The 72,089-nt window shown below is 46.1% G+C and overlaps 4 protein-coding genes across 4 annotated transcripts; 2 read left to right on the top strand and 2 right to left on the bottom strand.

Moving 5' to 3' along the window:
- Positions 1-10,230: 10,230 nt before the first annotated feature.
- Positions 10,231-11,059, bottom strand: LOC136488495 (uncharacterized). The gene is made up of 2 exons (XM_066485415.1): positions 10,860-11,059; positions 10,231-10,723 (listed from the first exon to the last, which is right to left on the bottom strand). Exons 1-2 carry the CDS (start codon positions 11,057-11,059, stop codon positions 10,231-10,233), a joined length of 693 nt encoding a protein of 230 aa, XP_066341512.1.
- Positions 11,060-25,504: 14,445 nt separating this feature from the next.
- LOC136490093 (uncharacterized) lies at positions 25,505-57,441 on the top strand. The gene is made up of 2 exons (XM_066486579.1): positions 25,505-25,570; positions 54,987-57,441. The coding sequence occupies exon 2, from the start codon at positions 55,056-55,058 to the stop codon at positions 57,024-57,026; it is 1,971 nt and encodes a 656-aa protein (XP_066342676.1). The 5' UTR covers positions 25,505-25,570; positions 54,987-55,055; the 3' UTR covers positions 57,027-57,441.
- Positions 34,176-34,631, bottom strand: LOC136488494 (uncharacterized). The gene has a single exon (XM_066485413.1). It carries the CDS (start codon positions 34,629-34,631, stop codon positions 34,176-34,178), a length of 456 nt encoding a protein of 151 aa, XP_066341510.1.
- A 5,972-nt stretch (positions 57,442-63,413) lies between the features above and the next one.
- Positions 63,414-65,510, top strand: LOC136488493 (uncharacterized). Its single transcript, XM_066485412.1, has one exon. The coding sequence runs from the start codon at positions 63,414-63,416 to the stop codon at positions 65,508-65,510; it is 2,097 nt and encodes a 698-aa protein (XP_066341509.1).
- Positions 65,511-72,089: the final 6,579 nt, after the last annotated feature.

Raw genomic sequence — 72,089 nt, 5'->3', positions numbered from 1 at the left:
CAATTTAGTTTTCAAAGGGGTGAACTTTTTTGTTAACTATTAACTTGTCATCTATTTCCTTTGGAAGCCAACATACGAGGCAAAGCTAATCACACACTAACTTCAAGCATAGCTATTCAAACAGCATGGGACAAGGCATTTTGGCTAGCTTCACCCAGGGAAAATAGTGACATCACATTGATCACAAGTTACTTAGCATTAGAACAAGGTGAGGGAAGCATATTTATGCACAAGCACAATCATGATGCATGCTCGTCCTATTCGTCCTCACGAAATTGCTAGCCTAAGGTGGCAATCACGTTCTATGTCAGTGGCATAACACGTACTCTCTCGATATATAGCTAGTCATCAGCTATATTCAATCTACGCATTCATGGTTAACGTACCTACAGGCAAATTCATTGCAGCCCATCCCCATAAGAGATAAATAAGCACACAATGAAAGCAGTAAACTAAGATACTCTCCATATATACATCCCCAGATATATATACTTCGGTATCCATAGCTACCCAACAATTATATCCACAATTAAGTACCTTCATATATACATGTGTGTAACATGTAAATATTCCAGTAACCACAACTAACTCTCCCCTAGACCGACAGTTGGACAGTCATGCTCTCACAACTCACACTTACCTGGGCGTAGAGGCAATTGATCCATACATTACCATTCAAGCGAATGTCATCCATACAATAGCACGCCATATGGACGATGAAAGTAAAAACCCCCATGTTAGTACTTAGATAGCCACCTAATTGTCCTTAACTGGGCATAAAGGAGGATGTCGCTAGCATAGTTTTGCAAATAAGTTTTGACCAATTTGCCTGTAGCTAAAGTTTTAGTCAAAATAGGATTTTTAAAACCAAAACTTTGTTTTTCAAATGACATACATGACAGTATTATGCTTAATCTTGGTCTGATCCCAGCTGTGATAGAACTGCCCAATTTATATAAGATCAAGTACGGCTGTCCCCGCTAACACGTTGACACGCGCATACTTTCACTTATATAAACCTGGTAGTCCGCCGAGTGTCCCGAAAGGCCTAGGTAAATCAATATCACAACCAAGATCGTGTGATTAAGCAAATACATATCACATAACAAGGTTGCAGTGGAAATAATATTACAAATGGGTTCACAAATAATAGTACAAGTTTGGGTTTCAAAATCGATTAGTGAAAACAACATAGCTTTCAAAAGATTACATTAATATATGTTCCAAATACATTGCTAGCATAAGTGACATCCTAAGACAAAAGCATATAGATGAGAACTAAATATAGAATCACCGAGCCCACCGGCGGTTAGCCACCATCTTCAACAGGCCGAGAACTCCACCTGCAACATGGTGGGATAAACCCTGAGTACTCGAATGTACTCAGCCAGACTTACCCATCGGAAACCAAAACAAATGACACCAAGGATCATGCATGGCTTAATTTAGTGGATCTTGCTGGACAACCTTTTTGCGTAAAAGCTTGAGTAACCATTAGCATTATTCACCTGTACTAGCAGTGACTTTTAGCCATTACCTACCCTCTATATTAGCACCTGTACTAATCAATCACTTGATTAAGTTGCAAACAATAATAACCATATCAGGTATTTCATGGCTCATTGTCATTATCATCATCATCATCATCCTTTAACCATATCTTTAAATTTAGTGAATCTACGTTGCCGCTGCTCAGTCAAGTTCTCACTATCCAGGAGAGACGGTGATTCGAATCGATTCCTATCTAGCTGGAGGGGTATTCCTAACACAAACCCTGCTTCCCCCATCAGGGTCGCAAACGAGTCACCTTTGGTACAACTCAGGAGAAAAATAAAAGAAAAGACGTGGGTCTGGGCCGCCCTACATTCTCGGAGAACCACTATGCTAGGAAGTGCAGGATTTTAAGCACCTGACTCCCCTTGGACTTATGCCAATGGCTCTCCACACATCCTTACTACCTCCAGAATGCATCCAACCCCCATGGTTCCCAGCCTGAGTTGAGCTACTCGGCTTCGCGGTCGGAATGACTTATCCGGCTAGCTAAGTGTTAGGCTACGTTCAACATGACATGAGGACGTACAACGTATCAGTCCTTAAACAACACAGATGGGGATAGATTCACACCCAAGACCTCCATGCCTTGTTGCTGCACTACCGTCATCCCGTCCGGTCTCTTTTCATTATTAACACCTGGTTCTTTTTCATGACAGCGAATATAGCCAACCGTGACCAGAGCTCATCCTACATCTCGCAGGTGACATGAAATCACCCGACTTCTACCGGTCTAAGCATAGCTAAGCATCATTCGATCCTACACTTAATTAGGATTCATAGGATTTTATCTGGACAAGGTAAGGATATAATGCAACAATTGGTTCCAACCAATTCCTATACTTAATGCATCATCAACAATAAAAGATACTCAAGATATTTGTAAAAACATGGGAGGCTTAGAATGCTCCAGGGCTTGCCTGGGATCCGACACAAGTCAGTTCAGTTAGCTTGCACTGTCTTGGTGACATCTTCGGTCCTAGCACTTGCTTAGTCCTTCCATCTTCGGGATATATCCACCAAACCAAATCTTCGAGTTCGGCTCCATCTCACATCCTTCACGTGGTTCATCTAGCGTACCTAAATGAGATGCAAGATGCATGTGTATGAATGTGATGAATGGTAACACAAGATGCAACACATAAGCATTCAAGACAAACACAAGATTATGCAAGACATAAAGACCAATAGCTATTTAACTAACATCACACAGCTAACTATAGAGAGCAAGCTATTCACATCAAACCAAACATCGAGATAGCAAGTACATCAAGCATGGCATATTAGTTTACTTAAGTTCTATTCAAATCACTTTAACTTACCAAGTTTAGACAACCTAATATACAATTGCTCATCTTTAGTTAAGGGCCTAGCATCTAAATCATCACATCAACTCATATCAAGCAAACAAGTTATTCACGGCAATCACTGAGTCAAGGCTGCAAACAGCTGCAGCTTATTTTACTCATAACAGGAGTTGTACTAATACAAAAGACATGCAACAAGACAATCTGGAAAGCTTATGAAATTTTCTACAATTCATATTTAATCATCTTAGCATGATTCTCAAGTTAACTAAGTCAAATATACCCATTTACAGAAACTGGTCCACAATTGACAGAGAGCAGCCATTTCTAAAACCCAACTTTAAACAGGCATAACTCACAAACTACAAGGCCAAATACCACCAAATTTTAACAGAAGCTATATAAATGAATTACCTACAACTTTGTTATTATCACCAAAAGCTTATTCAAATCCTAACTAGATCAAACACTAGCATCTTTCAGATCTGCTCAGAATATAATCAAAACCTGACAGAAGACTTAAAAGTCATGTAACTCCTACACTATCTGGCCTATGACCTTACAATTTGAACACAAGCAAGATCATGAAATTTTCTACAACTTTTGTATTCACTACAACCATAGCAAACATCATTGACACCACTAAAATAATTGCGCAAGCAAAACTGCAAATGCAACCCAACAGCAGTGGTACGGAAAACTGATAGGAACTTCAGAGAAGCATAACTGGAGTTCAAGACCTCCAACAAATATGAACCATAACTTTTTCAAAATCTTAGGAAGTTACCTACAACTTTCTTATTCTCATATTAAGACGATTATACAGTTAGAAGGGTCAATTAATCCAATAATTGCATCTCTGTCCAAAACATAGACAGAAACTGACATGCCACTTTAAACAGCTATAAATGGAGTTATGCATGTCCAATAAATGTGGTTCTAGACTATTTAGAAATCTTATCAAATTATAAACAACTTTGTTGTAAACACCTCAAGCTAATTCTACTACTAAGAAGGCCCCACAGTAAGAACAAGGAAACCCTCTCTGGGTTTGGGCAGAAACAGCCACAGAGATTTAAGCAAGTATAACTCAAGATCTACCTAACCAAAAATTATGATATTTAGCTTTTTGAAAAGATTAATAAAACTACTACAACTCATGTATTATCATAAAGTCATGATTCATAACTTAACTAAGCCAATTAATTCAAACATGCAGGACTATTCAAAATAGGAGCAAAGCAATACAGGTAATTTTTTATTTTTATAGATCTTAAACTATCAAGCCTAAAATATTGAAATTTTTACCAGACATCAAGAATAACCTTGGTAGCACTCCAAAACAAATTTCACAATTATTTGAGCACAACAACTGCAGTTATGAAAAAGACAAGTAAGACTAGCATTCAAACCCTAACCTGCATAAATCCACTTTTACAGCTAAAACTTTAAACTAAAATATGCCATATTATAGATCTACTGCATCGATAATTTCATAAGGATTCCAAAAAGTCTACATTTGTTATTTTAGAATTTTTCTACTGATTAATATGATTTTTCAAAGTTCATCATTCAATTCTGTAAAAATCAAAAGAAAAGGCATGTAAACTTGCATCGGGGACCCTGCAGTTTACAGAAATTAAACCCGAACAAATAGATCCTTTAGTGCACTATTCAAATGAGTCACTGATTATTTAGTTAACCCCCTGGGGAATATCAAATTCAAGCGTGTGGTCCTTCGTCCTCTTCACTCGGCCGGAAACATAGCAGTTCGTCGGAGCTCGCTGTTCCTGCCTCCCTGGTCCTCGTCGGCGACGAAGTAGGGGTTCCGGAGCATCAACACGCCAAGAAGCACCCGTAGGAGGTCCAATCTTGGATGAAGACTGCCGGTGGAGGGCCATCCACGTGAGCCAGCGACGGCCGCGGCAGCCTCGCCGGCGGCAGTAGCTGCAGGGTTGGCCGACTTGGCCAACAGGATCCAGAAGCGGCGGTGAGCACCCAGGGGCTTGCGCACACACATGGGGCTGCTCAATTTGGCTGGAGGCAGGCTGGTTTGGCCTGGCCATGTGCACCGGCTTTCAGAGGCGACGGCGGCCGGCGACTACGGTGCTTCCAGCACAGTTTTGGACGGCGAGCACGAGCACAGCATGCAGGAAAGGGAGGCGAAGCTGATGGCGTTGCTCATGAGGAGTGAGGGGAGGCTGAGAGGGGGAACACGGCCGTGGCACTGGCGAGCTCGGAGCTCGGTCATGGCGGTCACGCGTCCCGGCGTGGAGCGGAGCAAGTGAGGGAGGAAGTGGAGAGCTCGGGCGTCCGCTTTGGAGTAGCAGGCCACGCGGCAGGGTCGCTAGGACACGCGGAGTGGAGAGGGAGAGCCATGGTGGGGCAAGCTCAGCATGGCTACCACGCGCTCCCCCATTGAGGAGTTTCCCAGAGCACCTGGCCGACGACAACGTGGCCACATTAGAACCAAGTTTTGGGCATCTTCCGGGCATATTCGGTTCTAGGCACCTTAAGCAAATTGACTGCTCTCTATGTCCTCACCAACTTTCATTAAGGGTAATTGGCCATTAGGGCTGCAGGTTAGTGACTAATTAAGCCCCAAAATGATAGTGTCAGTGCCTTGATATCCATTAAGTAAACGCAAAATTGAGGACCAAAACAGAGTCGAACTTAGTCCAACTTTTTATATGCTCTTCTCCATAATATAACATTCAACTTTTATTTTTGGACCAACTCAAGTTGCTTAGCAAAATTTGGAGAACGCGGAATGTCAATGTCAATGTCGGTGAATTCCGGGCTGCAAACACTGTCGGGTTGATTTCAGCTTTTCAATTAGATTTTGAGCCTTGTTTTGATCCATTTTGAAATCAAATCATGACTTGGTCTTTTAACAAAGTTTGTTATAATTAAACTTTTATTCAACTTTCATTTTTGGTCAAACCTCATATCTGGTCCAGAAGTCAACTTTATTTCTCGGTCAACGCAAAGCCCTTTTTGTTATAGAATTTAGGGTTTCCATTATTTTCGGATATTTTCTCCACCTTTGCTCAACACGAACCCTTCATAACTTTTGTTGTAGAGTTCAATTAGAGTCATTTGGGCAAGGTTTCAAGATTTGGTTGACGATCAAGAATTCCATTCACTTTATAAAATAATCCAGGCAATGACATAACTTGTCATTTGATGTGACTTCTTGATTCCAAACTTCATGAAACTTTTCCAGTGATCCATATAGATGGGTATTGATGTGAGAGACATGAAGATATTCCAATAACATCAGCCAAGCATATATCTTGAAAAGGGCCTATATTTAAAGCAAGGGTGCAATATTTGAGTTTAGGTTGGGGCTTATTTCCATAGGTTTGACCTTGACATCTCCATCGTCACTTAATCTGCCATGTTTGAGCTCAAACCCACAGCTTAACTGGTGACAAACACCTGGGGTGTTACAGAGCTTATAAAACATCAGGAATGACTAGATGCACTAAACAAGTGCTTAGCCATGGATGAATGACATGTTAATCAATTTTACCTTGCTTTGCTCGAAGGAGAGGCATATCACATAATGGGGGTGCATCAACACATATTTGAGAAGTCAAATATGTTCAATTCATTCCTTAGCTTGCAAAACTTGTTCTCATCAAGTGGCCTGATGAAAATATTGGCAAGTTGATCATCGGTGCCCACACTCTTAAAACAAATGTCCCCTTTTTGTTGATGATATCTTATGAAATGATGGCGGACATCTATGTGCTTTGTTCTTGAATGTTGAACCGGATTGTTGGTGAGCTTCACGACACTTTCATTGTCACATAGCAATGGCACTTGTTTGAACTTGATTCCAAAATCATTCAAGGTGGCATTCATCCAAAGTAATTGAGCACAACAACTACCGGCCAAAAATGTACTCCGCTTTGGCAGTTGAAAGTGCTACACTATTTTGCTTCTTTGATGACCAAGACACAAGTGATCTTCCCAATAATTGACATGTGCCCGATGTGCTCTTTCTCTCAACTTTATATCGCGCATAATCAGAATCTGAATAACCAATCAACTCAAAGTTTGCTCCTTTAGGATACCACAATCCAACATTTTGTGTATGCTTCAAGTACCTCAATATTCTTTTTGTTGCCTTCAAATGAGTTTCTCTTGGTGAGGCTTGAAATCTAGCATACATGCATACACTATATATCACATCCAGCCTTGATGCAGTCATATAGAGTAGGCTTCCAATCATAGACCGATACAACTTTTGATCCACCATGTTGCCACTAGCATGACTATCCAACTTTCCATTTGTCCCCATAGGTGTACTGATAGCCTTTGTATCATCCATTCCAAACTTCTTGAGCATGTCTTTGATGTACTTGCCTTGACTCACAAATGTACCATTCATCATTTGCTTGATTTGAAGACCAAGGAAGTAACTAAGCTCTCCAATCATGGACATTTCAAACTCATTAGCCATCATGTTTCCAAACTCTTCACAAAATCTTGATTGGTTGAACAAAAAAATAATGTCATCAACATAGATTTGCAACACAAACAAATCATTCCCTATCTTCTTAGTGAAGAGAGTGGTGTCAACCTTGCCCATCTTGAATCCCTTAGAGAGTAGGAAATCCCTCAACCTCTCATACCATGCTCTAGGTGCTTGCTTCAAGCCATATAATGACTTCTTCAACTTGTACACATGGTTGGGTTTCTTGTCATCTTCAAAATCGGGTGGTTGCTTAACATAAATTTCATCATTGATGTAGCCATTGAGAAATGCACTCTTCACATCCATTTGATATAGCTTGATGTTATGGGCACAAGCATGGGCTAACAAGATCCTAATTGCTTCCAATCTTGCAACCGGGGCATATGTTTCTCCAAAGTCAAGACCTTCAACTTGTGTATAGCCTTATGCCGCCAATCTTGCTTTGTTCCTTACTACTATCCCATCTTGATCTTTCTTATTCTAAAAGATCCATTTGGTTCCAATCACATTATGATCCTTAGGCCTCTCAACTAACTCTCATACTTGATTTCTTGTAAAGTTGGTTAGCTCTTCATGCATAGCATTGACCCAATCAACATCCTTCAAAGCTTCATCTATCTTCCTCAGTTCAATGGATGACACAAATGAGAAATGCTCACAAAATGATACCAATCTTGATCTAGTTTGCACACCTCTAGAAATATCTCCAATTATAGAGTCTAATGGATGATCTCTTACAACATTTGTTGGTTGGAGCACTTGAACTTGATTACTTGCACTTGGTTGGTCATTTGGTTGAGATGATGCACTAGCCACTTGTTGTAGATCTTGCACTCAAGCACCACTTGTACTAGCTTGATTTTGATCATGAGAACCACTAGCTTGCACATTTGAGTTAGAGAGCACTTGATATTTGTCATCTTCAACTTCTATCACCTCTCTAGGCCTTATATCACTAATATCCATCTTATTCATTGCATTGGTTAATTGAGTGCCTCTCACATCATCTAGATTCTCATCTTCCTCTTGGGAACCCTTGGTTTCATCAAATTCAACATCATGAACCTCCTCAAGAGTACCACTATACAAGTTCCAAACTCTATAAGCCTCGCTAGTAGTGGAGTAACCAAACAAGAAGCCTTCATCACACTTCTTCTCAAATTTGCTCAATCTAGTGACTTTTCTTCAATATGTAGCATTTGCAACCAAAAACCCGAAAATATGCAATATTGGGCTTTCTACCATTCAAGAGCCCATATGGTGTCTTCTCCAACATTGGGTGACAATAGAGGCGGTTGCTACAATAGCAAGCCGTGTTGATTGCTTCAGCCCAAAATGAATGACTAACATTATATTCACTCAACATTGATCTTTCTATGTCAATCAAAGTTCTATTCTTCCTCTCAACAAGGCCATTTGATTGTGGAGTGTACTTGGCCAAGAATTGATGCCTAATTAAAAACTCATCACACAAATCATCAATTCTAGTATTCTTGAATTCACTACCATTGTCACTTCTTACTTTCTTGATGGTTGTTTCAAACTCATTGTGTATTCTTTTGACGAATGTCTTGAATGTATCAAACACATCACTCTTATCAACAAGAAAGAAGAGCCATTTGTATCTAGTGAAATAATCCACTATTACAAATCCATATTTGTTTCCACAAATGCTAGTATATGTTGTTGGCCCAAACAAATCCATATGCAACAACTTAAATGCTTGAGATTTCCTGCTTGGCAAGAGCTACATAATCTATCCTTCTCAAACACCATATCCTTTAAGCCCTTAACCAAGTCATGTTGAATCAATCTATTCAATTGTTTTATTCCAACATGACCAAGCCTTCTATGCCATAACCAACCCATGCTAGACTTAGTGAATAAACATGTTGACAATTGAGCTTCACTAGCACTAAAATCAACCAAGGATAGATTCTCATATCTAAAACCTTTGAATATCAAGTTAGAGCCATCAACACTTATGATCTCTACATCATCCACACCAAATATGCACTTGAGACCAAGATCACAAAGTTGTGCTACTAATAAAAGGTTGAAGTTCAAGCTCTCTACTAGTAACACATTGGATATGCTCAAGTCATTGGATATTGCAATCTTACCAAGCCCTTTGACTTTGCCTTTGCCATTATCACCAAATGTTATACTTTCAACCCCATTGCTATCATTTGTGTTGATTGAATTGAACATTGTTAAATCACCGGTCATGTGTTGTGTGCACCCACTATCAAGCACCCAATGCCTTCCTCCGGCTTTGTAATTGACCTACAAAAGAAGATCAATTCTCTTTAGGTACCCAAACTTGCTTGGGTCCTTGAAGGTTAGTGACAACGGTCTTTGGCACCCAATTGACTTTCTTCTTTGAGCCCACAATTGGTGTACCAATGAACATAGCATGCACACCATTCACACCCTTGGTAAGCAAATAACAGGTATCAAACTTAATTAAGGATACATTAGTTGGTTTGCTCTTGTTCTTGCAATATTGCTCTAGGTGCCCAACTTACTTGCATCTATTGCAAAACCGACCATTATTCTTCACAAAACTAGTCCTATAAGGAGTAAAGGCCGCCTTGCCATTCTTGGGGGTATAGCCTAATCCCTCTTTGTTGAGAGAAAACCTTTGGCTACCCAAGCACTTTAGCAAGCGGGTCTCACCACCATAGGCATTGCCTAAGGCATGAGTGAGCTCATTTACCTCCTTCTTGAGGGTCTCATTTTCCACCTTTAGTGTGGAGTCACAAGTGACAACCTCACTAGGTGAAATAGAAGTGGATGTGCTACAAGAAGGGTTAGTGGAGGCAACAATGATTGGCTCAAAGAAAGATTCATCAATTAAATCACAAGTAGAGCCTACGTCACATGTTACAACAATCTCCTTCTTGAGTGAGCCTTTTCAAGCTTAGAGTGAGCTTTGCCAAGCTTCTCATGGGCATCCACTAGACTCTCATGAGTAGCATTGAGCTCATCAAATGATTGCTTAAGAGATTTTACCTTCTTGAGTAATTCTTGGCACTCCTTTCTCTTCATCTCAAAACAAGTATGAATTTGTTCCAACATGTCCATGAGCTCCTCCTTTGAGTACTCATCATCATCATCACTCTCACAATCACTACCATCACTTTCATCATATTTTACCTTGGTGGGCTTTGCCATGAAGCATGTTGATGGAGTGTCAAAGAGAAAAGGCTTGTTGTTTATGGCGATGCTTACAAGTGCCTTCTTCTTGGATGTCTTCTTATCATCATCACTTGAATCATCATTATTCGAACAAGCATCACTATCCCAGGTAACCACACATCTGCCACCCTTCTTCTTCTTTTGGAAGGTCATCTTCTTCTCATCCTCATCATTGTCACTATTGTAGGGACAATTTGCTATAACATGATCCTTGCTATTTGTGCTTGCGGCATCTTCTCACATAATCTTTGCTCTTGTTGCTATCTCTTCTCTTTCTTGCACCATAGCTCTTGTTCTTCATAAATTTGCCAAACTTGCGCACAAAGAGAGCCATGGCTTCTTCATCAATGTCACTAGCATCTTCATCTTCACTTGGTTCTTCTTTCTTTGCTTTACCCTTGCTCTTTGATGATGTACTAGTCTTGAATGCTACACTCTTCTTCTTATTATCCTCATCCTTCTTCTCATCTTGATCAACCCCCTCCCTTTCCACACAGTATGTCTCTTGTGTCATGACATCACCTAGTACTTGGTTAGGGGTTAGGTCCTTCAATCCTCCTCTTATGCTGATCAATCTTAATGTCTTAAATCTTAGAGGTAAGCACATCAAGAACCGATGAGAGACATCATCAGCATTTATCTTCTCACCCAAAGCCTTTACGTCATTGACAATTACTTGCAATCTATGGAACATCTCCAAAATGCTTTCATCATCTTTCATCTTGAAGCTTGTCAACTTGTCCTTGAGAATGTACAACTTGCCACTCTTCACCGCTGGTGTGCCCTCATATGTTTCTTCTAATCTCTTCCACACTTCACTAGCTCTTTCACAATCCTTGATTTGATCAAACACCTTTGAATCAATGGCATTGTAGATGGTGTTGAGAGCCATTGTATTGCATTTCTTGTTTGCCTTGTCATTGTTGGTGAGATTGGTGGGATCAAGAATCACATAGTCACTTTCTATCACATCCCACACTTGATCGTTGATTTAACCAAGGTACATCTTCATCTTTCTCTTCCAAAAGTCATAGCATGTACCATCAAAGAACGGTGGTTTGCCCCCCACATGGCTAAACACAACTTGATCCACCTTTTGACACCGAAGGTTGTTAAGCCTTGCTTAAACAGTGACCATGGCTCTGATACCACTTAAAAGGTCCTAAATGGCTAGAGGGGGATGAATAGCCTATAAAAATCTTTACAAATTCACTAGAGCAAAATGATTAGTACAACAAATGGTGATGGCAAGTTTTGCTCTAGCTCTACCAAGTGATGCAAGCCACCTATACCACAATTCTAGTTGCTATGATCTCTAAGCACACACAAAGCTAGGTCACTACTCTCTAAGCTAGTGAGCTCTCAAAGACTAACTAAAGAGCCTCACTAACCAAACTAATAAGCTCTCAAAGACTAGCTACACTAAAGAGCTTGACTAGGTAAGAATGTAAACAAAGTAAATGCTATAGAGTGAGTGGGATGAATTTACCACCATGGCAAGTGTGATGAACCAATCACAATATGAATACCCAATCAATAATCGAGAGAATTCCAATTACAATGGACACAAGATTTTTCTCCCGAGGTTCACGTGCTTGCCGACACGCTAGTCCCCGTTGTGTCGACCAACACTTGGTGGATTGGCGGCTAATAGGTGTTTCACAAACCAAGCCCAACACTTAGGCGCTGCAAAAACCTACCCACAAGTGAGGTAACTCAATGACACGATCAATCCACTAGAGTTACCTTTTGGCTCTCCACCGGGGAAGGTACAAGACCCCTCACAATCACCGAGAGATGGCCTCGAACAATCACCAACTCATGCCAATGCTCCTCCACTACTCCAAACCATCTAGGTGGCGGCAGCCATCAAGAGTAACAAGAAATCCACAGCCACAACAATCCCCAAGTGCCACTAGAAGCAATCACTCAAGCAAATGCACTAGGAATCACTCCCAATCTCACTATGATGATAAATCAATGATGGAGATGAGTGGGAGATGTTTGATTTAGCTCACAAGGATGTATCACTGATGAAAATGTGCAAGAGAATGAGCTAGAGCCGGCCAACATCTATTATAGAGCCCCCTTGGCTCAAAGAGCCGTTAGTCACATAAGTGACCATCGGACATGGCTGCGCGGAGCCATCGGACCGTCCGACGCAGGGTTCGACATCCTGCCGTGGCCACTCCCGTGTTGCCATGCATCCCATTCAAACGAATAGACCATTGCTGCCAACGAACGCATCGTCGGACACAACAACAGACGCACCGTCGGACTCAACATAGTGTAGGCCCAATGCCTGCCAAAACTATGCAGAGAGGGTCCAAAACAGTGAAAATCACCGGATGTAGGTGAGAGTCCGATGCCGCCATGTGTCGTGCCTATGCCAACCTTGCCCTCACACGCATGAAGGAACAGTGCGCACAGTCAGTTCAACGCCACTGATCACCAGGGTCTGACGCCACCTCCTTTCTACCCGCTCGCTTGGGTTAGCCATTGGACCGAGCTAGGCAGGGTTTGATGCCTTGGGAAACAGGGTCCGATGCCCCTGTTTCAACTTGATTCAAGCGCAATCACCACACCCTTGGTTCTAAGTTTCTAATCACTAAGTCTATAACTCATGTGCCCATGTGTTAGCATTTTTCAAGCAGTTTTCAAGGGTTAATTGTTAGCACACTAGGTCCCTAATGCATATGCAAGAATCATGTCACCTAGTGGCACTCGATAACCGCTTAGCCAAATATTCCCCCTCTTTATAGTACAGCTATCGATCCTAAATACACTCACACCCTCTATGGTGTCTTGAGTGCCAAAATAAAAACCTATTTGGTACCTTTGCCTTGGTCTCCTTGGTTTTTTGTTTTTGTTTTTCTTCTTTTCCAAGTTGGAGCACTTGATCATTTCTCTTGGTCATCATCATCACCTTGACCATCATCTAGCTCCATCACTTGGCTTTGGACCATCCTCTCTTGTCTACACACTTAATTCAAGGATTAGTTCATAGGTTTCATCAATTATCCAAAACCAAACTAGCACTAGTAGAGAAACGACCTTTGATCCAGCTCGAAATTTGGCTTTAGTCTTGGTATTTTTCGCGTCTGAGACTAGAGAGACCTTTGGTCCCGGTTTGTAGATCCAACCGGGACTAAAGGTCCCTGCCCAACTGCTACTGCGCCAAGCTTTTGCTGGAGGGGACCTTTAGTCCCGGTTGGAGCTACCAACCAGGACTAAAGGTTAACATTTACTCCCGGTTGGTGCCTCCAACTGGGAGTAAAAGTCTACTCCTGACTGGAGGCTCCGTCCGGGACTATAAAGGGACCTTTAGTCCCGGTTTCTGTCTCCAACTGGGACTAAAGGTACCCTCCTATATAGCCCTTGTTCCTCCCCGAGCCCGAGCCACTTCGAGCTCAGTGTTCTCTTGCTATCGCCGACCTCTCTTCTTCCTCATCACCGGTCACAAGATTTCTTCCATTCCTTGATCGGTTCTAAAGGTTACCAACTTTATACTCTCATGTTTCATCTGTAGCTTATTTCATTTTATGGACTAGATATATGTGGTTTTTTTATGGTAGATTTTTTTTATTTGTAAGCCATTTAAGCTCAAAATCACTTTAAAGTTTGCGTATTTAAATGAAGGAAGGTTAAAGTAGTTATTCAAAACTAGTATTGAGCTTTCATTTCTAGCATGCATAGCACACTTCATGCTTTAGAGATATAGAGAATTTTAGAGTTTTTTTAATTTTATTTGTTTATAAAATGAGAAATTTATATTATATTAAAAATGGGTATAGAGAGTAGATGGCAACTGCTTTCGGGTCCTCGGCCTCTCATCAGGTTACAAAGCGACTGAGGCCAGACCTTCTTCTCATTGCATGCGACAAGTGTGAGGAGAAGATTGTGATGGAGTACCGGGTTAGGAAGGAGTGTCACAACAAGGGCCGTATCTTCTACAAGTGTCCGGATCGCAATGTGAGTTATTTTGTCGCATTTGATGATTATGGTTAATTTATACTTATTTTCATGATGATTGTAATTAAAGTTCTAATTTTTTTTTTTTATTTTAGTGGGATGGCACTGGATATTCAGGCTGGTACTGGGAGGAAGAGTATGTTGAACATGTGCAAAACTCTCTTGCACAGGCGGCTACGGCGGCTGATGAGGCAGTGATCCTGCGGAAGAAGCCCATAGATGTTGAACAAATGCATGAGCTATCTATTTTAGTTGGGATTGGTCACGAAATCCTTATGCTGCTGAAGTGCATTTTAGCTTTAGGATTTTTAGTGGTAGTTGGGATTGTCTACATTATAGCGAGACTTTCATAAATTAATACCTTGTGTGGTGGCATCCATGTCGTATAATTAACTAATTATGTTCTAGGTTTTAATATGGTATGTATGTCATGTAATGCAGATGAGCCGACATTGGATGTACAATACTGATCGCCGCTCCCAAGAGTTCATTGAGGGTGTGCATTCTTTCTTATGTGTGGCCGAAGTGCTCCTGTTTATTATGATGCCAGTGCTCGTAGGTCAAAGTGCTCCTGTTTATTATGATGCCAGTGCTCATCCAAGGTCCAAGGCAACCTGGCAACGACATCGATGTGTACCTGAGGCCACTAGTTGAAGAACTTCTACTTTTGTGGAACAGACCAGGTGTACATGTGTGGGATGAGCACAAACAGGAGCACTTTGACCTGCGAGCATTGTTGTTCATAACAATCAATGATTGGCATGCTCTAAGTAATCTTTCAGGACAATCAAACAAGGGATATAATGCATGCACGCACTGTTTCGATGACATTAAAGGTATATTCTTGAAAAAATGTCGAAAGGTCGTGTACCTTGGCCATCGTCGATTTCTTCCTGCGAATCACCCCCTAAGAAAGAAAGGCAAGCATTTTAAAGGTAAGGCAGACCACTAGTCCAAGCCGGGCAACTGAACTGGTGAGAATGTACTCAATATAGTCAAGGATGTGAAAGTAGTATTTGGAAAGGCACATGGCAGTGAACCTGTTCCAAACGACGCCGACGGTCACGCACCCATGTGGAAGAAGTCCATATTTTGGGAGCTACCCTATTGGCAAGTCCTAGAGGTCCGTAGCGCGATCGACGTGATGCACCTGATGAAGAATCTTTATGTGAACCTGCTAGGCTTCATGCGTGTGTATGGGAAGCCTAAGGACACACTTGAAGCACGACAGGACCTGCGATGTTTGAAAGAACGAGGCAACCTACATCCAGAGAAGACAGATGATGGACGCCATTACTTAAGTCCTGCCAGCTACACTCTTAGCAAAGAAGAGAAGGAAAGCATGTTTGAATGCCTAGCAAGCATCAAGGTACCATCTGGATTCTCCTCAAATATAAAGGGTATAATAAATATGCCAAAGAAGAAATTCCTAAACTTAAAGTCCCATGACTGTCACGTGCTCATGACGCAATTGCTTCCAGTTGCATTAAGAGGAATTCTACCTCCAAATGTATGTCTAGCCACCGTGAAGCTATGTGCATTCCTCAATGCAATTTCTTAGAAGGCAATCGATCCAATGGATCTAGCTAAACTACAGAATGATGTGGTCTAATGTCTTGTTAGCTTTGAGTTGGTGTTCCCTCCTTCCTTCTTTAATATCATGACACACCTCATAATTCACCTGGTCAAGGAGATTAGCATTCTCGGTCCTGTGTTCCTACACAACATGTTCCCCTTTGAGAGGTTCATGGGAGTCCTAAAGAAATATGTTCACAACCGTGCTCGGCCAGAAGGAAGCATCGCCATGGGCTATGGAACAGAGGAGGTCATTGAGTTTTGTGTTGACTTTATTCCTGACCTTGACCTAGTTGGTGTTCCTGAATCATGACATGAGGGGAGACTAAGTGGAAAGGGGACACTAGGGAAGAAAACATATATTGGTACGCAGGACAATTATTTTAATAAAGCACACTACATAGTTCTGCAAAACTCCTCCTTGGTGGATCCGTATATCGAGACACATAAAGAGTTGCTCTGATCCGAGTTTCCAGGGAAGTCTGAAGCTTGGATTACACGTCAGCACATGGACACTTTCAGCGACTGGTTGCAAAAAGAATGTTAGGGTGATGAGAGTATTGATGAGCAACTGTATTTGTTGGCTAGGCAGCCATCATGGCATATCCTCACATACAAAGGGTACGAGATAAATGGGAATATATTTTACATAGTAACCCAAGATAAAAGGAGCACCAACTAAAATAGTGGTGTCCGCATAGATGCCACCGGCCCTAATGGAAATAAGCAAACATATTATGGCCGCATAGAGGAGATATGGAAACTAAACTATGCACCTACTTTTAAGGTACCATTGTTCAAGTGTCAATGGGTAAAGGCGACTTGAGGCGGGGTAGCAGTCGACAACAAGTATGGAATGACAACCGTGGACCTCAACAATATTGGGTACAAAGATGAACCGTTCGTCCTTGCCAAGGATGTGAATCAGGTGTTTTATGTCAAGGACATGTCTACAAAACCGAAGAGAGGGAAAAACAACAACGACCCAATCTATGAGCCAAAGCGCCACATAGTTCTTTCAGGGAAAAGAAACATCGTCGGAATTGAAGACAAGTCAGACATATCAGAAGATTATGAAAAGGATGACCGAATTCCACCCTTCATAGTGAACAAAGACCCAAGCATCCAGCTAAATGATGAGGACACTCCATGGTTACGACGCGATCATAACCAAGGGATATATGTTAAGAAGAAGTTCACTACTGTGCCCGCTTGATATATTTAGTGATGTATTAGACCTATTATGTAATAATTGTGACTTTAGATTTTTTGTCATGTTTTCATATTTTCTACGGTTTAAATGAATTTTCTGCTAGACGGTGGATTTCCCGTGGAGAATGTGTGATGAAAAACCAAATGATCAACGTTAATAAGATGTGAAAACTAATTTCCTGTCGAAAAGCAATAGTTTTAATGATTTTAATTAAGTAGTATATTTTTACATGGTGCAAATTGTAATTATTATTTACACTATGTCAAATATTCATACAGTAAAACAAAAGAGTTTAGGTTACAATTTTTTGTTGTGTATAATAATGCAAAACCAAGTCCAGCATTTTTTTATAATTTTTTTGGTAATATTTTATTTATTAGGCAATTAATAACTCTATGCATTTTTATATAAAAGAAATATATAAAAAAGGAAAAAAAACTTATGGAAACCAGAGAAAGCCAACTGCAGACCACCTTTACTCCCGGGCCTAAAATGCTCTTTACTCCCGAGCCGTGGCTACACCCGGGACTAAAGGTGGGCTGCGTTTTCGTAGCCCGCCAAAATGACCTTTACTCCCAGGCCGTGGCTACACCCGGGACTAAAGATCAAACCTTTAGTCCCGGTTCTAATCATCACCCGGGACTAAAGGGTCTTTAGTCCCGGTTCGTAGCGGCAACCGGGACTAAAGGTCTCCCTTTATAAAACCTCTCTGTCTCCGCTAAGCCTCATCTTCTCCACCAGATCGATCCAGCAGCGCCGCCGCCCCTAGGCCACCCTAGCCTCGCCTCACGCGCGCATGCTGTCACTGGTCGGCTAGCGCACGCCTCGCGTCGTCCTCGTCCCCGGCCCACCTCGCCCCCAAGCAGTCTTCTCCAAGATCCGCAGCAGGCCACAGCTACGGTACGTCTCTAGGTTTGGCCTGGTCTCCCTCTTCCTCTGCACTTCCCTTGATGATGCCGTAGTTGGTGTTCCGACGACGATGGAGATCGCCGGGCTAGGTTGGGGCAGGGCGCCCATGGCCTTGGCGACGGTGGGAGTGGGAGGGGAAGAAGGAGGCCACCACCGTGGCCATGGAGCTCCGGCATGACAAATCCTTTAATTAAAAGCTCTACTAGATGATCATGTTTATTAGAATTATGATTTTATACATTTGTACATACTTGTTGCAAATGAGCTTTTGTATGAATCTAGAATCTAGGCAGGAGCTAACTTTGATCTGGTAGGAGTTATGGCTGATATCATGAGCTTTTGCAATTTCTACAAGTCATAAAAAAAGATGCTTCTGTATGAATCTAGAATCTGTGCATGATCTTTGAAGTTTGGATTGGAACCTGAGTGGTAGAAACTTTTTGCAACAAAATCTCTATGCTGATGAGAGCAGCATTGACAATGGAAGCATTTTTGAAGATATAGTGAGATGCTTGCTTTTGCATTTATTTTGTACATTTTGCTGTTATAAACAATAGTCTGCTGATTTCCATTAGTATCAATTTGGCTCATCAATTTGGTGCATACTTCTGTAACATGTTTTTTAGTAAAGTGTGAGTCTCTAACATGTTTTTTTGGCTGCAGGAGCTGGACCTCGCGTTTGACACCTTGGATGTGAGCCACCGCCGCCACCATATATAATCCGTTTATGATGGATTAATTGCTCCAACCTTTTGTAATCGGATGGATACGTGTGCCGAGCCCTCGTGCCGGCAATCTTGTAATGCGATTTTGCGCTGAGCCATCGAGCTCAATGGAGCACGGGCGCGCCCGGTGTCTCGTCGTTTCCTCCTTTTTTGCACGGTAGCTTATGACGACTATAGAAAATTGTAGAAAATCCGTACTAGTTGAACTTGCGGACCGTGTTCAGCTCAGCGAGCATGTTCTCTACCGAGCGGTAACGGATGTCAAGGAGGAGCTTTGATTCTACGAGGGAGAGTGGCAACGGTCGTGGAAGACCGTGTTCCCTTCCTCGTAGAATCGGAGCTCTTCCGTGGCCAAGTACGGTGCCGTCCGGTGGAGAAATGCTCGCCGAGATGCTCACGTCAGCAAGGTCAACTAGTACGGATGGTTATTTATTCACACGTCCCGATATCATCGTAGTAGTCTGTCAATCACCATACCCAAACATAGTATATATATAAATATAAACGATAATCGATTATTATGTGCGTACACTCCCATTCTTCTGTTAATTTGCGGAAATATCATGTGAATTACTTACCTGCCGTAATAAAAGACGAGAACACAATGACCATGGCCACGGCCATGAAAAATGCCAAATACACAACACTAGCAACTTTCTCGGCAAGCAGAGTAGTGTTAAACGCTCTGGAAACCTTTAAACTTTGTCAGTTAAGATTTCCCTTTCAAACAAGCTAGGCACTTAAATAAGGCTTATACTAGATTCTATCACTAGTACAGATACAGAAATGATTTTTACAAATGTTACTATCCTTGAGGTGGCACGTCTTGCAGGAGTTCATTTTATAGATATAGTTTTTATTTTTTATAGATATATCTGGTGGTGTAAAAGCTAGATGGCTGCCCCGAGAGACAACATGGATGAAGAAATAATGAATATTATCAACGCCGGCACTCAATTTGTCGATGGTGACCAGCATGATGTAGATGATGGGAGTCAATACCTGGTTCTTGAAGATAACCAAGAAAATATTGTGCAAGAAAATACAGGCGAGGTATATGTATTTATATATATATTTGAATATTATATATATATATATATTTGAATATTATATATATATATATTTGAATATCTATCATCTATTATACGTAGCCCTCTGGATCGATGACAACAACGGCGAAAAGCAAAAAAATTCAAGGCCCGAAAAAGCCATTGGAGGGACGCTACATAATATCAGAATTCAATATTGAGACAGGCGAACCACTTGGTCCACACGCAAGGAAATTCGTGCAACACTGTGGGTGCCTTGTAAGGGACAGACTTTAGATCAGTGCCCATGAATGGAAGCAAAAGATCAACGAGCCTTATGTTAGTTTTGTCTCTGATCTTGATAAGAATTTAATTTGGGATGATATTCTTCAACATTTCACGTTGCAAGCGGATGATTATGATGCTATCAACGTTGATGAATTGAAGGAACTAGTTCGAAATTGGGCTATGAAGAAGATGGCCACACAATTTCAGACTTGGAAGAAATCCCTATACACAAAATACGTCAAGAAGAACGTAATGCCCAATTTCAATACTAGTGGCCCGCTCGCGAAGTTGAGGCCCTACTGGAATAATTTTATACAGTACAAGACATTAGAAGAGGGTGAGGAATGGGTGAGAAGGAACCAAGAGAATGCCCGACAGAAGGTATACCACCATGGCATGGGATCTGGTGGCTACGCGACTGCCATTCCCAAGTGGGAAAAAATGGAAGTGGATATTCTTGCCAAGGGTATCACACCAGAATCACTCAATTGACCTAGAGACCAGGAAGCTGGTTCATGGCTCAAAACTTAAAAGAGCAACACAAAGATTATCTTATGCTCTACAAGCTATGCCCTCGGGACCGCTGAACACAGTGGCCGAACGAGAGGTTTAGGACATAATATTTCTTGGGAGCATGGTTTCCCTGACGACAGAGATACCTACAGAAGCCAGCAGAGAAGGAAGGATAAGGATGCAGCGTGGATCAGCAGGTTGGAGGAATTGGTTCGTGAGTCACGGGAGGCGTTGCTTCAAGCACAGGAGCACAAAAAAGACATGCAAGCTAGAATACAGGACGAAATCATAAAGCAAGTGCAAATAGCAATGAGTGCCCAGAGGCAGACATCAAATCCAGGAATGAACATTAATATTAGCCCTCCTGATCAGTTGAAAAGCAGCTGCGCTTCCACGGAGTTGCCAAATCAAGATGACGCAATGCTACGTTTCCCCGTGGATGACATCACTGCACCGTTTACATCATGTGAGCTACATATTCCAAAAGAGAATGCTACAATCATGGTGGCTCTCGGTGTTTTTTGTCCTCCAGATCCTACCAAGACACCAAGAATCTATGGGGCAATAATACCACCTGGATATGTTAGTGTCTCAGTTGATAGAGTTAACAAAGGTTTTAGTGACCTACCTCTTGACATTCCAGGAGGTGATGGGGAGAAGACTCTAGGAGAAGCAGAGAAAACATTCATACTATGGCGCAAGCGCTACATCATTATTCCCGGGGTCTCTAGTCCACCGCCGCTTCCTCAACTGCCAGACAATAGGTGCGGACAAAAGTGAACGAAACAATTTTTTCACAAAATTTTTATTAACATGCATGATTAATAATAACAATTTCTTATACCTAATTATTCTTTTTTGTAATCACACAGCAGGGCCTCCGCCAACCTAAGTCCAATTATTCAATCTCCAGATCATCATAGTGCTCCGGGCAATCAGGTGGCAACGTCGCCACCGCCGCTACCTCCAAGGAGGTCTCCAATGCCTCCAAGGAGGTCTCCAACGCCTCCAACGGCTGCCCCACCTTCCTTGATGACTAAGAGGAAGACAGCTCCTAAGAGGTCCGCCCCACAAATAAAGTCGTTGTCCCACTAGCCGGCAACGAAGAAAGCCTCATCTAATCCAGTTATTCCCCAAAAACTGTCTTTCGAGAAAAGTGAAAAGGAATTAAAAGCTGCAGTAAAAAAAGATGTGGACAGTTTCTTCGAAAAGTAAAAAAGCAACAAGAAGAGAGGGAGAACCCAGAGAAATCATACTTCTACCTACCTCCAGATCTTCTAAGAAAGAAGGTGGACCAGAAAAAGCGGGAATCTCAAAAGACCCGGCCAAAATTGGACTACGACCACTCTCACCAAGTCATTTGATCTGGCGCAGAAAAAGACTAGACCAGGGAAAGGTGTTGCACAACTCGGACAACAATCGCAACAATCAGTCCCCCCTCTTGTCGTTCGTAATGAATATGGTTCGAACTTAGACTTAGATGTCGATTTTGAGGAGCTGGCTCGGTTTTACGAGGAAATTAGTTTGGACCTTGCCCAAGTGCTCGCTGAAGGACCATCTGCTCCGAAAGTGGATCCTTGGAAGAAATTTGAACGTGGAAAGAGTCTATACAACCCTAAGGCCTTAGGTGAACTGGGTACGCAAATGTACCTGCTAAACAAGTGGTACATGGCGGCGTGTGAATAGAGAGAGGCCTTTGTTACTGTCAGAGTTAGAAACCAACATTACTTCCATGGCGATGACGTTATATATGTCGAGTTTGAAGAATTACACCAACTATGCCACCTGGACTCTCTTGACAAAAGTCTCATTAGCTGCTATTGTCTGTAAGTGTGATTATTTTCTACTATTAAACTGTGTATATATAAAGCTACATGTATATATAAACATTATATATCCTCACACTATATTTTTATATATGCAGATATGAGATGACAGAACTCAGATAGAGAAAGGATAATGATGTTGATTTCGTTGATCCAAATGTCGTATTCAAACACCCTAATCCCCCGCCTTAATGGAAAGCTGAACTCGAGAAAAATCTCATGAGGTTCTTAGTGAACCAACAAAACAAGGACATACTCTTCCCCTACAACTTCAAGTGAGTGTTAAATAATTAATGTCGATCATATGGACATTTGTTCAATTATTTGCTTACTAGCTAAGCTATCTCCCATATATATACATATATGTTGACTCTAGTTAATGTCGATCATATTTGTGTATAAAAACATATGCAGCAATCACTGGATATTGATGGTCATCGATATGGCCAATAGTCGGTTGAGAATCTTAGACTCGTTAAGAAAAGAGCAAACAGAGTACCAAGACATGATAGATATTATCCAAGGGTAATATGGTCTCTCTAGCAACTATATATACCCCGATCTCTTAACTGCAACAATTATTAAAGATCAAATTAATGTTTTATTTTATTGGGCGTAGTGTTTGGAAAAGTTTCATTGAGAATCACCACATGAAACATTGCAAAGCGCCACTGGATGTAATCGCATACAAAGTAAGTACTATCTACATTTATATATATATATATAATTCAATTAACACCATGCATGCTTTCAATTCACCGGATCTTTTTTCTTGTAAAAGTGGGTTCTGAGGCAAGAACAGGGGGAACAACTACTGCGGATACTATGTTTGCGAGTTTATCGGGGCGTACACAAAAAGAACTCCTGAAGAGATCCTCAAAGTATGTTATATAAATATATTCATATATTCACAATTTCTTTTGTTGCTCATATATATAAGTAATCAAGTGACCAACACACATATATATATATTAATACTTTTCCTTTAACTTTTATTGAAGACTCTATGGTTGAAGGAAAAAGTCATACGACGTGACCAACTAAAAGCAATTCAAGAGACCATAGCAGGATTTCTTAATGACCAGGTCCTCAACCCCGCCGGCGAGTTCTACAATGACGTCAACGAAACATGGAAGCCAAACTAGATGGAGTGATTTTGTTATCCCAAGGATATGATAGAATATACACTACAACCTTTATTTGTAATATATATATATATATATATATATATATATATATATATATATATATACACACACACACACACATACATATACGTTAGTTTCATACTTTAGTTTGTACAAAATGTTCGAACATTATAAACGTGTAGAATACGTATATTATTAGCAGCGTAGAATGCGTATTCGAAAACCTATTCGAAAACCAAAACGAATCATCAATTGAAAATAGAAACAAAAAAAAAGAAACCTTTAGTCCCGGTTGGTAATACCAACTGGGACTAAAGGGCCGCCCCACGTGGCCAGGCCGGGAGGCCCTTTAGTCCCGGTTGGTCTTACCAACCGGGACTAAATGTGCACCTTTAGTCCCGGGCGCGAAACCGGGACTAAAGGAGGGGACCTTTAGTCCCGATTTCGTACTCCCGGTTCTAAAACCGGGACTGAAGGCGGTTGAGAACCGGGGGTACAGCCCGTTTCTCCACTAGTGTAGGGCTTTCAAAGTGAAGAGTGATATAGAAGACTGGTTCTATCATATGATGAGTCAGGGTAACAAGATGGGCACACACTGGCAATCCTCACCCTCTGGTGCCTCTGGAAGCAAAGAAATACAGTGACCTTTGGAGACTCAAGGATGACAGCACAGGCACTATTCTCCAAGATAAAGGACACGGTGCTCCACCTGGTCCTTCTCGAGGGGGGGGGGGGGGGGGGGGGGGATACTTAGCCCTCTAACAGTAGCCCAACCCTAAATCCCTTACGGTGTGTTTTGTTTATGGAGTCACCTTATGCTTCATGGGATGATATATCATGAGTTCATCTTATGAATTTTTGTGGAATCAACATATTCCTCATGTATATACTAATTATTAGCTTGTGAGGAATGATATGGTGACGAATCAACTCATTCAATTCCACCAACCAAATAAAAAATATAGCAAGTAAGAAAAGTATGGACCAGTCGAACCAAACACTAGTAAGTAATCAGCTGTATAATTAGGCTACGCAGCCCTCCTCTTCGACAGGCCGCGTTCCTCGCAGCATGTAACCTAGACGCTGCATCCTGCTTCATCTACTTATTAATATATATATCTGCTTCATCCGAACACTAGTAAGAAGAGTCACATGACACACGGGTGGTGAAGCTTGGAGGGAGAGAAAAGCTCCGTCGGCCACGGTTCTCCGAGGCCATCCTCTGGGTTTTTTTTTTTAAACATCCTCTGGTTTGATGGCATAACGCCATTGGTGTTTCCCACCACGCGAGGTCAAGTGACTCCATATTGGACAGGAGGCTCCAGAGTGGGCTTTCTCTAAATCAGCAGCGCAACATATGCTACTACTTTTTCTTCTTTTTTTATTTTATAAATTTGATCAAACTCAAAATTGTTTAACTTGGTATTATGCTAGAACTATATCCTTTTCAGGACGGATGAAGTACAGTGCGTGGATTTAGAAGCATGTCTCTAATTAATGAGGAGACGCGTCAGTGGACTGACCGATTCCAAGTCAACCGAGAAAAAAAATATTAGGTTTTGTCGTGTTCCGTCCGCTTCCCACCCATCAGAACAAGGTCAAGTCGTGCGTGGATTTACGTCAGTGGACTGACCGATTCCAAGTCAACCGAGAAAAAAAAAATTAGGTTTTGTCGTGTTCCCACCCATCAGAACAGTCTTGCTGCCGATAAGAAGAGCCATTAGAACACGGCTACGGCCTGGAGGCGGAGGCCATCCTTGGGTTTGGGCGTCTTGGCAGAAACTGGCATCCTGAAATCGGTGGACGACGCTCATTGCTGCGCTGTGCGGTAAGTATGTTTTAGCACCTTTTGCTGCTTTCAATCAATCACCTATCTCTTGGTCTCGTACCCTCGGTGTTTCAAGAAATCTATCTAGCTGTGCCAAATGAAAAATGTACCTAAATATACCTGTGCATAATCTCCTTTCTTTAGACCATGGCCGTGGTAGTGGCTAGTGTCCACAGCTGCATGTCACCGCCCGATGCAGGGAAACTCCGACTCCTTTCCCTTTTCCTCCTTTTCCTACACACGCGCTCACGACCAGTTCCTACATACCTCTGCAGTCTGCCTACTACGCGATTTTCAACCGGCCTGTTTAGTTTCTCGCCCTAAGTTTAGTCTCTATTACATCGTATGTTTAGACATATGCATGATGTATTAAATATAGACTAAAAATAACTAATTGCACATATTACGACTATTTTACGAGACAAATTTTTTAAACCTAATTAGTCCATAATTTAACATTGTGGTGCTACAGTAATATATGCTAATGACCGATTAATTAGGCTTAATTAATTCGTCTCGTAGATTACTGAGAACTTATGTAATTTGTTTTATTATTACTATCCGAACACTCCCATGTGACACCTCCATATGACACCTGACGTGACACCCCTAAACTTTAGCCCCTGGATTTAAACATCACCTGCGTGGATGATACTTCTGACAAGGTGTCACTCCCCATCGACATGGGCTTGTTCGGTCAATGCTAAATCTGAGGGGATTAAATTCCCTACAAGTCAAAATCTTTCTTAATCTCCTTCGATTATTCCAATTGAGGTCTGGTTTGGATGTAGTGATTCGTATTAATCCATGTGTGTTGGGGTGGATTGGAGTGGAGCTTGAACTAATATTCACCCTAATCTACCCAAATACATGTGGATTGAGATAGATACGATAACATCCAAACGAGGCATGAGGATTAACTTAAGAAGCTCTAAGTGGGAAGAGAAGTCGTCCTTGTGCCTGTCCTGGAGCATCCTAGAGTGGACCCCATACTCTCCAATCTGCGATTCACGCCACTACCAATTCACCAGAGCATACACGAACACAAATGGAAAAAAAAAATGTTAAATTTTTCCTTGTAAATATTAATTGCAAATTCTGCCAGTAACTCTCATTGTGCTCGCCCTTTCTCTTTCTGTCAATCTCTTACTTATTGTCAAGTTTTCATCATGCTTTATAATAATTTCTAAATGAAGCAACGAATTAGGCAATTACCATGGCCACTGCAAAGATTGTAGTTCCCCATGCAGCCGAGCACAAGCAGCGTCAAGCACCTTGGGACCCTGATCCTGGAGATCGTGATTTCTGTGGACCGTGAGCAGGCACGGTTTGCCCTCCTTTCTTTTCGGTGAAAATTTTGGGGGCAGGGACAAGAGAGTGCGAGCCGATCCTGTGGGAAGAGAAGGCGGCCGGCGTTTGCTGTGTAGATCCAGATGCGGCAGAGCGCCGATGCGGTGAGGTGGAGAGATAAGAAAGACCAGAGACGGGAGTAAAAGAGAGAGTCAGAGAGACGGTGAGTAGATAACCGACCGAGGCGCAATTGTCTCTGCTAATGGCTGAGGCAGCTGCCTTAGCTCTAGCCGCTGCCCGTAATGAAGCCCTCCAATTCAACAATACGACGTTCTTATCAGATTGCCAGCAGATGGTGGACTTCCTTTATCAAAATGATCACACTCACCCTCCAGAGTGGTGGATGAAGCTCTTCACTCAGCAGTTCATCAATTGCTCTACGCGGCGTCATTCTCAGATCTTCAAGATTCCTAGAAACCTTAACTCAACTGCTGATAGCTTGGCTAGACAGGGTCTCTCTGATTCCGCCTCAACTCTTCAGCCTATATGCTCTTATTTGCATCACCATCATCAGTGCCCGCTTTTGGTTGCACTGCCTTCTGTTCACATGCAAGCTGTAACAATACTCTCAGCTTCATGCTGTTAATATAAATCTGTTTGTTGTAAAAAAAAAACTGACCGACATTGAAGATTAACCGTAAAAAGGTTATTTTCCTCATATTCTCTCTCCTTAAATGTGAGAAATTAATAAAACAGTTGATGCCGGTGTCTTCCGGCAAAAATGCATGTTTTTTCATAAGGGCACTGAGCAAATTTTGAGTAAATTTCGAGGTTGATGGTGTGTATCAGCAAATACCACATTCTCCAATGTCATACGTAGGTGGCTGTAAGGATCGTGACGTCTAAGAGTGTGGGGTTGAATTAGGCAACTCAAAAATCTATTTTTAACTATGGCCTCTAATTTTCACCTTAGCAAAACCGATGCAAATAAATAAACTATCCAAATGTGCAACTACGGTTTTGCTAATGTGTTGCTATCTCTACCGAAAAAGAGTTATGCAACCTAGGTTCTAATCCTATCAACTAGCCTATCAACTAAGCTAGGAAAGATAAAGGACACAACCAAGATTACAATATAAATGCGAAATCTAAAGATGAGGTAGTGATACAAACTCCCGTCAACGACTCTGGTATTTTTACCGAGGTATCGAGAAGCACGCAAGTTAACCCCTATTCCTCATTGGAGCCCCTCGCAAGGGTTAAGCTTCTTGTCGGGTAACTCCATGGATAGCCCCGTGCCTTCCCCACGCTCAAGTGGGTCTCTGGGGTGCCTTCTGGCAAGCCTCTCCTGGACCGCTCCCCGCTGTCTTCACTGTCAAGCTTCTAGCCGAAACGTTGCGGGCCTTGTTCCCTCCTTACACGGTGGTGGCCACACCACAAGCGTTGTTGGTGTGGTCTCACAAGACTTATAATCCCCGCCAAGTACAACAATGGTGTCCGTAAGCACCGAGTGGTAAGAAGTGTACAAACATCACTAAACACGCCTAAACCTAGAGCAACCGCATATGAGCATGGTCTAACTTACCTAAGCACTTCGCAAATCACCTACGGTAATCACCGAGTATTTCGCTAAGAACTATGCATGTGGAGAGCACTAAAATTATGTAGCAACACCCTTGGTCTGTTTCCTCACTCCTCCACACCTCATTTGCCCTGTTGCAACTCATATTTATAGCCCCTATTGCAAATAGAGCCGTTGTTAGCTTGGATGAGCAATTCTGTGTACCGTTGGACCAGTTACACTATAGCAGTCTGACGCTTTGCAGTGGTCACTGTGTCAGTAGCCGTTGCCGCCGACCGTTGCGTCGGCTGTTGTGGCTGACGCGTGGGGCCACCCGTTGGATTGGTCCGACGCCATTTGCTCCTCTCGGGGGCTTATTGGACCCGACGACCATGCACCGTAGCTGCCACCGATCTACTGGTGCGGCCAACGGCTAGGTACTGTAGCAACCGGGCACTCGTTTAGATCACCTCCAAATTTCAAGTTTTTTCACTCTCTGTGTCACATCAATTTTTGGACGCATGCATAGAGCATTAAATATAGGTAAAAAAATAACTAATTGCACAGTTTGGTTGTAAATTACGAGACGAATCTTTTGAGCCTAGTTAGTCTATGATCAGACAAAATTTATCAAATACAAACGAAACGTGCTACAGTTTCCAGATTGCAAAAATTTACCATCTAAACAAGGCCCTATTGTGTTCCCTCCCTAATGTGAATAGTGATCGTGTCAGGTCCGACACCCTTTACTGTAGCGGTCCGACACCTACCTTCTTTTTCTTCCTTGTCCTTTTGCATCCGGGCTGGTTCCAACCTTGCGACTTGAACTTGCTTGATTTATTGTGTCTTCAAACATGCTTCTAAATGCCTTGCTTGAGGTGGATCACCACATTGTCTCCGTCCAAGTCAAGTTTGCAACCTATTGGACTACAAAATAAACACTTCCAAATAAGTTAGTCCAACTTGATTTTGTTGATCATCAAACACCAAAATCCAAACTAAACTGGTGATGGCCCATTTTCCTTATTGTGGCACACATTTAAATGTCAGTTTTAAGATGACATCTACAAATTTGGATTAGAAGAGAAGACATTCTACATTGTTGCCACTTTTGCTTGTGTGCTAGCATGGCTCGGGCTACGAAAATGGCCATGGTGCCTCTTTATTCCTATGTTTTCTCCCCATACCTTATGAATCTTTGACCAAATACAGCCATAAAAAGAGGCAGAGATGCCTGGTTGGCTCATGGCATAACAATGGTCGGCTTGGTCATCTGCGATAGAGGAAAAGTGTCCAGTAGGTTATTCGACCATCGAGAGGGAGCACATGTGGTCCCATTGGATGACTTGGTCATCGGTGGCTAATGATGGGTGCCATTGGACTCGGTGTGTGGTTTGTCTGGAGCGCCACATGGTGCGGTAAATAAGAGGTGATGCCCCTAGCATCACTACCCACGTGAAACAAATCACAAAAACGATCGGTTTGGCATGGGAGTGTCTAGGAAGGTTTGTCTTCTATACAAGGAAGTGCCAGTAGCATCTAGAAGGCCGCCTGTCATCGGGTCGGAACCGCGGCAAGCATTGTTGTTCGAGTCGATGTCAGAGTACGTGTCTCCGGTGGCTTGGGTGGACTCAAGAACACAAGAATCACAGAGAGGACGCAATGGTTTATCCTGGTTCAGGCCGATAGATGCTCTATGTCCAGTAGCTGATGATCCTTACACTCAAGAGCACCCAAAATCAGGGGGTTCCAACAGAGTGTATAGAGAGAGATTTGGTAGGGGGTTAGCTCGGTGCTAATCCTGAGGTTGCTTTGCTGTGGGTGGAGTCTTCCCCTCATCGGAGAGGAGGAAGATGGCGGGTGCGGTGGAGGAGCTCTTGGTGCCTCTCTCTAGGTTGCTCTACTCTCGGTGCTGAGCAGGAGCGGATGGATGAGGAATGGAATGATCTGTCTAGGATTATCCTCTCCCCTCTATAATCTGACCTTACCCCTTATATACCGAGATTGGTCGAGTACATGACAGTTTGGGGGTTGATCCTATGGTCTACATGTGCTGGAGTACAGGAGGGTCTTGTCACGGTGCTCTATGGACCGTGGCGATGTTGTGGAGAAAAAGAAGCCCCGGGAGGCATCTGGCTGCTCTGTTCTGACAGTCTACGTGTCAGGCTATGTCAGCTTGGACTGGCCTGCCCTAGGTGGACCTTCTAAAGTCTTCTTGGTGGCGAAGGAGGTTGGCTCCAGGGGCTAACATGTGGGCCCAGGAGCCCCTAAACCCCTGAAGGCCAAAGGAAAGCTTGTCTTCTTGTGTCAGGCCATGTGCATGACCCTATCGGGGGAGCGGCCGGCAAGGCCGTGCCCAAAGTACTACATCGAGGAGCCCTCGAGCCTCGATGGCTCAGGGCATGTCTTCTTGTGCCTGGGCCTAGGCTAGCGTCATTGGTCAGGCAGGAGCCGAGGGCTAAGTTCAGGTTTCCCATCGATCGGGAGCCTAAGGCTCGGGCTAACCCCAAGCTCTGAGTAGAGGCTTTGGCATGCTTGGGCTCGAGAAAGTTCCTTAGTCTGAGGGTGCACACGAGCATACCCGATGGGTATAGCCCCTAGGCAATCCTAGAGGGATCGATTGGGGGATCTCTTGGGTCGGGAACCATAGATCCCGAGGCTTAACATACCCATATGTTGGGATCTCGTCAGGAGCCCCCGAGCCCTTCGTGGCCTCACTTATTCGTGATGGTGACGAAGGGCTAATTTCGATCTTCTGGTGACCAAACTTAGCCATGACGGGGGTAGCTTCCGCTGACAAGAGCGCGATACCCCATGTGGGGCCCTTTCCCTAGTGTGATGAGTGGTGCTCGGCTGTCGAGGTCGGGCGATAGTGGTGTTGACCCCTGTTTTGATCCTATGTCGCATAGGTCTACGGTCCGAGCGATGGTTTGGTGTACTCATCTGGGAGTTACCAACTTTAGGTCTGAGGGCACCCTTCTTTTTGGTTGGAGCCTGTCGTGGGTTGGGTGATCGAGAGCATCTGGGCTATGGGTCAAGGCCACCTGATCACCCAGTGCGCCACGCCCTTCTGAGGGCTTTGGTAGTAGGCCCCAATCCACTCGGGCCGGCCTTCTTGGGCCGACCTTCTGTGGCCATAGGTCGGGGTATGGAGAGTGCGCTGAGCTTGGGCGAGGGACTCTCACTGGGCCCACCACTTAGTAGCTCTCGACCCCATTCCGGAGAGTTGGTTGATTTTAGGGGTCCGTTGTCCAAGCGCCCATCGATTGGGGGGTCAGGTTGCTCCATCTGGGGAGCCAACGCAGCCCCCGAGGCCATTGTGGGGCCTCTTTGTCAGCAGGCATGGCGACTTCTGAGCATGTCCCGTTAGTTAACACTTTGTGCAAGTGGTTGATGGCATGTGGGGCTCCACTCCCGGTGGAGTTATGGCATGCACTCCCACACCGTCCCACGTCATCTAGGAGATGGGACGCTTGGCCACGTGGAGAAGATCTAGTGGAGGAGAGGTCATAGCACTTGGCATGCGTGGATCCAGGCCATTGACAGCAGCCGGTGGGCCTGAGGGGAGTCGGACCCCCTCAAGTCCTGCAAGAAGGCATGAGCGGAGTGGCAGCGCGCGTGGTGGAAAGTGGAGCGGGGACTTGACTTGTTGCTAGCGTCCTCCTGGCTCTGCATTTACTATGCGGCCTCCATCACGCAACCACTCCTAGGTGCATCATGGGGATTGAAAGGACACCTAGCCAGTTTCCTAGGGCCTCTTTTATATGTCGGTGGCTGATCGGAGGGCCTGAAACCACTCGCTGCACATCGACTAGGGCTATAAAAGGGGAGTCCTGGGGACACGACGCCTTTTATCCCTCCTTTGGTTCCTTCTCTTCTTCCTCTCAGATCCAACTCCTGGCAGCCATGGTCATGATGAAGCACGACACCTCTCTCCGAGTGAGCGTTGCTTCCCCTTCCCTGGCCATCAAAGCCATCCCTTTGTGAGAGTGGAAGGATTCCAACGAGGCCCTAGTCGTGACTCGAAGTTGAGGCAGTCGCTGGGCTAGGGCCCTTTGCAATGGCACTAAGGTGCGCATGCCAGGAGGGGGCCGGGCGGTGGCTGACCTGCCCACTTGAGCTGCTACCATGACCCTGTTGGTGGGAGCGATGAAGGTAGGCGCGCGGGGGTGACACGGCGATGCCTACAGGCTTCTAGGCATCTGTGAGGCTCAAGGGTGCCCGAGTCTCATATTGCCGCTCGTGAGCCCCTGATCGTCCACCCGATCTCATGGTTGGGCCGGACGTTGTGCTCTTCAGAGGGCTCAGGCAGCTGAGGTCGGGCCAATCTCCAAGCTACAACTAGGAGTTCTCTGCCTCTTCTCAGTGCACTCCGACCCTCACGCCGGCGGCTTGTCGAGCTCTCAACTTGGGTACCCAACCTCCTCCCTGGACTGGTGTGCCGACCATGAGAGGGGGGAGGTCGGGTCACTTGCATGGTCAGTCGTCGATGGGCCATTGTGGTTGTCCGGCCACAGCACCGGCACTCCGCAAATCTAGCGGTTTTTTGCCGTATATTTCTAATTGGGTAGGTCCTAATTAATGAAATGAAATTACCTTCATATGTAATTCCATTGCTCATGAGTCATGCTCGGAGACTTAGGTCCCTCATTGGGATGGGCTTATATGACAATGGCCTCAGTAGCCAAGATTATCGCGCCCGTGCTGCTAGCGGGTGAGTCCATGAGAACCCTAGGTCTACGGTCGTTCTATGACCTGGTCATCTCCCCTAGAGGGGAGATCCTCGGCTTCCCAACTGAGCCACTCATATAGTTTCTGAGCCCATCTATCGGTGCTCAGGGGCTCACTGCCTCCCTCGTTGGGTCACCACGAGTGACTCAAGGTTGGTACTCGGACATTGTTCGATGGTCGGCCGATTTCGCTTCTAAGCACCTAGCTAAGACCTCTGGTGCTTGACCTTGAACACCCCTCGCACCTTTGGATGCTTTGGGTGGCCTTGAAGCCTGGTGGGCTGGCCTTAGAACCCTCGGAGATGCCCCTTCTAGGAGGCCCCATGCCATCGTAAGGCTGGGAGACGCGATCCTATGAAGGATCGGGAAACAGGGAGATAGCTACAAATGAACGAAATGGACACAAGAGAAGGGAAAGAGGACATAGCTGGTAATGCGGTGATCAGGGCTGTCCTGTTAGCGCTTTTGCCGATCTCTTGCCCGGTTCTCTTGTTCTGTCTGTCCCATCCTTGCCTCGCCTGGGGGGTCTTCTGCTGGAGTTCTCCTTCAAAGAGGGCAACAGGTGGTTAGATTTGTCAATCCTTTGGCATGGCCAAGCCACTGCAGGAGTCGCTCAGGATGAAGAAGATAGTAGTAAAGAGAAGCAGAGCAAGAAGGTATGGAGGATGGGACTTATCTTGGTTTTTGTTGTTGGAGAGGTAGGCTGGCGAAGGAGGTCGGCAGGTGGGTTCTGGCTCAAGAGGCGATGCTTCTAGGCAAATGGCTCGGTGATGGCCTTCCCTCATGGGGAAAGGTTAGAACTCACCTTGACTAGGGGTCGAGCACCTAGATGGAGGGGCTAGTCGAGCCATCACAGTCGCCAGGAGCCTAGGCGCCTTGCTGATACTCGGTTGGTTGAGTACTGCCACTACCTTGGCTATTTCCTTCATCGGGGCCCTTCCTATGCCACAGACAGGGCCATCGTGAACATATGGGCAATTAGTGTGGCCACTTGGGCGACGTAGTCTTTCTTGTAGTAGTGGGCTTACTCAAAGCTGCCCTCAATGGTGATGACCCCCTTGGGGACGGGCATCTTTAGCTTGAGATAGGTGTAGTTGGGGATAGCTATAAACTTGGTGAAGCATGGCCGGCCTAGGAGGGCATGGTAGACACTAGGGAAGTCAACCACCTCGAAGGTGAGTGGCTCCTTGCAGAAGTTGTTCAGCTGGCCGAAGGTGACATTAAGCTGAATACACTCGAGGGGCACCGCTTCCTTCCCTGGGATGATCCTATAGAACGGCGCCTTGCTAGGGCACAGGCTACTCCATAGAATGCCCATCCTATCCAAGGTGCTGGCGTAGAGTAAGTTGAGGCCGCTGCCCCTATCCATCAGCACTTTGGAGAGGTGCATGGTGCCCATGATCGGGCTGGACATGAGCGGGTAGCATCCTGGGTATGGAATACGATCGGGGTGACCCCCCTGGTTAAGGGTGATGGCCATTTAGGACCATCAGAGCTATGTTGGGGCGGCGAGGTGTGAACAACGTTCACCTGCTGCTCGGCGATGTGGCATTGCCGGTGGGTTCGTATGCCTAGGAGCCCCTGAAGATCATGAGGCAGTGATCGACGTCAAGCAACTTGATGTTGTCCTCCAGGGCGGAGTCTGTCGGCTCGTCGGCCTTTGGGGCTAGCTTTTGGGCCTTGCCCTACTAGCCGAGGGTGCCGTAGATGTAGGCCCTAATGGTGGCATAATCCTTGAGAAGGTGCTTTGTTTGCCTCCTATGTAACGGGTAGGGGGCTTTGAGCACCTTCTTGAAGTGCTCGAGGCATGCAGCGTGCCCGCGGGGCTAAGGCCTAGCGGTGTAGTCAGTCGTGGCCACCATCTCCTCCCCACGGTGCTTCCAGTCCTTGTTCCTCTTGTTACAATGACGCTAGGACGAGGTGGGATTGTCACTGTTGTCCCCACCGCTGAGGTGGCCGATGGCCTTGGCCTTGCCACTGACATTGGCTTGGATGGCCTCCTCGCTAGTGGCATACTAGATGGCAACATCTAGGAACTCCCACATCATGCACGGGGTCTCATGATTGAGCACATGGATGAGTACTTCATAGGTCATCTCGTAGATGAAGGCATTGATCACGTCGGCATCAGTGATGTTGGGAAGCTTGTTGTGCTTCTTGGAGAAGCACTGGACGTACTCCTAGAGGGTCTCGTTGGCCCTCTGCCTAAAGTTGCGGAGGTCCCATGAGTTCCCAGGTCAAGTGTACGTACCCTGGAAGTGACCGAAAAAGACGGAACGGAGGTCGCCCTAGCAACGGATGCTGCCAGGCTCAAGCTGCTCGAGCCTAGCTCTAGTCGAGCTTGATAGAAGCAGAGCAAGGTACTGAACAATGAAGTCATCATTCGATCCCCGGCCTTCATAGCAAGGTGGTAGTCCTCAAGCCAATGGTATAGATTAGTTTCGCTAATGTACTTGGAGATGTGCGTTGGCGGCTAGAACCATCTAGGGTAGGGGGGCGCTCAAATCATTGCACCGAATGCCTAGGGGCCAAAGTGATCCAAGGCGACGCCTTCTGCACCTTGCTCTAGAGTGCGGGACTACTCCTAAGTGTGGCGCCTGGCCTCAATGGAGTCATGGATGTCGTAGACGCCTCTAACACGGTGATGCACGGGAGGCCGCCATGGAGAAAGCTCACGCCTTCGCTCCTATCAAGGCTTGGCGCACCTGGTCCATGGATGGTCAGAGCTCCTACCGAAAGAGTCATCATCACCTCCACCCATCAGAGGGGCATGGGTGTCGAAGTGATCCCCATTGGTGGCAGTCATCGGCTTGGATGTCCTATCGTGACATCAGGAAGCAGAGCTCTCGGCTTGTTGCTCGAGGGTGACACGAAGAAGCCGCCTCATCTTGTGCAGCAGCTTGTTGGTCTTCAGGTCCAGCATGTAGGAGATGTCCTCCAGCTAGCAAGCGGCGACTGCCATGTCTTAGGCTGCTCAGGGGAAGCATAGGGTGCTGGGAGCCCCCATGTGGGCATCGTCGTTGTTGCCGGGAGGCTGCGCGGCTTGTTGCCACACAAAGTCCTACCTTTGGCACTCGAGCTCCACCTCGGCGGCATCCATGTCCGCTTGCAGAGCCTACAAGCGAGCAGCCTTCTCTTAAAGGTAGTTCATGTGGTTGTGGGGACTCTGGTCCAGTGGCGTGAACTCAAGCGCCTCTTCGACTAGAACCTCATGGTGGATGTTGTAGCACATGTGTGGTGGAGCGTAGCAGTCGATGTCGTTGGAGTCATACTCTGGGCCATTCCCCGAGAGGATCTCAAGGAAGGTGCGCAGTGAGGGGACGTTAGCCCCCGCAGCGCTGGTGAGGATGGCTCTTTGTGGCACCTTGTGGCTGACGAGGTGCTCTAGCTCCTACTGGAAGGATGCTGCCGCATTCTGGATCCCAAAAGGCAGGTCCAGGAGGTAGTAGTAGAAGCGGTCAGGTGGCAGAAGCACATTGCTGGTGGAGATCTGGTGATGGACATTGGCCAGCATGTAGAACATCTAGCTATGATCCAACATTTGCTAGGCAACGGTTTATCCTAGTTTGGGCCGATCGATGCCCTACGTCCAGTAGCTGATGATCCTTATATATAAGAGCACCCAAAATCGGGGGTTACAATACAGTGTACAGAGAGAGATTTGGTAGGAGGTTAGCTTGGTGCTAATCCTGATGTTGCCTCACTATTGGTGGAGCCTTCCCCTCATTGGAGAGGACGAAGATGACAGGTGCGGTCGAGGAGCTCTCGGTGCCCCTCTCTATGTTGCTCTACTCTTGGTGCTGAGCAAGAGCAGATGGATGAGGAATGGAATGATCTGTCTAGGATGGTCCTCTCCCCTCTAGGATCCGACCTTACCCCTTATATATTGAGATAGGTTGGGTACAAGGTGGTTTGGGGGGTTGATCCTATGGTCTACATGCACCAGATTCCTGGAGGGTCTTGCCGTGGCATTCTATGGACCATGGTGATGTCGTGGAGCTGAAGAAGCCCTATGCGTTGTCCGACTACTCTGTTCTAACACTCTACATGTGAGGCTATGTTGGCTTGGACTGGACTCCCCTAGGTGGACCTTCTAGAGTCCTCTTGTTGGTGAAGGTCAGCTCTAGGGGCTGACGTGTAGGCCTGAGAGCCCTTAAACCCTTGGAGGCTGAGGGAGAGCTTGTCTTCTTATGTCACGCCCTGTGCATGACCCTGTCTGGGGAGCGGCTAGTAAGGCCACACCCAAAGTGCTGCGTTGAAGAGCCCCCAAGCCTCGATGGCTTGGGGAGTGTCTTCTTGTGCCCGGGCCTTGGCTGGCGTCATAGGACGGGCAGGAGCTAAGGGCCAGGTTTATGTTTCCCATCGATCAAGAGCTTGAGGCTCGGGCTAGCCCCTGAGCTTTGAGTAGAGGCCTTAGCATGCTCAGGCTCGAGCAAGTTCCTTAGTCTGAGGGTGCGCGTGAGCATACCCAATGGGTATAGCCCTCAAGCCCCTAAGCGATCATGGAGGGATCAACTAGGGGTCTCTTGGGTCAGGAATCATAGATCCCAAGGCTTAACATAGCCATGTGTTAGGATCTCATCACCGCCGCTTCCTGATAACTGACATTCATCATCAATAGAGTGACTCTAAGCCATCAGCTGGTGAACTCACGTCACCTGCTACACCTATGGTCCACACATCAACATCTGAGGCACTCAAGGCATAGTCCAACTCTAGTCTAACATCTATTTAGTACTTCCAAATTATGTATGAACTATGATCATGTATGAGACTAAGTATAAGATCCTATGCACATGTGATAGATCTACATGTTTATGCTTAGGATTAAATTGAACACCACCACCATTATTTCTCATGGCTATGTTGTTAACTTCCTTGAGGTAGGGCCATGATAATTGTGGGAGTGGTCATACTTATGCATAGCACTGTGGAATGGAGTGGTAGAGGTTGCCACGATGACCTTAACGCTGATTCTACTCCTCCATGTGATGAGGAGTAGGATGATGTGGTGCTCATGGAGACGAGCATTGTGGTTGTGCTTGGTACCACATCCATCCCTATTGCTCTTGCTTTTCGTCTTTGTCTTCTCTCTGTAAAAGCACTAACACCTATTTAGCTTCTATGCACCAAGTGCATGTTGTCCCAGTGATGTTGTTGGCTTAGTTTTGCCATGGGTGGAGCTCTAGATTGTGCGTGTGAGAATTTGTCATCATCATGTGTACTCTTAAGCATCCATAGACCACATCTAATGCTCCTTAATCCCTCTTTCCTCAGCTCGATGCCCACAACAACCTCCTGCAATGCAACCTCTTCCCATCATGGCCTCATTATGAGCTACCTTCCCTAATGCCTCTTAGCTCCTACTAATCCATGGCAAGTTTCCTTGTGATATGGAGATGCTTCCTGACCCTCAAATCAGGCTCGAGTGTGGCCTATTTTGGCTGGTCCCAACCTTGGCCTTACATTGCCTCCTTTGGGCTTGACGTTGGTGCTCCAATGATCCTAGGATCTTGAGCTAGCAAATGCATGGTGTGGGTGTTCCTTTTGGCCCTAGCCCTCCCAATTTATGTGTGTGCACACATTCATGTAATACTGATTGGTTTGATCAAGCACATATGATGCTCTACTATGCTCTTAGGCGTATAATACTTAGAATAATACGTGGGGAGATGGAGATAAAGAGGCAAGGGCAATACGATCATTTCTTAGTGTTGATCCACACTGGCGAGTCACTCTAACCAAAGTGGTAAGAATGTAGCAACAACTTTTTTCATGTGGCAAGTTTGTAAAGAGGCAAGGGCGATATGATAATTTGAATGTATGATATCTATTAGAATGACCAATAGTTAAATATCTCAACATTTAGTTGAGTGTTTAGGAGATCAGGATATGCAAGAGTGTGATAAAATGAGACATGAATTAATGACTACATAGTGACATGAACCTATCCCCAATGCTTGGCTACTGGGCTTAAATTATGGGCTTCTTTTGGATGTCCTTTGCTGAGACAAGAGCAAGGTGGATAAAACATCCGGTCAGCAAACATGGGGGAATAATAGAGAACTTATCAGATATATGGGCCAGGGGTACCCACACCGCTCGTACATATGACCACGTCCATGCTATTGGCCCAGCAACTACCAAGGAAGAGGCCCGCAAAGGGTTGTGGCAATCGACCAACATGGAGATCAAGGCAACCCAGAGATATCCAAGATAGGCGTATCTGGAAGGTAGCTAGTATCAATCTGTTGCGCATTCTGTGTAACAAACTAGGAATCCAATCTGTTGGCCTAATCACCCTCATTATAACCATACCCCCTCTGCCTATATAAAGGAGGGTAGGGACCTCGTGCTTGGGATCGTTCCATCTTCCACCATTCCAATCTACCATGTAGCTAGGAGAAACAACCCCTGTAATTGAGCATACGAATACAAGAGCAGCAGCACCACTAGAGTAGGGTTTAGCACGCCACCATGCCTTGAACTAGTATAAACCCTTGTGTCTCATGTGTTACCATCTGATTCATCTGATGAGATCTTGTTGCTAGGCATTGCCGGAGCTAAAATCATCCGACAGTTGGCGCGCCAGGTAGGGGCCTTTCGCCTATAGATTTGTTTCTTGTGTTTCAGATGGGAATTGTCTTCAACTGCAGCGATGAACCAGAGAAGATGTGGTCAGGCAAGAAGATCACCTTTGGCAAGCTCGATTTCATCGTCGACGGTTTGGGGACATGTGCTTGCAGGAGCCTAAACCAACCGAACAGGAGGAGGAGCAGTTGCTTCAGATCCGTGCTTTCGCCGCTAGACTAGAGGAGGCTGTAGACAGAGGACCACTCGCCATCACCTGTCATCTCACCCATTACGGTCAGCTTCTTGCCAAACCTAGCTGAGAGCATAGTCTTGATGCCGCCCTTTATCTTCATAAGATCGGGGATCCTAGCCTGCTGGCGGATTCAACACCCGATAAAACTCCCTCCCGATCCTCGGGAGCACCTATGCACACAGCGATGACTCGCCAGACCCAACTTATTCAAGCTACAATACAACCCCCTAGACCTCTTACAAAGGATCCTCTAGACCCAGATCAAAATGATTAGGATTGCAACAATGATGATTTCGACTTGAATCTTGTCGGAGTCACCACCCACAACCTTAGCCAGGGCAGCACTGTCCTAGGGGAATCGGACAACTCCGATGACATCAACTGGTGCCACTACACAGATGCCTCCAAGCTTATTAACTCGGCAGCTTCCCGCCTCTCCCTCTATGACTACGACCAGTTGTATACCAACAATGGCGTGAATGTTGACAATGACGACATCATCTCACACATGCACAACTATTACCTGAGCACAAATGATTATGAGGAGAACATGTACCGCACTACCAAACACTCTCCCCACAATCACTTTGAGTTTTATTATGCAGCGCCCTATGAGACCAGCCAACAAGCTCGGGATTGACTGCTTAATCATAATGACATGCTAGGAGATGAAAATCAAAAACTCCGATGCCAGCTCCAGGAGCAGAATGCGGTGTGGGGCCACTAGGCCCACAATGACATCCTATGGGACGCCTCGCCATATTCTAACACTAAGCAAAACTTGGTCAAGGCCATGCTAGAGGCGATGGCTATGCCGTAGCCATCTACTGAGGAGGGCCGACAAGCCTTCTGAAGGATCCAGGAGCTGATGGCGGCCGCAGCCAACCACATACCAGCGCCCAGCGATGCATCTACCACTCACATCCACATGCCCCAAAACCTAGGGGCTCATCCACCGCGCAGACCTAACAGGTCCACATGTCATAACCCCAAACACCACTAGGGTCTAGCCCCTCAACTGGGCAATGACAACGGAGGTGGATGGGGAGGTGGTGGGGGCGGGCATACTACCAATGGAGGAGGCTACGGAGGTGGTGGAGACAACAATGATGTAGGGAGCAGTTATTACTCCGACGATGAGGGCAACATGCCTCACGATGGAAGGAACCTAAGAAATCTTCCTGATCCTATGCCACGCGCACAAGAGGACGACTCCTATGACCTAGTCGGGCCTCCCATGTTTAGGTATAAGATCCGATCAACCCTGATGCCCCTATGATTCTAGGCTCCAAACATCGACAAATATGATGGCAAAATGGATCCAAAAATCTAGTTGATAAACTATTGCCTCACCATGAAGGCGATGTCCTCCCTGGACCCCTTCTTCAGGATCCAATATCTCCCGATCTACCTCACGGACTTGGCCAGGAACTGGCTGAATAATCTTCATGAAGATTGCATCAAACGATGGGCGGACATCGAAAGGGAGTTCTGCAACCACTTCGAGGGAGCTTACACTAAGCCTGGCACCTCATGGGATCTCCTAGGATGCAAATGCAAGATAAGGTAGAGCATCCATGACTATATCAAGTGCTTCACACAGCGCAAGAACAAGCTCGTGGACATCCCTGACGCCAGCATTGTTACCTCTTTTACTGTAGGCGTAGATAGTGAGACCCTCATCTGAGACATTGGGCGAAGGAAGAACATCAGTCTCTGAGACATATTCGCTTTAGCACATGAGCACATCGACCGCGAAGATTGCTTCAATGCCAACAACGGCAAATATGTCATGACTCACTGACAGCGTGGCCCAATCCTCTCCCACGAAGAAGGATCGCAAGCATAGAGGTGAGCTTGTGGCCAACACCAAAAAACAAGAAGGCAACAAGCCCAAACAAAGCTGCGGAGGTCATGACAAGTTCAATGAAATCATGGACAAGCCATGCCAAAAACATGGCTTCCCAGTGAATCACTTAGCCAGGGACTGCCAGACATACAGGCGAGAAGTAACCTAGCAAACCGACAAGGACAAGTCGAAGGGTGGCAATCCGAACAAGGGCAAGGACCAAACTGATGATGATGATCAAGATGGCAACCCCAATGTCCAGGGCATCATGATCATCTTCGGCAGCCCACAGGGCTTCAAGGATTGTCACTGTGAGAAGGTAATTCGTCATCTTATATTCACTGCTGCTCCCACAGTCCCTGTTTATCTAAAATGGTTGGAGCGCCCAATCACCTTCAATAGAGATGATCACCCCAATCATGTTGTCGAGGTCGGTCGATTTCTATTAGTGGTTAGTGCTATTGTAGAAGGCATGAAAATGACAAAGGTCTTGATGGACAAAGGCAGCGACATAAACATCCTTTACAAGGATGCCTTTTAGAAGCTAAGTGTCAGGGCTAGCAAACTGTGCCCCACACATTCTCTGTTCCAAGGGATCGTCCCCGGACGTCGGGTCATGCCGCATGGCATGATCACCCTATCTGTCATGTTTGGTGACCAGGTACACTACCGCAAGGAAACACTTTCCTTTGAAGTCATTGACTTCAATGGTCCTTACTACACCATCCTCGAGATGCCTTGCTATGCCAAGTTCATGGTGATCCCTAGCTATGCCTACCTCAAACTCAAGATGCTAGGCCCATGCGGCGTTATTACCATCGCTGGCAACTTTTAAGACGCCTACAAGTGCGAGAGGCGAGCTGTGGAACATGCCCAACGGGACCTAATTCTGGATGATCCAAGGCTTAATGATGGAGCAAAGCGTGATATAGGTTCGGGAGCCCCCCGACACTCGCTCTAGTCTCTAGAACATCAGCCTACGCCAACCACACCGGCCAGCGTCTTACCCTTTGGCCCTCTAGTTTCAACTTCACCAGTTACCACAGTGCCCCAGGAGGCACCTGAGGAAGCACCTAAAGAGGCAAAACTAGAGGACAGGAGGGATGACCCAGCTAGTAAGGACAACCCCAAGACCAGGACCTGAAGTGTCAATGACACTTAACATAATAAAACTCGAGCCGGTCCCAAGCCACGAAAGGATGTGAAACGATAAGGCGATTCTTGCTCATGCCATCAACGCGCCCGTTGTTCCTTTTCCTTTCACAAGGGAAACACCATGCATATCTGATGACAACTACAAGTAAAATATCGCACACTCTCAGCAACTTATGAAGCACCTTCTCAAAGGTTGCTCAGGGGTGATGTTTAATTCTACGCAATGCTACCGGGTATGCGTTTTCTCTCTAAATACCTTACACTGTTATACTAACACTACAAGGTATTCAGGGCTACCAAACCAATTCTAAAGACAAAAAACATCGGCATGGCTACGCCAACTAACCGTCGCATCACCCGAGTGAGGCTAGACTAGCCGAGCGATACTCAGCTCGAAACGCTCGGGGGCTACGCCTAGGTACAATGCTTGTACTCAAGGGCAACGATGTACTCATTGTGATTTGCAAGTCCAAAACACTTGGACACATTAGTTTAACCTATCCGAGTGCTCGAGGGCTACAACTATGCACAATCACACACAAGAAGGTTTGCAAGAGTGCTACTAATATGCAAATCAAAATTTTATTCAGATAACTTTTTATAGGAGAGCAAATCCATGAGGCTTGCCTTCAACAAGGGGTCTCCTTGATGACCTGCTCCATGCTCACAACCGTAGCAACAACATCGGCAGCAGTGCCAAAGTCTATTATTAACTGACCGATGTTGACGTTTTCGAGCACTTCCACCCTTGATGGGAACCCGGGCTCCATTGCATGTAGATCCACCTTAGGCTCAAGTCGAAGGTGGGTGGCGGCAAGGCCCGCCGTAGCCCCATGTTGAACACGATGTGCCGCCACCTCCCTTATCTGAGCTGGAAGCCTATGAGCCTGCTCATGTAAGCTCGACCCCATCGGCCGCACTAGCTCAACGGCGGCACCCACCGCCTCCTCCAATGCTACATAGCAGTTGCTATTAACCCACTCTATGGTGGCACCGCCACGCGCCTAGGAGGTTGACTCATCTCGCAAATGAACCACCTTCGCCGGTCTACCGGCCAATCCTTCATTGGCTTGGCAAGGATCCACCGCCTCGGCCTGGACAACAACCAGCTGCTCCTACATGGCTGAAATGAATGGGAACTCAAAGCCTATCACACTAAGGAAAAGACAACTCCAAACATGATGCGGTGAAGATGAAGCTCTACTCACCGGCGAGCTCAGCATGGGCAATTGTATCCACGGCCCTTGCCTCTGCCGCCTCTCTGTCCGCAATACCAAGCACCATCTTAGCCGATGAGGGACACGCTTTCAGCCACTCCACTTCTCGACATTCATCTTGGAGGGCTCGTCTGGCCACGTCCAACTCACCCCCGACAGTGCGGATGTCATGGCTGTCATCATCAAACTCCTCAACATCGGAGGAAGAAGGCAAACCCAATGATGACATAGTCCATGTTGCCGGAGGTTGCGATGGCGACAGAGCACCCTGAACGGCTGTGGGCCACGACACCGAGCACACCGACGAGAAACTGCTACATCAAGAAACCCATCAAATTCCTTCAGAAACAAATTCAAGAACAGATCCATCCTCATCTGAATCCCAACAAGCCCAGGCAGAAAGCTCGAGGACAAAGGGGCACGCGGCCCTCATCCAACCCCTCCTCTGGCTCCTCCCACAAGTGCTTTTCTTCGACCATGGACGACAAGGATCTGATGGGAAGGCGAGGGTGCGATGAACAGTGGAAGGTGAGTATGAAAAGGCTACAATGCAGGTGTACTAATTCTCCTTCTCTCCCCTATTTTATAGGCAGGGGATGTGCATGGTCAATAGAATCCCAGCAATCTATCCAAGCCAAGGTAGAAGTTAAGGCCAAGCCATGCCCCCACGATCTCTGAGAGGCACAACCTTTGAGAAACATGAACGGGGAGATGATCTACCAAAACTGATGCCTTAGCTTCGTTGAGAAGGAAACCATCTATGCAACCACGGAGGCTGTGGGGCCCAATGGCCCAAACCTGACGCACCATCACCCAAGCTGGTGCAAGCGAGTGATCTAACACTCAGATAGAGAACTTGGTCCGACTCACCCCTTCAGCAAGTGTAAGCAGTAGTGATTCATTCACTACCAACCCTGCCATACCAGAGTCAGAGGGGTATTCAGGAGGGTCGCCAGTATGATCCTAAAACCTCTGACATGTTGTGTCATGTAAATCTCCCAATACCCAGACGAGCTTGAAGTACCTTATTTCAGCGGATATGTGCCCTTTTGCGGGAAACCAGCAAACTAGTTAGCCAATGGCTGTAACCAAAGTATGAGCTCCTTGAATCTAGAAAAATAGTTTTATAATGTGCCCATGCTGGTCAGGCTTAGTCCTATCACCCCTATTCATTAGGACACGAATGCTCACTTGTTCTACCCGCTCTCAACTCGAAAAGTAACATACGCAACTACCGACAGCTGCTCGTGCTTTGTTATTCGCCCACGGTGGCTCCCGACCCGGGGCACTGCTATATTTGCCTCAAGGCTCCGAGACACCGACCTCACTCCTTCCACTAAAGAAGCTCATGAAAATTTGAGATCACATTGCTTATGGGTCTCGAAGAAAAATGTGACGCCCTTAGTGTCTGTTAACCAACGACCCGTGTTGGGTCACCTTAAAAATCAACTGGCATAGTGACACACAAAATGATGGCGGTGCGATTACCCTATCCTAACTATCTATTCTTTGATTAGGACTTAATGACTCGGAACCACTAGCGGATGCCAGAATGCATCGGGAATCAACTTCCCGAGTAAAGTGGTGCAACCACCCAAACTTGGAGTTAACAACGTCCTGGAAGCCACACTTCTGGCTAAAAGGTGCTACCAACTGAATACGACATTGACAACGTCCCAAGGGCCACACCTAGGAAACCATGTTTCCTGACACAGGGTGTTACCACTTGAGCCAGACGCTCATAGCGCTTAGGGAACTACGTTCCTTGATTAATGGTGAACCACCACACTCCTTGGTACCAGAGGAAAGTGCTCGGTACCCGAGAAATGCTCTCGGCACCTGAGCGGCTATGTACTGGTTCCTCAATACTTGAAGTTGCACTGCTTATAGCCTCGGCGCCTGAGGAACAGCTCACTGGTACTCACAGTACTTGAAACTTACAGGGCTACGTGACATCTTGAGGGCTAAAGCTACTAGCTAGCTTGTCATTAAGTCATATGGGGCTACTGTCAGATATATGGGCCAGGGGTACCCGCACTGCCTGTATATGTGACCATGTCCATGCTATCGACCCAGCAGCCACCAGGAAGAGGCCCGTGAAGGGCTAGGCAATTGACCAACATGGAGAACAAGGCAACCCCAAGATATCCAAGATAGGCGTATCTAGACGATAGCTGGGATCAATCTATTGCATGTTCTATGTAACAAACTAGGAATCCAATCTATTGGCCCAATCGCCCTCATTGTAACCCTAAACCCTTTGCCTATATAAAGGAGGGTAGGGACCTCAGGCTCAAGATCTTTCCGTCTTCCACCATTCCAATCTACCACGTAGCTAGGAGCAACAGCCCTTGTAATTGAGCATACGAATACAAGAGTAGCAGCACAACTGGAGTAGGGTTTAGGGCGCCATCGCACCCCGAACCAGTATAAACCCTTGTGTCTCATGTGTTATCATCTGATTCATCTTACGCGATCTTGTTGCTAGGCATTGTCGGAGCTAAATCATCTGACAGAACTAGAAACCGAACTCATCTTCGAGGGGAGATTCTCTTTGAGGTAGTGATAATTAGTGGAGTGGATCAGTTATTGTTGCTTCACCAGAGGGTGTGTTGGCTCAAACAACCCAATACAAGTATCATTTGCTTAGTCATGCTGCATTTCTTCCTATACATTTGAATGATCTCTACTATGGGGTTCATAAACTAGCTGGCTATAAAATGAAGCATATTCTTATTTTTGGGCTTCAATTTCCTTGGCCACCATAGCAAGCTTATGCTATTTGGATGTCCCTCGGATCATTGGTAGTTGGATCCCAACAATATGTCAAATTGTCCCATCAGAGTTATCCAAGTTGTATCGACTGGCTCTCGAAAGGAGTACCAATGTTAGAATTATTGGAGTTTGACTGTTCTATTAGAATTTCTCAATGGCCTGGTCTTATTTACACATTGCCAAAATAAAGGTCAATCACTTGATTACGAAGAACTTAGACTCCCTAAAGTAAATGGGTCAAGTACAAGTTATATGAGGCATTTCGCTGAAGGAACAGGAGGAATTTCCTATCACTTGGTCTCCCGAAGTAATTTTTTTCTCGAATGTGCAGGAGAGTTGTGGATCTTTGTATTATAGGGAGGAAAAAAGGATCAGCAACTTACATGAACACCACCACCTCCCTCCCGAAGTAATAAAACAATGTGGCCTCTAGTTGAGCAATTGACACAAAGAAGCATTCAGCTTAGTGCAAAAGGGCTCCATATTTGCAAAGGTCACTCTAGTGCATTATGTATCAATGCATTTTATAGAATAGTGCAATTGAAGAGATGGTCAAGCGTGAGGACTATTTTGAGATCAAGAACCTGTGGCCTGAATTGCTTGATATTTATGTGGTTGTGTATGCATCAGACTTAGTTGGTCGAGAGGAATTATGGCCTGACCAAAATTTTATACAAGTGCTTGGTGTTGGCCCACAGGATCACCGGCTCACGTGAGTCGACCACTCATCAGTCTTCCCGAGCACCCGCTAGTGTTGCCGAGCACCCACTAGCTATGCCAACCACGAACAAGCGTTGTCCGACCACATAGGGAAAACAGAGCATACACACAGTAGAGACACCAGTGTTGGCCAGAGCCCTATATAGAAGATGGCAAATCTGAACTCTCTTTACTGAGATGCAGTGGCAAACTATTTATACAACTCTATCCATCTAGTCCTAGTACAGCTGCCATGCTATGACAGTTACTAGATAACACAGCAGGACTGACTTCTGCGTATGTCCCTATATGTGGCTACAGTGCGGCAGGTGAGCCGTTCGGCGCCTGCCTCTACAGCGGCTATAGTACCATAGTAGGGGGCTAGTTCGGCGCCGCCTTCCCTTGTTGTGTGCTCACACAAGGAAGCAATAGATTATCTAACAATTCTTCCCCTAATCCTACTGCTAACCCTTGTACCCCCTCCATGCTGATCATCTCCTTCAACTCCGTGAGTCGAAGATGTCCGAGCGGCTTTGTGAGGATGTCCGTGAGTTGCTGACCAGTTTCGACGAACTCAATGACTATCTGCCCTCCATCGACACAGTCCCTAAGGAAGTGGAACTTCACTTCGATGTGTTTGCTCCGATCGTGTAGAACCAGATTCTTCATGAGGGCGATGGCGGGCTGGTTATCCACCATTAGTGCTGGTGGTTGAGCTTCCACACTGATCAGCTCACCCAGCAGCCGGCGTAGCCACACAACTTGGCATGCCTCTATGGCCACTACTACGTACTCTGCCTCGCACATAGACAATGCCACCACCTTCTGTTTCAGCAATAGCCATGAAATTGGAGCTGACCCAAGGAAGACGAGCACGCCAGAGGTGCTCCATCGTCCGTCAATGTCCCCCGCCATGTCTGCATCGCTGAACACAGTGAGCTGCAGCCTACTCCCACTGGTCTTAGGAAAGATGATCCCTTGATCCATTGTCCCCTTGATGTAGCGCAGTAGCCGCTTCACTGCAGCCTAGTGATCCTCTCTGGGATCCTCCATGAAGTGACTAACGTAGCCCACGATGAATGCAATGTCCGGCCTCATGTGGACTAGGTAGTGTAGACCATCGACGATGCTCTGGTAGAGTGTTGCATCCACCTTCACCATAGTGCTGGCCTTTATCAGCATCAGCCGCTCCTCCATTGGACTCACACATGGCTTGCACTCAGCCATGCCGCTCCGCTCCAATAGCTTCGAGGCATACGCGCTCTGACCGAGTGCGAGTTCCTCTTTCCCCTATCTCACCTCGATGCCGAGGTAGTAGGAGAGTGCACCGAGATTGCTCATTCAAAAATGAGCTGCCATCTCATGCTTGAAGCTGTCAATGTCCTCCGCACGCGCGCCGGTGACAATCAAGTCGTCCACATACACGCCGATGACAAGCTCCTCCTTCCCCTGTCGCCGCGTGTAGACCATGTGCTCGGTTGTGCACCGTTGAAACCCAAGCTTGCATAGGGTGGCATCAAGCTTGGCATTCCATGCTCGTGGGGCCTACCATAGCCCATAGAGTGCTTTGCGCAGTCGGAGCACCCTATGCTCCTCTCCCTTGATGGCAAAACCTGGAGGTTGCGTGATGAAGACTGTCTCCGCCAGTTCACCATTGAGGAAGGCCAATTTAACATCCAAGTGATCGACGCACCAGTCCTTTGCTGCTGCCAAAGCAAGTAGCAAACGAGCAGACTCCATGCGCGCTACTAGCGCAAAGACTTCCTTGAAGTTGATGCCCTCACGCTGAACAAAGCCTCAAGCGATGAGGTGCGCCTTATGTTTGACAATGGCACCAAGCTCGTCCTGCTTGACCATGTACATCCACTTCAGGCTGATCGGATGACATCCTAGAGGTGGATCAATGAGTTCCTAAGTCTTATTTTCCTCGATCGCCTTCATCTCCTCTAGCATCGCCCGTCACCAGTGTGTATCACGCTAGGCTAGCACGAAAGTGGGTGGTTCCTCTACACTGATGAGCAGTAGCTCTAGGTCATTGAGCAGTCTACCCACTAGGCCTGAGGGCCCTGTGCCGCCGATGATGTCATCTAGCCTATGGAACCGTACCTCCTCACCTTCGTGGAAGGCATCCACGAACTCATTGATGTCACTTGAAGGTGAGGCGAACTCGATCGGCGTCGATGGAGTTCCCTATTCCACCGGAGTGCTTGGCACAACACCTGGAGTGCTCATCACCCTGGTTGCAGTGCTCAACACTACTTCTAGATAGCTCGTCATAACTCCTGCAGTGCTCGGCACCACTGTAGGAGTGCTCAGCCTCAGTCTTGGAGTGGTCGGCACCACTACAAGACCTCTTGGCTCTGCTACAGGAGTGCTCGGCACCCGTCCTGGAGTGGTTGCCACCACTATAGAACCTCCTAGCACCACTCCTAGCGTGCTCAGCATCCCTCCAAGAGTGCTCGGCGCTCCTCCCAAAGTGCTCGGCATCCCTCCCGAAGTGCTCCTTAGGAGTGCTCGGCACCTCTTCCCCAGCGTCTCCACCACCATGGATGACCAGGTGCTCGACGACGAAGGTGTTGGTGAAGCCACCAACTTCCCCCGTGCTTGGACTGTTCCAGCCCCAAGCCGCCTTCTCGTCGAACACGACGTCGCGCGAGACAAGTACCTTGTCTTCGCATGGGTCTTAGAGCCGGTATGCCTTGGTACCCTCCGCGTAGCCCAGGAACACCATCGGTGTGCTCCTGTCCTCTAGCTTGTTGAGGTTCAGCTTTGTCTTCCTGACGTGGCTAATGTAGCCAAATGTCCGGAGGAAGGACACGCTCAGCTTACGTCCATGCCAAGCTTCGAACGGCGTCTTGCCCGTTAGGGCCTTGGTCAGAGCGCAGTTGAGGATGAACACCACCGTGGTCACCGCTTCCCCCTAGAACCTTGTCAGCATGCCTTTGGCCTTCATCATGGATCAGGCCATGCCGACCACCATCTGGTTCCATTGCTCCACCACGCCATTATGTTGTGGCGAGTATGGTGCAGTGTGGTGTCGCACCACACCCTAATCCGCATAGTACGCAGCGAACTCTACCGAAGTGAATTCGCCACCGTGATCAGTCCTCAGCACGCGGAGCTTCTTGCTGCTCTTGGCCTCCACGTGCATCTTAAACTTCTTGATCGCCACCGCCGCTTCATCCTAGTTCGTCAGGAGTTGCAGCCACATGTAGCGACTGCAATCATCCACGAGCAGGAGGAAGTACTGTGGACCACTGTTTGTGGCTAGCGTGATCGGCCCGTAGAGGTCGCCATGGACAAGCTTGAGAGCGTTCGACGCGTGATACTTGGCCGCCTTTGGGAACGGCAGCCTCCTCTGCTTCCCGGCCAGGCAGCTGTCACATAGCTTGCCTCCGTGCTCAATGTGGGGTAGCCCTCGGACCATCTTCTCCAGCCAACCAAGCACGTCGAAGCTGAGATGTCCGAACCAGCCATGCCACAACCATGGCTCCTCAGTGTGCCTTGCCGCCAGACACACCGGCTACTCTACCTTTAGGTCAAGCAGGTACAATCGGTTCAGGGACCTCTTCACCTTGGCAAGAAGTTGCTGCTCCTGGTCCCTGATCCTAAGGACTCCATCCTTGATCAAAACCTCGCTACCACGCTCATCCAGCTGACCAATGCTGATGATGCTCGAATGCAGCTATGGGATGTAATATACAACGGTTAGCGCGTGGTGCTCCCTGTTCTGGCACCTAAAGATGATGGTGCCGCGCCCTTGGATTGCCACCCATGAGCCATCACCAAACTTCACCGTACCGATAATATCGTCATCAAGCTCGGAGAAGGCTTCCTTGGAGCCCATCATGTGGTTGCTGGCACCAGAGTCCAAGTACCATCGCTGCTCCTGCTCGCCGCCCACATGTCCAAGGTGGACTTGGGCACACGGTTCGTCGAGGTTGACAGCCTTCAGGGCCTTCCTAGGTCCTTCCACCGTCATGACCTATCCCTTCTCCTCGGCCTCGACGTCGTGCAGTGCATAGAACATCACCATTAGGATAGTGGTCTCATCATCATCATCAGCTTGCGCTAGATGAGCCTCAACCTTCTTCTCCTGCTTCGGATTTGGTACTCCCATGCCCAATGGCCCATCTTCCCGCAGCGCCGGCACGTGTTGGGCTAACCTGCTTCTTCTTCTCGAAAGAAGCCTTGCCACGGTGCTTGCCATCACCGCCGTAGCTAGAGGAGGCTACCCCGGAGTTCCTTCAAGCAGCCCACTCCTCTGTCAGCAGCAGTTTGCCGCTGTCCTTCGTTGTTATCGCCTGCTCCAGGCGCTCGTCCACCGCCCACAGGCAGCCTATCACATCCTCAATGGTGAGGGTGGACAAGTCCAGCATCGTCTCTATGGAGAGAGCGATCTGGATGTACTTTGCCAGCACGGAGTGGAGGTACTTTGAGACTACCTCCTCTTCGTCAATGGTGACACCGTGGCTCTTCAGCTTACTGATGAGCATCTATAGGCGGAGGGACAAATCCTCCACTGTTTTACCATCCTTGAACTTTAGGTTGGCGTATTCCTGCTTCAGAAGCTGGGTCGTCGCCTTCTTTGGGTGGTCAGAACCGACGCGCATTGCCGCAATAGCCTCCCACGCCTCCTTAGCAGAGCTCTTCGCCCCTAATGGCTCCCTGTACTCTGCTGGTACAGCAGCGAGGATAGCCTCCAACGCTAACATGTCATCTTTTTCATTGTCGGTGCCTTTGTCAACAGCATTCTAGAGTCGTCGGGCTCTGAGCTTGACCTTCATGGTCACCGACCACTCTCCATAGTTGGTTTGAGTCAGCGTCGGCCAACTAGTGCCGCTGACCTCCCGTACCATGCGAACAACGACCTTCGGTCGTGGTTGGGCAGCCACAGCAGTGCCACTGCTGTTGCTCATCTCCGAACCGTTCGTCATCGCTAGCAGTTAGTCTGGCGATGGCGCTTGTACGGATCCGATACCACTTGTTGGCCCACAGGATCACCAGCTCAGGTGAGTCGACCACTCACCAGTCTTGCCGAGCACCCGCTAGTGTTGCCGAGCACCCACTAGCTATGCCGACCACGAACAAGCGTTGTCCGACCACACACACTATGGCTAAGGTAGAAGAAGAGGGAGAATAGAGCATACACACAACAGAGACACCAGCATTGGCTGGAGCCCTGTATAGAAGACGGCAAATCTGAACTCTCTTTACTGAGTTGCAGGGGCAAACTATTTATACAACTCTATCCATCTAGTCCTAGTACAACTGTGATGCTGCTACAGTTACTAGATACCACAGCAGAACTAACTTCTACGCCTGTCCCTGCATGTGGCTACAGTGCGGCAGGTGAGTCATTCGGCGCCTACCTCTGCAGTGGCTACAGTACCACAGCAGGGGGCCAGTTCGGCGCCGCATTCCCTTGCTATGTGTTCACACAAGGAAGCAGGAGATTATCTAACACTTGGCTATATCATTTCCCTTAGCAACATTGTATGGCAAGCTATCTTGCAGCAAGTTATTGAGTATGCTGGGAGCTTGCTGCATGGAATTTGTGCTCCCAACTAGTCGGGATATGGAAACACGATACATATGTGCAATCTGTGGTAGTTTGCACTAGAGCAGTTTCTTCATATCTCAGTGTTGTACTTGCTTAACTTGTTCTAAGAACAATGACATACAAATCTAACATGGCGGGATTTGGTGTCAGATAAGATTGATCCTGCAATGTGATGTATATGGTCTTCTTGTCAATGTCATGGAGTATTAGATGTCGGCTTGGGGTCAAGCTAATTTTTAAGGAGGGAGGAATGTCATGGGCCTCAATGCTAGGCTACTGGGCTGAACTTATGGGATTGTTTCGGAGGCCCTTTGTCGGGATAGGAGCAAGGTGCATAAAACATCCGGTCAGCATGAGAACAAGAGGGAACAAGGGAGAACCGGAAACCAAGCTCATCTTCCTCCTCTGTCCTAGGACCCGGCCTATCTCCCATTCTTGTTGTTCCCTATCTAATTCCTCTCTAATTGTACCTTGAATTGAGTAAATCTTGGGTCTTATTGTTGAGTATTCTTCTCTCAACATCAAGGTCTGTGACAAACAGCAACAAGGCGACAGCTCGTGTGCCACTCGGCGCCATTGTCGCTGCACGCCTCTTGGATCGCAACTTTCACGAACGATGATAGGTGAGACCATAGGTAGAGAGACATATTGAAGCCCATTAGATCCACTAGTCCAAATAACAACCTGTTTCCTCATCCTCTATCTTACGATGTGGTGGGCTTTTTTTAATGAGTAGTTGCAGCCAATAGCTATGTGGATTGAAGGTATAGCAAGCGCCATACCGTGTCCTTTTGTTATCTGACTATTGAACTTATGGAAAAAAAACCTGACAACACACATTCATCGTAACACACACAGAATATAGGAAAGAGTGAAAAGCAACTCTTAAACAAAGTAAAACGTGCTCTATGAAAAATAAAAAATTGAGTAAATGAAATTTAATGCTACTTGAAAAATGTTTCAAAAACCAGTCTTATATGCGTTTGGTGGAGATTAGATTCTTAGAAACGTTTTGAATCCACATTCTTTCAAGAAACATTTTAGATAGTGAATCAGAATTACTTTACGAGATCGTTTGGCTGGTAGGCATAAATTCAAATATGCTTAAAAGTTAAGAATTTTTGTGGGAAAAAACAACTTAAAGACAACCCATTTTAACTTGTCCTTAAAAGGACTAACTAAAAATGTACAATCACAATTGCAAAGGGAAGACAGAATGGGTACAAACTGTAAGAGAAGTCTGCAAGCAATTGCAGATCTAAGTTTCCTTGCTACTGCAGTTCAATTCCCTTGCAACTGCAGAGCAATTTCTAGCAAGGGCTTAGCAGCCAAGTAGGACAGTAGACTTGACTGCTACAGCAGTCCACCTTCACTAGCTACCTCTGCGTATATATATGCAGCTATGGTAATGAAATTAGCAGTTCAGTTCAGCAGCACTTGCTGGTGCTTGTGCGTGTGTGTTCTGTGCTCCCCCTCTCTTCTCCTACCTTCTATCCATCCCCCAGTGTAGTGTGTGTGTGAGAGAGTGAAGCTACTGCTCACCTGTGCAAGCCAGCCAGATTCTAACAGAAACCAGCTTTCAGTGCTTTCAAACTCAAACGAAGGAAGAACAGCGAAACCTTCTGGCTCCAAATCCTTCGGTGAAAATTTCGTTTATTGGTGATTCTTACGATTCCCTTGAGAAACAGATCAGTTCCACCTATCCAAACGAATCCTAACATTAATTTTCCGTTCTTTTTTTACTTTTGCAGTGTAAGGGTCGCTCAAGGTTGTGGAATCTGTACTGTTCGCGTGGAAAAGAACCTGCAGAAAACAGAATTATGGCTGCAAATCCCAGGCAATGCAATGATAAGTTTAAGCAAAAAGTAGACATCAATCATGACATTAAGATTTTCACAGAATATGAGATCAAAAGAATGACTAGAAATTATAGCACTGCCATCGGGAAAGGTGGTTTCGGAGAAGTCTACAGAGGGCTCTTAGATGACAACCATGAGTTAGTTGCAGTGAAGAGATATATCCGTAGCAATTTGACAAAAGAGTTTATGGAAGAAGTGAGTATCCATAGTCAAATGAAGCATAAGAACGTAGTAAAGCTCATAGGCTACTGTATTGGGGAAACTACACTAACAATGGTATCTGAGTACATTCCCAGAGGAAACCTTGAGGACATCCTTCACAGAATTGGATATTCTTTCACTTTGGACACAATATTGGGTATTGCTATAGGGTGTGCAGAAGCTTTGAGCTATATGCATTCCATGCATTTATCAAGTGATAACCTTGTTTGTCATGGTGATATTAAGCCCGCCAACATACTTTTAGATGCCAATCTTATTGCAAAAGTATCAGATTTCGGACTGTCAAGGCTTCTTTCAGGTGGCATCACTAAATACACTAGTCATGTGAAAGGCAGTTTGGATTACATGGATCCTATATATATGCAAAGTGGGCGTCTTACCCCAAGGAGCGATGTCTATAGTTTTGGAATAGTTCTACTTGAACTTATAGCTAGGAAAAGGGTAAGAGATGGGAGTTTTAGCCTTATTGAGACTTTTACAAGACAAGATTGTACCAAATGGAGTAAGTTGAGGGAGCTAGTTGACACAGAGATAGCAAATGTGGGCAACATGGCGGTTCTTGTTGAAATAGGAAAATTGGCAATGGACTGCCTGACATTGGAGATTGACAAACGTCCTAAAATCAACGATGTGGCAATACGACTTAGGGCCCTTTGGAATGTTCTGAGAAGAGGCCAAGACATATGCTGGTTTAAGAAGTCTTTTGGCACTTTCAGGAGTTCTCGCAATTCTGCGATGCTAGAAAAACTCAGCAATGTGAGAATGTTTACGATGGACGAGCTCACGAAATTGACTCAGAACTGGTCATTCAGATTTCAAATTTATCCAAATACTGTCTACAAAGGTACACTTGAGGACAATACAGCTGTGGCGGTGTACTGGCCGAAACTTGGAAAGTTGAAAAGCGAGGTTGTCATCAACTCATGGATGCAAGTGTCACACGTTGCCCACGAGAATATCATGGTTTTTTTAGGTTGTTGCTTGGAAGCTGATACTCCAATCTTTGTATATGAGTGCCCTGGTAAATGTAGCCTCTATGACATCCTGAATGGCGAGGAAGATTTCCCACTATATCTGCGTGTGAAGATTGCTGTTCAGACTGCAGAAGCATTAGAATACCTCCATTCATCAGTAATAGGCATTACCGCACATGATTCTGTTCAACCATGCAATTTGCTTGTAGATGCTAATTTCACTCCAAAGTTCACAAGTTTTTCATGGGTACAGAAGCTTGCCAAGCAAACGGGACTTCTTGTTAACGACAGACAAATTGATAATGATGTATTGGTCTTGTCAAGAGCCCAGAATGATGTGTATGAGTTTGGCATTCTTCTCTTATCACTCATTTCGAGGAAGAATATGTATGATGAGAAGAATCTTGACATTGTCAACGAGTTCAACAAAGCTTATGAGGTAGATCATAGTGGGAATGCAATGTTTGATAAGGATATAATAACAGTTCAAGGGAATAACACTGTCCTTGAAGGCATCGGAAGGTTGGCACTGAAGTGTACCCTTTCAAAAGCAGAGGAGAGACCAAAAATGTTGGAAGTGGCAGAACACCTTCGGATGCTCAGGAGACGTTGTAGGGTGAGCACGGACCAGGAGGCTACATCTACATGTATACTGGCATTTCATCCTAAGGCATCTTTCGCATTTACCCAAGCCCCCCAAACCAGATCGAGGTGGGAAGCTTTAAGATGCTTATGAGCGCATCTGGAGCAATGCCAGCAGAAGTTGATTATTCCCAGAATTTGGGATTGCGGCTTTATATACCAATGGAACCGAGGAGATCATCAACCTCAACCTGTAATAGCATGAATGAGCAGTTTGGTCAGCAGGATGGACCTCTCTTGGAATGAACCCACCTTACAATTCTCATGTGTTTTGTAATGTGGTATGTTCAGTGTAACTCTGTGTGCCCTTCTGCGTTTGGGATGACGAAACCACTATAGATACTCGATATTGCAGATCATTGATGTTCTTCTGTCCAATCTGTGCATGGAGAGGCATCAAATAAAATGCAATGGTTGCTGTGCCCTCCTACGCACAAGTGTGTTTATCAACTCTTGATTCTTGTAGTAGAACTCAAAAGAACTTCATTTCTCCCCCGCATGAAATATGCGTGAATTGTAGTTCAGCAATTTGTATATGTTTGATAAATTCACAAGAATGAGGCAATCGCAGCTATAAAAATTATTTTTATAGGGGGTTAGCAACCTGTTTATACAGGCTACAACCGTTCTTGAGTGAAGCCTTGCAGAAATCATGTGGAAAGTTAGTATCACAGGTGGTCCACTCTGTGGAAAATGTTGGATATGATAAACACCATAATGATTTATTGTTGACTGCATTGATCCTTAAGGGGTATATAGTATGCAGGGGAGAGACTCGAAGGTGTACTAGGCCTAATCGGACTCTATTCCTATCTCTAGGATTCTATCTTTATCTATAGAGTTCGTTTCCATCCCCAATTATTTTATATAACCTTACATACCTTTATTTCCGGCGATCCCCCTCAATCGTAGCAAGAGTGAAGCTGACGATTGCGATTGGATTTTGAAGTCTTGTCTTTCAAACCGCCCTTGCCGCTTCTCCATCATCAACCACGTCTCTGAAGGAATCTAGCACCTAAGGGTGGTGCCAGCGTTCCCTACTTCCCTTCTAGTGTTGTCCTTTCTACCCCCCTATATTCTCTTCTGCAGTCATAGCGGGAGTGACATGGACGATAGCGGTGATAGGGACTCTTCTACTGGTGTTGTTGTGTATTTGTCGACATCGAGATAGCCGATCATATAGTAGCCAATGTTAAGGTAGATGCATATCCTCAACATACAAAAAATGCAAGCTCTATAGGATCCCAGTAGCATGAAGAGCGGCTTGGGAATAAGCCGCATTTTTTATTCAGAGTACACCCTGGCCCTGCGTTGCTTTCCGTACAGGGCGACACGGGCGGCACTCCATCTGCCCCAGCCTCCGCCGCACCTCTCCCTTGAAGCTGTGCCTCGCCACCGCTGAAGGCAGCCGCCAGGATGCCCATGCAGTTCCCAAAGGACGGCGGTGGCGAAGTTTTCTCGATCCTTGCCCAGATCTACGAGGGGCGTGGGTGGCTGACCCCAGGAGTGCTAGGCTGGTGATCGCCGGTGTGAGGGAGGCATGGGCATCTGCTCGGCCGGCCGTTGGCTTGCCGGCTGCGCGCCGCTCGGACGACTACCTCGCTTCCCATCCTCCGCGCTCGTGCTTTCGAGGACGACCGGTGCCATCCTCAATTCCGGTTGCCAAAGGTTCGATTCCGGTGGCCGGGGGCGCAGACCCGGTGGACGTGGATACGGATCAGGTGCCTGGGGCTGGGATCTTGTCACCCCACGGTCGGAGCTTCCACGGCGCCACTGTGGCCTCTGGTGCGGGGGCGGTAGCGGCGCTCAGCAATAGTGGGCGTGGCCGTGGGGTGCTTGGCACTGGCCTGACTGCATGCAGTGGCCGCACGCTGGCATACGGCTGCTGCGAGGGTGCCAGCGACGACGAGCGGCCATGGGGCGCGCAGCTAGAGGGCTGCGACCTGCAAGTGGTGGGCTACGATGGAGTAGCGCCATTGTTGCATGTGCGACAGAGCCAAGTCTGGTTCTGTGGGATGCCCGGTCGAAGAGGGTGGTGGCTGACACAACTGTGCGGCTGCCATGTGCAGCTGGGGCATCGATGCCCCTCTAGAGGGCTTCCATGGGGCGGCTGGACATCGACAACGACACTGGTGGTAGGCAGGCGGTGATCTGCATCTTGGGGCGAAGTTTGTGCTAGGGGGGAACCTTGGGTGAAAGCTTTGAAGACGGTGACGCTTGTGGGCGGTGTTTCTCCTGTTGGGGGCGTCGTGTTGTTCCCCTCTAGCATTGTCTTCCAAGGGTGAAAACCCTAACTTGTCCATTTTTTTGGACAAGCGATGGTGGCGCTTTCCGTGTCGTTCCCTTCCTAAAGGCGTCGCAGTTGGAAAGTCGTCTTGACTTCGATAGAGGTCACCCTTGGTGGTTTGCCCCTGCTTCTCGACGCCCACTTGATGTTTGGAGGTCGGTCTTGCAGAGTGAAGTCGGAGCTACTGCATCAGAGGATATGGCTCCGCAACGATAACACAGGGCGGACTTTCCTTCGTTGACATCTTGGGGTTTTTGCGTGTGAGGTTTGGTGGCTGGCGGGAACGGGGCTTTGGTTTGAGATGGGAAGTTGGAGTTGCTCTTGCGACGTGCTTGAGCTTGGCAACGATGACTTGTAGTGGCCTCATGCTTCTGGCCCGTCTGCCTGGCATTGTTAGGGTGGGTCATCTGAGGTTTGCCATAGGAAGTCGGAGCTGCTGGCTGCTCTACAGCCATGCTTGGCAACGATTACTCATGGTATTACTTTACCGCATCGCGTGTGTGGGTTAACCATTCGGATGTCCTGTTTGGTAGGCATCATGTGTTTGGCTAGCCATTATTGTACATGAAACTCTATTTTTCTTAATTGAAAGACAGAGCTCCTGCCTAGTTAAAAAAATAAGTCGCATTTTAAGCGGAGGAGAATGTCACGCATTGGTTGGGCCAGAATACTCGACAAACGGGTGACTAGCAAGTGGGTTTTCAGCCCAAATCAACCAAGATGGCTTAAACTACAAAAGGAAGCTACAACACTGGCAGAAGGGATGAAAACCGAACAAGACTGAACTTGTCTTCCTCCTCTGTCCTAAAACGTCTTGTACCTGTTCTTGCTCTTACCTCAGATTCCCTACTTCCCTTAACTCGAGTTGTTGTTATTGTTGATTGATTCTTGTCTGAATACCAAGGTCCGTGACAGCACGTGAATTAGGTGTCAAACGCTGAGGCCCACGCACCGTACCGAGTTCCAAATTCTGAAATCGCTCGGTCCCCTCTTCCCCCGATCTCTCACGTCCCCCTGTACCTTCAACTTCTTCAGTCTCGAACCGAACATGACAAATTGACAAAGGACTTCCATGATGATTAGAGAAAGATACGGAGGGTTCTTTTCCAAGGGAGATGATATAAACTGGCTAGCGCTTTGGGTCGGTGGATGCATGCTTGCATTTTCTGTACAGTGTTTAGGCCTATGTACTAGTTCCAGCGGCGGTACGGTGGCCTAGCTGGAACTGGAATACCCTGTTCGCTTCTCTTATAATCCGTCTTTTTCAGCTTGTTTTTCAGCCGGAATAGTGTTTTTCTCTCATAACAAATCAGTTGGAACAGTATTTTAGCTTGTTTTTTCAGCGAAGCGAACGGGGCCATAGTGCTGCACTGTCACCGTCACCGTGGGTTTCTGAGCATTGCGCTGCACTAAAAAATCACGAGATACATATCTATCAAGGTGACCCATGAACTAATTCTGCATTTCTGCATATACTTTGATCAACACAGTTCTCGTAACTGGCGCCCAAAGTCAACTGGTGACAACAACTCCTGCAGCTGCGGTTGCAACTTGCATGCCAGCTTGACAATAATAGAGATGGGTGTGTTTTACTTGTTCTGGAGGCTGGAGGCGCGAACGAAGACTCCTTAAAGCACCGCTGAAGCTACAAGCTGCTTGTCGCCGTCGTCGACGGATAGACCTCCGGGGCGGCGTTGACGGCAAGCTTCGTCGCTGCGAATTCATCCGGCGGTGTTCATCACTCAACTGTCGGTATGTATGCACATTCTCTCCATCATCGCACATTCCCAATTTCCCATCCTGTCTTGCTTTTCGAGTTGTGATAGCTAGAAAACCAATTCGCGTGAGGTGTTATTAGCAGGGTTCTGAAAGTTTCGAATTTTGGGGGGAGTTTCTTAAGGATTACTCCTATGTTTTTAGAAAGCAGGACGACCTAACGAGCTTCTAGTGTAGTTCCATTAACGTAACAGGGTAGTACACAGAGAGAAACAGAAGGCCATAACCTGGACGCCGGAACGCCCAAGGAATATGCAAACATCTATCTTTCTATCTATCTGTGCCATCATATGGCAATGGCACCATGCCAGCCCAAAGTCCCAACTTCTTGATGCAAAATGGTAGGAAGACTGGGGTGCACCTCTAACAGTCCACTCCAAGAATGTAATGTCTTGTTTTAGGTAGTTGTTGCCTGTTAGGAAGTCTGTTTCTTTGATTATTTCTTCTTAAAATCTATGACACATACACAAGATTAATTCCACAACCATTATATTATTCAGGTCATTAAGTCAATTCACCAAATAACGGTATTTCTTTATGACTAGGCTTTATTTCCAGCATAGTAACCTTGCCTTATCATGGAGCTTTCTATACACTACTTGGATGTTGGTGTAATTTCATTATTTTCATGTTGTCACGTAATGGTGTTTTACCTTTCGATTATGGGAGTCCGAAAATACAGCTATAACTCCTATAAGATATAAGGTACTCCCTCCAGGTTCCTAAAAGAAGTCGCTTTGGACAATGAGACGGTCTCCCATAACTTTGACTTATTATTTTTATAAAAATATTTATTGAAAATTGATGTATGTATATTTCTATGAAAGTATTTTTCAAGACAAATCTATTCTTATTGTTTTCACGTTTCTAAACTCAACAACTTAAAAGTTCTTCATGATTTATATTCTCAATGTTTGCCCAAGCCTTGTCCAAAACGACTTCTTTTATGAACCTGGGGGGAGTAATACCTCATCAGTACTAGAAGAACATGTTAATCTTGTTTTCTCTCGATTCAAACTATCTTAACTTATAGCCTGCAACAAGAATCACCATAACTTAAGCTAAGGTAGTTTTAACTAGATGCATATTGAAGACACATGAAGTTCTATGCCAAGAGAGAAAAACTATAGATACGTGTCATCAAAATTAAAAAAAACATATATTAGATAATTAATAAGTTCATCAAAATTGGATAAACGTTTGACTTTGTAAAGTCTTTGATGCATATCTTTGATCATGAATATCTTGTATAATGTGTTCCTAAAATCCTCGGGATTGATGAGATTTGCAAGTTTTCCAACACAAATTTACATTTGAATCTTACATACATGACCATACCAAATATATACTACTTCCCTCCCAGAATTATAAGTGTATTTTGATCAGGAAAAAGTCATACAAAATAGATTTGACTCCAAATTTCTCTTACAATATAGTGTCATTTCTGAAGGATCAATATCATCTCAGGGGCACTTGGAATAAAATCGATACAAATTTTATGTCTTATAGTTGTATATAGTTTGACAAATTGTTGTTCAAAGTTTGTAAGATTTGACTTTTCCCTGCACGAAATGTGATTATTACTATTTTGGGATGGAGGGAGTATTATTGTCGCAATTGATTTGTTCCTATAACTGGAGGGAGTGCATTGTACCTATATGGATATCACATTAAAAAAAATGAAAAACAAACAGAGAGGCAGACTCCTTTGTTGGACGCACTTATAGGCGTCGAGCATGCCAGCCAGCAGGCCCAAGCCGTGGCTAGGCTGGACTCCTTAGTAGATTAGATCAGGGAGAGATTAGATTGGTTAACAGATTGGATTGGAGTTTGTTTAGGAAAGTGCACCTATACTATAAAGGGCACCTTAGGAGATTGTAATCAGCATCGAAGAAGGAATAAACTCTCTCTGTATCGGGGTGGGAGTTTCCCTTCGACGGTGGTGTCGAGCGATTCAACCGCAACCACCAAAGAAGAACCCACCGCCGAGGTTCCACGCTACCCTCTGCGATCCAATTCCCAGTCCAGCCTCCTTCTCCACTCTCCCCTCTGTTCACCACCCCACAGGCGCCCTGAGAGAGAGAGAGAGAGAGAGAGAGAGAGAGAGAGAGAGAGAGAGAGAGAGAGAGAGAGAGAGAGAGAGAGAGCAATGATAAGTAATTTTAATTACTTGTGACCACTAAACACAGAAACTTCTACTATACTAGTGTCCTCTTATGTTGTAGCCCGTACAAAAGGATGGGTTGTTGAGTTAGTGTTCTGTGGTCCTAAAATTCTAATAGACATGTATGTCCTTTAAATGTGCTTTACAAAAACATGAAATCTTTAAATAAATGTTACAATGCCTTGCTCACACATATAATAAGTTGTTTTCTTGCAGGGTCTATACTGTCATTTTGTACTATATGTGTTGTTGGCATGGATTCAAACATTCAGTTTATGACTAGGATCTCATCCATGGGTGCTATGTGGCAAAAAATTAAGTGTTTCACCGAAGATGAGATTGAAGGAATGACTAACAACTATGGCACACTTATCGGGAAGGGAGGATTTGGAGAAGTCTATAAAGGGGTCCTTGATGATCACTATGATTTAGTTGCAGTGAAGAGATATATCACTGAAAATTTGAGGGAAGAGTTTATGGAAGAAGTAAGCATCCATAGTCAAATGAGCCACAAGAACGTGGTGAAGTTCATAGGCTGTTGTGTGGGTGGAAGTCCTCTAACATTGGTAACTGAGTATGTACCTAAGGGAAACCTCGATGACATACTGCACAACAGTGTCACTGCAATTCCCTTGGATATAAGATTGGGTATTGCTATAGGGTGTGTGGAAGCATTGAGCTACATGCACTCGATGCATTTATCAATTGACAGCCTTATTTGTCAGGGTGATATTAAGCCGGCCAACATACTTCTAGATGATAATTTTACAGCCAAAGTTTCTGATTTTGGGTTGTCAAGGCTTCTTTTGGGTGGAATCACTCAATATGCTAGCAAGGTAATAGGAAGTATAGATTACATGGATCCTGTATTGATGCATACAGGACGACTTACTCCGAGGAATGATGTCTATAGCTTTGGAATAGTTCTCCTGGAATTAATAACTCGGAAAAGAGTAAAACAAGGTCAGATGAATCTCATTGGAATTTTTGAATGTGCAAAGGGGAAAGGATTGAGGAAACTATTTGATCCATCAATAGCAAACAAGAATAGTATTAAGATTCTTGAAGAAATTGTGGAACTTGCAATGGAGTGCCTGAGACTTGACATTCAAAATCGCCCTGAAATGAATCATGTGGAAAAACGTCTCCGGGTGCTTAAAAGAGATTTGAAGTGCAGACAAGAACAAGCATCTTCGCAATCCATTTTGTCATCACACCATTCATGGCACACAAAAGACAAGCCAGAGAAAGCACAGCTTAAGAAGAGTGGTAGCTTTTTCAAAAGAAATGCTAGCAATGCTAAGATTATATCAGAATTCAGAAGTGTAAGAAGTTTCACAAAGGCGGAGCTAAAGGAAATCACAGATAATTACACAAATATACTTAGTGGATGTATTTCAGCTAAGTTTTATAAAGGAAGACTTGAGGACAACACGGTGGTGGCGGTCCGGAAATTTCGTGACACAGACTCTCAAGAGGCATTCATCAACGGAGGGATTGTCCTTTCTCAAATTGCCGACAAGAATAATATTATCAAGCTTTTGGGTTGTTGCTTGGAAGCTGAAACTCTAGCTTTTATATATGAGTATGCTGATAAAGGTAGTTTACTGGACATTCTGGGTAGCCAAGAATATCTCCCACTAGATCTACGTATGAGGATTGCAATTAAGACTGCAGAAGCATTACAATACCTTCATTCCTCAGCAACTGGTATCATCGGACATGGTAGTATTTCAGCATCCACTGTACTTCTTCATAATAACTTTGTACCAAAGCTCACAGATTTTTCAGGGGCTTCTAAGCTTATCATGGACAGTGGAAGTAATGCTGGTGACAGTGTAATTAACAGCGTTCTTCTTGAAAAGGTGCTTGACAGTGACCCATATCGTTATAAGACTGTGTTGATGAATCTGGAAAGCGATGTCTACAGGTTTGGCGGTGTTTTATTGGCACTCATTAGTAGGGCAAACAATGTTAGTTTTGATGACCTTATTATCCAATTTACCGAGGCTTACCAAAAGGATAACAGCGGGAAGGCAATGTTTGATAAGGATATAACAACTGAACAAGATATTGCTGCCCTTGAAAAGATGGGGAAGTTGGCACTGAGGTGTACTATTTTGAATGCAGACGAGATGGTCATGAGACCGACAATGCAGGAAGTGGCGGAAGAACTACGCAGGATTAGGAGATGTTGCAAGCTGCGCACGATTGAGGCAACTCCACATGTAACTGAAACTATGGCTACAGCTGCGGCGCCATTGGAGTTAAGGCTACCAAACCTGATGCGCCACTTGTTTGGATATCGACGAATCTCCAGCACTGATCCTATACGTACAAGCTTATTCTAAACAATGCGAATCCAACTAGGATATATGTGATGTTGTCATTTTTTTTTGTTTCATACAATGTTTTATGTGGACTTGTTTGTGCTTCCAGATGTCAAAATCATGACAGTGCATCACAAACAAAAAACTACAAAAGAGAGTCTTTGGCTAGATTGTTTATCCTGCACTTGATTTGATAGTGTTACTGAAATTGATGCTTATTTAATGGAATGTGGCTCGGAATAGTATGTTGCTAAGCTGAGTTAGAAGTTTACTTGTCTGTTGATTCTGACCTACTATTTTTTTCATACTCTTTTAAGGCTTTTCTGTAGCAACGCACGGGCATTTGCTAGCTTAGTATGGTATATGTTTGCTTGCTAAAACAATGCCTGTGACTATGGCATCAACTTTCTTTAACATTCCCCAAACAATGCCTTTTGTTGAAGAATCATTTGAGATCTTCAATGTCTCAAGAGAGGGTAAATGGTTTAGCAACATGATGCACTGAGAAGAAATTAGTGGATGAGATTGATACTGTCGACGAAATATGGTCGGCAGTCTACCTAAGGGTATGCCCAAGGTAGTAGATTGTCGGCAAACAGATGCGCAAGCTACAAACAAGATGGTGACGCAAGACAGACACGAGGTTTTATCCAGGTTCGGCCGCCGTAAAGGCGTAATACCTACGTACTGCGTCTGATTGTATTGCTGTATGTCAATGAGAGATGTTTTTAGAGGGGTCCCCTGCCCGCCCTATATAGTCCGGGGGGCAGGGTTACAGATCTGGAAACTAATCCTAACTAGTTACAATTGCCATAGGTGGCCGGATAAGAATTCCTATTCTAACTGACCAGGATTTTGCTTGATCTCCAAATCTGTCTTGATTCCTTGCGCGGGATTCCGAACAGATTGGCCGGGCCGCGCGTCGTCTTCTAGTGGGCCAAACCCCCTGGTCCGAGCCGGCCCAAGCCTAGCCGTAAGGGTATAGGGGTTAATACCCCCACAGCTAGTCCTCGAGCATCATGTATTATGCTGCGACACGCCGTTCGATCTCCTTCGGCTAATGCGATCCGTCTTCATGTCATCTCCAACTGGTTGAAACATTGACCAATCGAATGTGCCAGCATTCTGGTCAGAACAGAGAGAAGTAGACCATGATTATAGCCAAAGATTCCGGTTGTCCAAAGAATGCATGGTGCTCTAAAGAAAAAAGAAAAAGATTTCTTTCCTTATCAAGTGTGCCCACTTGTATTTCTGAAAAGAAATGTAAGTGACCCTTGGACAATAGTAGTTCTGGCAAATAGTCAGAGCGTAGGGGTCGATAAAATAAGCACATTCACCGCAAGGTGAAGTGTGCCCACTTAGTCCCCGAGCCTGGTAGTAGGTGACGTAGGCACGTGGTGCCAGGGTCTAAAAAGAATTCCCACTGAAGTTGAGAATTCAATCGCCGTACAACCAATACGAGATGCACCAACAGGTGCATCGTACCGATGTAGTCCCCGAGCTTGCTGGAAGGTGAGGTATCAGCCTTGTAGCAAGGTCTAAATAAATGCCTCTCGATTGTATGTGAGTACAAATCACATGTAGCTGAGGAGAGCGGTCTTCGAGCAATGTTCGGAGAGTGGTCGGAGCAGTCCCCGAGCATTAGAGTGGTCGGAACAGTCCCCGAGCACAATAGTGGTCTGGACAGTCCCTGAGCACGACGGTGGTCTGGACAGTCCCCGTGCACGATGGTGGTCTGGACAGTCCCCGAGCACGATGGTGATCTGGACAGTCCCCGAGCACAATGGTGGTCTGGACAGTCCCCGAGCACGAGAAGTGCAGCGAAAAACCATATGCCACTTGTACTATATTTTTTGTGTATTTATTTATTTACTTGCTCTGTCAAGTCCAATCTGACACGTCTGGTCAAAAAAGTAGACGGGTATAGCACGTCATACTGCCTTCTTGTCTTTTCAAGCAAACAGTTGCGTGGCACCTGTAAGTAGGTGCGTCAGCGTGGGCCCTCCCGCACTGGCAACGACGAGGCGCATACACTGGCAACGAAGAGGCGCATATATTGGCATAGATCTCGAGGCTATGAAAACAATCATCTACGGCGCGTGCGCACGTCTCCCAAGAATCTCGGGCAGACGAAACAGCATAACTCTTGGTTAAATATAGTATAAGATTAGCAAGTTACGTTTTACTGAACCCCATTGCCATTCGCAGTCGCGGCCTTCTTCTTCCTCTTGCCAACCCTAGTACCTCCGAAATCACCACCAATTAACCCTCCACCGTTTCCTCGTTCATCAGCAAGGCTAGATCCATGATGAAAAGTGACGCACAGAAGAAAGCAGGAGTCATGGCGAAGGAGTGGTGGAAATCAAGAAGCAACGAGCAAACCATTGAAGACCTCATCATCATGGGAGTACTCCACAACAAGGAGCTCGCAGGATGGCGTGCGCCGGAGGGCGAAGGGTACCCCGATCCACAACCAGGTGAGATTGTGGTATTCGAAGACTTCTTTAAGCGGGGATTTGGGGTTCCGATACATCCTTTCCTTCAGGGGCTCTGTCTGTACTATGAGATTGGGATTTGCAATCTGCATCCCAACTCGATCCTCCTTGTCTCCACCTTCATTCATCTTTGCGAAGCATATGGCGGCTTCCAGCCCCATTTCGACTTTTTTGCCATCTTTTCTGTCTGCGGAAGAAAGGAAACGGCGGCTCGAAGATAGCCGAAGGTGTGTACCTCAACCTCCATGACGGGATGAAGGCCCAGTACCTGCACTGCCCATGGAACACGTTGCTTGACGACTGGTATAAGAAATGGTTCTACATCCACAAAGAGCCAAACACGATCACACTGTGCGACGTGGGGTTCATTCCAGAGAAGAGGACAAGCTGGTTAGAGAAGCCCGAGCACCTGGAACAGATTCTAGAAATATTTGGGATGATCTAGTGGAAGAAACTGGATGGTCCGAGCGTGGTCGGGAGCTTCATCAGCCAACGAATCCAGCCCTACCAGAGGAGGGTACATCCTGGCTACGAGTACCAAGGTAGCGCAGACCCGACGAGGACGAGGCTAGAGGCACTTGACAAGATCAAAGTCAGGGCTAGAATTGGAGAGCTATTTAACTTAGCTGATCTAAATTATGTCAGATTGAGCGACATCGAGCACGCTTTCAAGCTCGCTCGACCTCCCCCAAAGGTAACTCATCTTTCCTTGTAACTATAGTCTTATATTGTAGTAGAAACTTACTATGTTATCTCCTATTTGTTTCCCAGATTAATGGTTGGGATAGAGCAACAGTGTATGTGTCGCCACCCCCTGGTGTAGATTGGCTGCAAGTTGCTGACCCAACTACCCAGACCAGGGCCGGGATCAAAGACATCAACTGGGCCGTGCTCGGAGTTGGAGAGGAGGCGACGTCCAAAGCTATTGGTAAGCGGCCGGTGGCCAGCAAGCGTCGTCAGGCGATCTTTACTTTGTCGGACGATGATACAGAGGAGGCAGAGGATGCAGACATCTTTCGAATCGTCCCTTGAAAGAGGAGGAGGCAACTGGAGTCGATGGAACAAGGTGGCTCCTCCGTGCCGGTGGGACCTACATCGCCAACCACTGCAGCGCGAAGGACAAGCGGCAGAGGGGTCGAGCACCAAGGCCCAGCGGTGGCGGTGCTGGATGTAGAGGGAGACCAGGTGTCACTCGCACAGCACGTGGAGCAAGCATGGCCGAAGAGATGCGCCTTCGCCACATCATTCCGTGCTTCCAACATGTAAGTATTTGTAACCTTGATGTAAGCTAGCAATTTGTATTGATTATGGTTGCCTTCTAAACTTATCTCGGATGTACTAGTTCGGCGTCCACCGAAAATCTAGACCAACTGGCCGGGAGCGGCATGGCTCCGCCAACAATTTTAGAGAAGACTGCCTAGCAGCCGGCCATCGAGGAACCCATAGCAGAAGGTCCATCGGGGCCTCAGCAAACAAGCAGTCAGACAACAGTCCCTGAGCAGGGGTCGAGGGAAGAGCCGAGCCAAGCACAAGTGCTCCGAGCACTAACCCTGCTGAGGGCAACACCTCAGCACCAAGGGTAACGGAACATACCGAGGAGCAGCGCCTAGAGGTGAGAGCACAGAGCATGTTTGTCAATGCTACAGCCCATGGGAAGGCTATAGTGATCGCAGAAGCTGCTAACTCTAGACCAGCACTGATACCCGAAGAAGAGCCCGAAGAGGATGAAGTAGAGGAGGTCCTGGGCCATCCACAGGACAAGCGACAACATGTATATGTGTCACGCTGGTGGAATGACCTATGGGTTGTTCATGAGGAAATCCCAGAGGTCGAAGAGACCAAGAAAGTTGAACGAGCGGTGAAACGACTGGTGATGGAGGTCCAGGTATGCTTTGCTTCACCACCTGAGCTTGCTGTCTAGTCAAACTTTCTTACTTAGCTGTTTGCACACAGGACTTAATGAAGATCGCAAGGTACCGTAAGAAATGCTTTGACCAGATCAAGGGGATCACTGCAAGCAATAAAGAGCTAACGGCAGAAGTGGAATGCTCGTGCCACCAACTTGAAGCCGCCAACCATGAGAGGACAGAGCAAGAGTCCCAGAACCAGAACCTAGTCGTCCAGCTCAGTAACAAAGAGCAGGAAAGAACAAGTAAGTAGTCACTTTATCACAACGAGTGCATGACAAGTGTTGTTGCATTGTTGGTAGTAACAGTTGTAGTGCAGACTTAGAAGCCGAAGTGGTCCGTCTCCGAGAGGAGAACAGTCGTGCGGTCGTGGAGTGTGATCGCCTGAAGGAGGACAACAGAAAACTGGCGCATGACCAGTCGCAGCTTCGGGACCACACGACCAAGATGAAAGAGGAACTGAAAAGTAAGTTTTCCAAACCCCTTTGCTCACTTTTGTTGCCCGCCTTATCTTGTCGTGGTATGACATTTTAATAGCTTGTGCGGTTTGCAGTTTTAAAAGTAAATGCCAAGAAGCATATGGAGGTCGTGATAAAAGACCATGATGGCTGGAAGGCGCAGTGCCAAGAGATCACCAAGGATCGGGACACATGGAAAAACCGGTGCTAGGAGGTGGCAATGGGCATTTTGCCGGTCCTTACCCTCATCGATCCAGCGCTTACAGAAGACGTGCCAAGGACGCCACAGCTGGGACTGGTCGATAGATGCCAAAAGGCATGGGGATGGTTCTAGGAGTTCGTGAAGGAGGCGGGTGAGTACACAGGCGCACATGTGCTAAGCATGGTACGTGCTCACTACCCCTTGATCGATCTCAAGCGCCTGGAGGCTGGATACCCGAAGGAGGTAGATCTAGACATGGCTGAGGAGCTTCGGATGACCTAGCTGGACTTGTCGGCAAAAATAATTGGCAACATTAACCTATGTGGAGGCAGGACAGCGCCTGTATAGGGTACGCCATCAACAAGTCAGCTGGAAGCGCCGTCATTTTTAAGCCAACCGGCGAAGCCTGTGGTCTCGACCAGCCAGGCATCGATGGGGCCATCTTCTTTAGCTCGACCAGGACAAGAGCCCCTAAGGCTTGAGCATGATGTTAGGCCCAGCGAGCAGCAGGTGCCGCGTGCCCCGACCAGCCAATAGTATAGGCTATAGTTGTAGAAGAAGATGTAGTTGTGTTATTGTAAACTTGGACCTTTTCAGGCAAGCTTGTAATAACGTAACTGTATATCAGTAAAAGCTTGTTTGTTTTATAGAAAACGTATTTAAGCTTGGATCTCGTGTTGGTGTAACTAAGTGAGAACATGTTAGCGTTCGGTTTAGTTGTACCAGTTTAGTCAACACGTCATCCTGAAAGGTTTGTATGGACCTAGTTTGCCCTGTGGTCAGAGTGTGAGGTGCGTAGCCTTTGCACACGTAGACGCACACAAGTCAAACCAAAGGGGACCTGCCGATCACCCATAGCATAGAGAGCAGATCCCATGCACGCGTTGGGAGGAATTGGAGACAGGGCCTGCTCCGAAAACTCGGGAAGGAATGGAGGTCGGTTTTGACTGGTTGAGTTAGAATAACAATAGACTTCGAAGTGACACATTAGAGTGGTCGGAAAAATCATAATAGCTTTATTGTATTAAATCAAAAGTACAAGAGGAGTACATATCTTAGTAGTTAAGCATAGAAACGCCTAAGCTTGTCGATGTGCCATGAATTAGGTACGTCTGTACCATCCAGGTGAGCTAACCTGTAAGACGTTGGTCGTGTAACCTCCTTGATCATGAAGGGTCCTTCCCATGGAGTTGCGAGTTTGTGGACACCAGCCTGATTCATCTTCCACTTCAGGACCAGGTCCCCAACAATGAAAAACTGCTCCTTAACGTTCTTGTTGTAGTACCTATGCAAAACAGCAAGGTATTTGGCTGTACGTACGCAAGAATTGAGCCGCTTCTCTTCTGCACTATTCACTTCTAGCTCCCGCACTTCATTGGCCTTGTCTTCATCGAAGTTCTCTACCCGTGCTGATCTAAAGGCTATATCTGCTGGGAGCACTGCCTCCGCGCCGTAAACCATAAAGTATGGTGATACGTCGGTATTGCGACTAGGCTGGGTTCTGAGGCCCCAGACCACGGCTGGTAACTCTTTGAGCC

This window comes from Miscanthus floridulus, chromosome 10, assembly GCF_019320115.1.
Source record: "Miscanthus floridulus cultivar M001 chromosome 10, ASM1932011v1, whole genome shotgun sequence".
NCBI lineage: Eukaryota > Viridiplantae > Streptophyta > Magnoliopsida > Poales > Poaceae > Miscanthus > Miscanthus floridulus.
The sequence above is the reverse complement of the archived record's forward strand: the minus strand, read 5'-3'. Positions and strand labels throughout refer to the sequence as shown.

Coding starts and splice junctions, on each gene's coding strand:
- LOC136488495 (XM_066485415.1), bottom strand. CDS start 11,059: ATGACACAAGAGACATACTGTGTGGAAAGGGAGGGGGTTGATCAAGAT. Junction 10,724..10,859: donor ATGGCTCTCTTTGTGCGCAA/GTTTGGCAAATT, acceptor TCCCTACAATAG/TGACAATGATGAGGATGAGA.
- LOC136488494 (XM_066485413.1), bottom strand. CDS start 34,631: ATGGCCATCACCCTTAACCAGGGGGGTCACCCCGATCGTATTCCATAC.
- LOC136490093 (XM_066486579.1), top strand. CDS start 55,056: ATGGCTGCAAATCCCAGGCAATGCAATGATAAGTTTAAGCAAAAAGTA.
- LOC136488493 (XM_066485412.1), top strand. CDS start 63,414: ATGGATTCAAACATTCAGTTTATGACTAGGATCTCATCCATGGGTGCT.